Raw genomic sequence first — 72,089 nt, forward strand, 5'->3', positions numbered from 1 at the left:
CCAGCTTCTAGAGCTGATCAGGGAGGACATGAGGCTGCAGAGGGAGGCAGAGCAGCAGAGGGCACAGGAGAGAAGGGAGAACTTTGACAGCTTTTTACTTTGCTAGAAAAAATGGTTAATAAAGATATAAAAGAAATATCTAAATAAAATCAGTTCTGCATTAAACTCTTGAATTTTATTTTTGCTTACAAATGAGAATTGTTTAATATTACAGGGTATCCGCTGGGTCTTGTAAAATCTTAAAAGGTGATAAATCGGTTTTGGTCAAATTAAGACCCTTAAAAACTATTATCACATCTTTGCTCAGGCTCAGCTTGTCGAAAGTATTTTCTCTGAATTAGCTCTCCAACAGTCAAGGAAATGATTAACCCCCAGAGACCCACGGTTGTAACATTACAACATCAGATTTAAGTCTACAAGAATAAACCTTCCCCATTTTTTTCTTTTTAAAACCACATTTACATTGCTAATAGGTCCTATTGTTCAGTTCTGCAACACTATTGACTGTTAAAATGTGTAAATAGGCCCGTTTATCTGGCCTCCTAGAACAACATGTGAAAGGTTAAAAAAAGATTTTGCAGTTGTTTTCTAAATTTGGGTCTCTGGGGGTTAAAAAGCTAAATAAAACGTTGAGCTCCATCGTTTAAAGTTCCTTCTCCCTTCTGCCCAGCAGTTCCACGGTTGCTAGGCGACGGAACGTTCGTGGAGGGAGTTCATGAAGGCTAGGCCTGTCCAAATTCACAGCCTTTAACATCCGGTCTACCCGGCCGACGGAGGACGCAGCCCACGTCGGCCGGGTGGGCTGGGTCCTTCGAAGGATGCAGACCCTGAATTGAGACACAGCCATAATGTTTAAATCTTTAAATGTATCAGTTTGTAAATTGAGAAATTCATTCAGATGTTCAACGAAAAAATTTAAATTGAATTAAAAATATGTTGAATAAAAAAATTACTGAAAACACCTTTAACAACAAAACTCATTACACCATTACTGCCATATTTAGTTAATTATGCTGACGTCTGAAACAAAAAAAATTGCACCTTGCAAAACAAGAGCAACAAGGATAGTATAAAATATCTGGTGTTTTAAACGCGTAGATATTTATCCATCCATCTATTCTCTTCTGTTTATCCGGGGTCGGGTTGTGGGGGCAGCAGCCTAAGCAGGGAGACCCAGGCTTTCCTCTCTCCAATCACTTGGACATCCTAATGTGTTCCCTGGCCAGATGAGAGACATAGCCACTCGTGACCATAGTTGACGGTAGCAACATAGATCGACCAGTAAATTGAGAGATTTGCCTTCTGGCTCAGGTCTCCTTTCACCACGACATACCGGTACAACGCCCGCATCACTGCAGATGCAGCTCCAATCTGCCTATCGGTCTCCTGATCCAGCTATTCCTCACTTGTGAACAAAACCCTGAGATACTTAAACTCCTCCACTTGGGGCAGGACCTCATCTCTGACCCAGAGAAGGCACACAAAAATATACTTTTAATATATATATATATATATATATATATATATATATATATATATATATATATATATATATATATATATATATATATATATACATATATACATATATACATATATATATATATATATACATATTTTTTTTTTTTATCACAGCTTGTGAACATTTAAAAATGGTGAAATCCAATTCATTATGCATACTTAATACCTGCAAAAGGAAGGATGCGTGTATACAATAGTATATGAATGTAGTTGTATTTATTTTGTTGTTTTAAAGAATTACTGTTGATTTCAGTTCGTAATATTATAAACTTGGCACAGGATAGGCCTTAGCTTCCTCTTGCTCTCTTTTGAATGCCATTTGTTTTGACTCACAAGTCATTTTGTTGGGAAATTTATGTTCTAAACATTTTTTTCTGGTATTTTAAGCTTTTAAAATGAAATAAAGAAAATATAAAAATAATTCAGTCAGTTGTCATATCAGACAGGGTATGGTATTAAAAAATAAAACATGCAAGCCTCTCACACTTTAAAATGAGGACATAATTTACAACACAATTCTGTCAGTTAGCGAATAGTAAATAGTGCATGTGGATATGGAGATGTCTTCCGTTCCCCTCAGAGCTGAGCGGGCCCATCCACTCTGAATTCTCTCTGGGAACATTCCTCATTTTCTAGCTCATTGCTGAGGCTCATTTAGCAAAGCCTCCTCCTGACCATCATCAATATCTCTCCTAAAGAGGCTACGAGCTGGGAAGGACCAGGCCGCCCTGACCTGGCGCGCTTCGCTTCACCATGCCTCAGCTGGATGTTTCTAATGAAAAATGACAAGGAGGTAGTCATACATCTTTTAATGTCAACGTATCAGAACACCAATTACACCATTTTCCTAAAAACGTGGGTTCATTCGTCTTTAGCTGCTGCCTTGCATCATAAAACCAGCGAACATTGTTTCTGTAGGAGCTGAAACTTGAAGCCTGCTTTCACTCTTCATGTGACAAATGATAAAAAAAAACCAAGCATGGGAAAAAACGTTACTGTCCTCAGGACTCAAACGTCTCTGACACAAGACCACATCCGGAGGACAGGAAAGGAAGTGGCAGTCCCATCAAGATGTTTTGCTTATGTTTGCATTGTTTTTACAATGATTCAGCTCCAGCGTTTTACCTGCTACACTATATGGCAGCTGTGAGAAAGTCATCACAGTTGATGTCTCAGACAATAGTAATTACTCTTTGTCAATATAGTGAGTCAGAATCTTTATGAATTTGGATTTTTAATGTTTCTACAATACCAGCAGTTCTTCTCCACTCCACTAGTGTGTGTTGTAGTCCAAATCTTTGGGCCATGCTTCAAGCTCAGTATTGCTGCTTTCACATCAGAGCCGGCTCGATCCTGCCCAGGTATGTCATAATGTGTTCACATCTGTGTAGCCTGTTTTTTTTTTTTTTTTTCATGCTTAACCGGACGTTTTTCCCAAGGCAGTCTGCTTTGTTCTGAACTGACTCTCTACACCCACTGCCAACTGATTGGCCAGCTCAAAATCACACCTACCATTACGACGAGCCTCCGACCGGTGGGTAGAATCAGCCAGCAGTGGCTTCCCGCATGCACGATTCATTATCATTGTGGATACTGTGGAGTAAACATCTTCTCTGACTGAAGCCGTCTCTTTCTGTCTCTTTCACTGCAACACATTCTCACACCCTAAGCGTCGGAAACAAACGCTTGGTCAGCCACCCTCCACGTCAGACCTGAGACGCCAAAAGTGCCCTTTTTCGTTACTTATGTGCAAAAAGGGGGTTTTCCCTTTTGTAACTGCAGATCCCAATGCAGCGTAAAACCGACGTGATTAGATATCCGCTAATGCGGCACCGAACCAGCTCATTTAACCGCACCTAAACCTTAACGTTTCACTATTTATAACCTTCTCCTCTCCCTCATCCTAACCTTAACCCTCTTGCTACCTAAAACGTTACTCTCACTGCGATCAAAAGTTTGTTACCCGTGCATTCTGACTCTGACAGTCAGAGTCTGACTGTCAATTTTCGTATCAGCTGCCCAAGGGGAACGTTAGAACATACCATCTGGTGAAGGGGAGGTTACACATACCCTCTACTTTTAACCTCCACCTTGGTAGTTGAAACCTCCCCCGCGCGTTGGCTCGGTCCAAACTCGACCAATGACGAGGCGGCTCCCGCCGTTCACTTCATAGAGCCGGCTTTTAGAGCCACCAACACATCACTAACGTGTTCGCTAGCAAGATGGTTAAGGTTAGGATAGGGGTGAGGGGAAGGTTTAATAAGAGGATAAGGTTAAGGTGAGCTACAATGAGCTTGTTTGGTGCCCTGGCTGCGGACATCCCATTGCATCAGTGTAACGCTGCATTGGGATCTGCAGTCAAATAAGGGAAAAACCCCTTTTCGCACATAAGTAACGAAAAAGGGCACTTTTGGTGTCAGGGGTCTGACGTGGAGGGTGGCTGACCAAGCGTTTGTTTTTGACGCGCTGGGAGTGAGAATGTGTTGTTCACTGAGATGTGCTGTGAGGAACACACACACACACACACACACACACACACACACACACACACACACACACACACACACACACAGCGCTGTGGAGGCTTGAGCGGCCCCATGTCTGGATGCAATATCAGAGTCAGAGTCTCCAAAAGCATCACTTCTAAACATGTGTTTAACTTAAGCGAGACACCACGGACTTTTCCGCTTGTCTTTTGCCCCACCCAGATGCTTGGGGGTTTCCGTGTTCCACAGAAGTGTGTGTGTGTGTGAACAAAACTTTAGGTTACTGTCGTAACCCCGGTTCTCTGAGTAACATGAGTGAGATGTCTCACTATGGGATACGCCCCTCCGCGGATTCCTCAGAAGCACTTATCTCAATACGCCAATCCTGATTGGCCAGTGACCGTGACGTACGCGTCCCCATGCTACTATAAGTAGCAAGCGTCCCAACGCACGCACTATTCAAGATAAACACCTCTTCTCGCTTCGCCCAGCAAGAAGGGTCGTCTGGTGAGACATCTCACTCATGTTACTCAGAGAACCGGGGTTACGACAGTAACCTAAAGTTCTCTTTCTTAACATTCGTTTCGATGTCTCACTATGGGATATAGAGACTCCCGTATTGCCAGACAGCTTATCCAGCGATCACCAACCTACAGGGATACGTCTTGGCCCGCCAAAGACCCCACACTCAGAATCGTGTGAGTCATTGCAGGGACCGAAACATCAAGCTTATAGAAGCGTGCAAATGCAAGTGGAGAAGCCCAACTTGCTGCAGCACAAATCTCCTGGATTGACAGCCCCCGAAAAAGGGCCCAAGAAGCAGACAGGCCCCTAGTAGAATGGGCCCTGAGCCCAACAGGTGCCTGAATGCCCTGACAGGAGTAAGCCAGAGAAATAGCCTCCACAATCCAGTGGGAAAGCCTCTGCTTTGTGACGGGTTTCCCCTTACGAGGCCCACCCCATGACACAAAAAGCTGGTCCCCCCTGCGAAGGTTCTTTGTCCGATTCACATACTCCTTGAGCGCGCAAATCGGACACAGCTTGTGCCACCGCTCCTCCTCAGGAGAGGAGAAGGGCGGTGGGTAGAAAGCTGTGAGGATAATAGGAGAAAAGGAGCCCACCACCTTAGGCACAAAGGCAGGGTTGGGCTTCAAGGACACCTTCATGTCACCTGGTGCAAACTGGGTGCAGGATGGGTGCACAGAGAGAGCCTGTAAGTCACTAACTCGCTTTGCAGATACCAAAGCCAGGAGTAGCACCACCTTAAGAGACAGGATCTTAAGGTCCAGGCCGTCCATAGGCTCAAATGGAGGCCCGGAGAGGGCCGACAGCACCAAGGACAGATCCCATGAGGGCACCAGGGGTCGAGACACAGGGAGAAGCCTGCGCGCGCCCTTCATGAAGCTACACACCAGGGGGTGTTGACCTGCCAATTTCTTCCCAAAACCCAAGTGTCGGGCGGAAATGGCTGCTAGGTACACTTTAATGGTGGAGAAAGCCTTCTTCCCATCCAACAAGTCTTGCAGGAAAGACAGAATGACATTCACCGGGCATTGGAAGGGTGAGACCTCCCTGCCCTGACACCAGGCTTCAAACACCCTCCATTTACAGTCATATAGGGACCTAGTGGAGGGGGCCCTAGCATTCTGAATGGTTCGAATGACTGCCTGGGGCAGCTCTGCTGACACTAGTCCGCACCCCTCAGGGGCCAGGCCCACAGGGCCAGCCGTTCTGGATGAGGGTGGAAGATCGAGCCTCCCGCTTGGGACACCAGGTCCCTGCGAAGCGGCAGTTTCCAAGGTTGGCCCTCCAGGAGCTGGAAAATGTCCGCCACCCAATGCATGGCTGGCCAGAATGGGGCCACCAGAATGAGAGTGTGGCGCTGGGTTCGTACCCTCAGCAAGGTGGATGGTATCAGGGCCACTGGGGGAAAAGCGTAAAGCAGACCCCGTGGCCAGTCGTGCGCCAGCGCGTCCACGCCGAGTGGAGCGTCTCGGTCGCGCAGGGAGAAGAACAGAGGACACTGAGCATTCTCCTTGGAGGCAAAAAGATCCACTACGGCTGTGCCGAACCGGATCCAAATCTGTTCCACCACTGCTGGATGCAGGCTCCAATCCCCGTACAGGGGTGTCCCTCTGGACAACAGATCCGCCCCCCGATTCAGAACACCCGGGACGTGGGTGGCTCTGATTGAGAGGAGATGCCTGCTGCACCATAGGATCAGTCTGCGTGCCAGTGTGTGTAACCGCATGGAGCGCAGCCCCCCCTGGCGGTTTATATATGCCACAGTCGTGGTGTTGTCTGTTCTCACTAGGACATGATGGCCGGACAGAAAAGGCAGGAAGCGCCTCAGGGCCAGAAAGACCGCGAGGAGTTCCAGATAATTTATGTGTGTCCCCCAGAGCTCTCTGCTCCACACACCCCTGACAGAGCGACCCTCCAGGAGCCCCCCCCAACCTGACAGGCTCGCATCTGTCGTGACCACTTTCCTCACGAGAACCAACCCCAAAGGCACCCCTTGTGCCAAGAGGGAGGGGTGACGCCAACAGCGGAGCGCCGCGACGCACGCTGCAGAGACCGTCACCCTGCGCGCTCTGTGGCGCACTGGAGAGAGACCCAGAGAAGCCACCCAGCGTTGAAAATCTCTCATGTGTAGACGGCCGAGTGGTACCACTGAAATAGCCGACGCCATGAGACCCAACAGCCTGAGGCATAACGCAAACCGCACCGAACTGTGTAGGCGGAAGCGCGCCAGGCAGAGCGAGAGCGCGTCCACGCGCGGTGTCGAGAGACGGGCCGTGAACGCCCCTGAGTCCAGATTCAGACCTAGAAAGGTTATTTTCTGGGAGGGGAGTAAAGCGCTTTTCTGCCAGTTTATTCTGAAACCCAGACCACACAAGTGACGGATCACAACCAGCGTGTTTGACGCTGCCTCCTCTCTGGACCGTGCCAGCAGGAGCCAGTCGTCTAAATACGTGGCCAGTCGAATGCCCCTCCCTCTCAGAGGGGCGATCGCCGCCTCCGTACACCTGACAAACACCCTCGGGCTCAGCGAGAGGCCGAATGGGAGCACGGTGTATTCGTAACACACTCCCTGAAAGGCAAACCTCAGAAATTTCCTGTGTGGAGGGTACACGGGAATATGAAAGTATGCGTCCCTCAGGTCGATTGAGGTGAACCAGTCGTTCTGGTGAATCAGACGCAAAAGGGATGAGAGTGTGAGCATTTTGAATCTGTACTTTCTGAGGCATCGGTTCAGGGCCCTCAGATCCAGGATCGGGCGAATCCCGGTCCCTCCCCGTTTCGGGACCAGGAAGTACCTGGAGTAGAAACCGCTCTGAGACCGATCGGGAGGCACAATGCATATCGCTCCCTTCTCCAGCAGGGAGGAGATTTCTCCCTGAAGGATGTGAGCTGATGTCCCCTGGGCGTGGGAGAACACTACGCCGGAGAATCGAGGAGGAACTGAGGCGAATTGGAGCCTGTAACCCCTCGAAATTGTTCTTATCACCCAATGTGAAGCAGAAACCGCTGTCCATTCCTCCATGTGAGTTGAGAGCGGTGACACAGCCGTGACACACGGAGCACCAGCTCCCCCCAGAGGTTGTGGGGCAGCAGTGCTCGTGGCAACCACTGCGCATGCGCGGGGGCTTTGTGCTTTGACGGCCCAGGTGTACGGGGACGACCCGTGGCTGGCTAGAAAGTCCGCCAGGGGCCGACCCCGCCTGGGACCGCTCATGGGTAACATTTTTATTGATTTTTGCTGCGCCCTTGACATTTTGTCTGGATGCGGCAGCGAACGTTTTAATGCTCCTTGAGCGTGACATGTTTGTGAAAAACAACAATGTGAGTGCTTGTGACGTGTGTTCTGAGCCGGCACAGCCGGCTGCACGTCCTGGCCCCACCCTGGACCGCTCGGGGACTCTGCCGGAGGGGTTCCGTGAGGGGGGGAGAAAGCACCATGGCAACGTTGAACAGGAGGGGCTGGCGAACGGGGAACTGCCAGCTGCAGCGTCGGGAGGGAAAGAACTCCGTCAGGCTGCCCTCTTCTTCTTCCTCACCTGCTGACCGCCGGGTCGGGTGGATTGTCCCGGCGGCGGAGCAGCTTGGTTGCCGGATCGCTGAGGCCACACTGGTCGAGGCGCTGAGCCCGAGGGAGCTGGTTGGACAGCTTGAGGCTTCGGGCGCTTTGGGATCCGGAACTGAGGCTGGGCTCGGGGTATTGCCTGAGGAAGGTTCGGCCGAGCCGGCAGTGCCGGTGAAGGCTTACGGGGAAGGCAGAGATGAAGGGCTTCATCCTCTTTCTTTTTGGCCTCACACCGTTGCTGCATCGATGCCAGGGCAGAGCCGAAAATGCCTTCAGGCACGATTGGCATGTCCAAAATGTCCTCCTTCTCTCTATCAGAGAGGTTGGTGAGGTTCAGCCAACGTGCACGTTCCTGAAGCACCATCATGCCCATAGCTTTCGCCGTAGCCTGGACCGCGCAGCGCTGCACCCGCAGGCAGATGTCGGTCAGTACGGTGATTTCCTCCCACACCTCCGGGTCCGGCTTCGTATTCATGTCCTCACAGAGCTCGGCTTGGTACGCTGAGAGCATGGAGGAGACATTCAAAGCTCGGACCGAGATGGCGGCAGCCTTGTATGCCCTCTCGTTCAGCGCCGACTGGAAGCGGTCCGCCTTTGCAGGGAGAGCGGGAGGCCTGGAGGAAGTTGCCGAGAGTCGTGGGTGCAGGTGGGCTGCAACCAGCGGTTCCATCGGCGGCATGCGAAGCATGCCAGCCCTCTCCATCCCCTCGAAGTCCAGCGAGGAGGCTCCTTGGACCGGAGACCTTGAGCTGAAAGGGTGTTTGTCCCAGGAGGACCTCACTTCTTGGAGAAGCTCCGGGAAGGCGGGAAGGAGGGGCTTTGCCGCCCTTGTGGCCTGAGGCAGCTTCTTACCCTCGTAGCGGGACCTGACAGCCTCAGTGACCACGGTGGGCCAAGGGATGTTGAGCCTGGTCGCAGCGCGTCGGCAGACTGACTGCATGTCCAGGTGGGCGGCCGGAGAAACCGCTCCATCCCTGGGAGAGGACGGAAAGCTAGGCATGGAGGCCTGAGCGACGGGGAGAAAGACGTCGTCATCCTCGTCCTCCTCTGAAATGAGGAGTTCCGAGGTGTCCTCGTCGTCTCCGTAGTCCAACTCCAACACGTCCTCGACGGGGTGGCTCGGACCGGCCAGTTCGAGCTGTGAGCCCCAGCTGAGTTCGGCACACGGTTCCGGCTCCGGGAGGGCATGTTCGCTGGCGTCCCCAGGCGGTGGCCCAGGGGCCGGCAGGCAAGGGTCCTTCCCCGACAGGCTAGCTTGGCGCGCTAGCCGCCGGCGAAGGCTCTTCAGGGTGAAGCAGGCACAGTTCTCACATGACCCGGGGACTTCCAATGCCAGCTGGGCGTGTTCCAGCCCGAGGCAGCTCGAGCAGACCTTGTGCGGGTCTTTGCTTGAGATTTTGTTCCCACAGGTACAGAGGCGAGCTCCTGAGCCATCGACTCCTCTGGTGGGAGGAGCGGCTTCCATGTTGGCTAACTGGCGTGTTAGCAGAGAGCGAACAGGTGCACTGGAGTGTGAAGCTGCTCGTTATGCCCCGAACCTATGGTGAAGGTCAGGACAGAAGGACGGTAAGTTAACGTTCGGCGACGGAGAGAATATTAGAAGGCTCCGTCTGTGAACAGTTGAGCTAACTTACCTCAGAGATAAGCGACCACCGAAGCGAGAAGAGGTGATTGAATAGTGCGTGCGTTGGGACGCTTGCTACTTATAGTAGCATGGGGACGCGTACGTCACGGTCACTGGCCAATCAGGATTGGCGTATTGAGATAAGTGCTTCTGAGGAATCCGCGGAGGGGCGTATCCCATAGTGAGACATCGAAACGAATGTTAAGAAAGAGAACCTACCGGTGCAGGACCTGCACCAACACCACCCAGCCTGGACTGAACCAGGCCAAATGTGGAAGTGGCATAAAATCATACAACCTCAGATGTGGAACTTCGTGTCTAAAGAGAAATCTAAAAGCAGCTACAGTGTTAAGACTTCAGCAGGAGCTGAGCAAAGGGAGCCATGACAATACAAGTCCGTTTCAATTCCCTATGCTGCACTAGTTCACCTTTGAGTCTGATGGATGGATGGTGGATAAAATGGATAAAGCCAAAAACCAAGTCAACGCGCTAATCTGCAAAATGTGTGAGGAAGCAGAGGACATGTTGGTTTCCTTGCTCCTGACTTGTGAGGAGGCACCAAAATGTCTGTTCCCTGCAAACATAAGAAGGAGAAGCGGAGCAGACATGGTTAAATATGAAATGTCACAAAGTTATGAGGTCGAGTAAGGAGACTGGAAGCTGCTGGTGGTTCGACAGGAGGCCAGAAGGTGCCATCCTGCTGGGGTAACCCACCGACCACCATGGTGTCTAACCAGCAGCATCAGCACTGCTTAATAGGTCATCAGAGGAGAGGCTTTTTTTCTCCTTTGACTGTTTTGATCATCACACTCTTTACAAACAGGTCAGTAGCTTTCAGACAGCTGAAGGTTACCAGTGGGGTACTGTCAGAGGAACTGGTGATGGGCAAAAAGTTCTAGTAGAATTCTCCAACAGAAAGATCCCATGTTGTACTGATCTTTTTAACTTGCAGAACGCTGCAGTTCAAAGTAATCAGACTCATACTGAAGCTGAGAAAGCAGATGCTATTTTACTGCCTCTACATCCATATTGCTTCCTGTGAAAGGTGAACAGCCAAACTAAAAACCTTTTTATGCATGCACTTTTACTGAGAGAACCGACGGTCGTTATGCTTTAGGTTCAAATGACAACGTGCATCTCTGAAAACACACACACACACACACACACACACACACACACACACACACACACACACACACACACACACACACACACACACACATACACTGCAGGATCTTTTGTTGAAGTACCATCTCATCATTCTGCAGGAAAAAGGGGCCGATTGGTCCTTAAGCACAATCAACAGGCAGAACCCGTCCCCCATCCTGAAGGGGCTGGGAAGCCACTCTTTCATGAGTAAACGCCAACTCACTGGGAGAGTGTAAGGGGACTAAACACAACCTGCTCTTTTAGGAGTTCATGTGACTACATTTACTTGGTACCGCTCAACCTTCTCCACAAGCTCCAGCAAAGAGGTGACATTCCGTGTCTCACGTGCTGGTTACGATCAGATCTCCACCGTCTATGTTTTGGACCCTTGGGCCCTTCTTGTACCTTTGGGTGGTGATGGGTGTGCAGGTGAACAGGCTGATGTAACCAGTCGGAGCTAAGCCCCATAGGCAAAACCCCAGCAACCATACATTCTCACATGGGTCTGGGTGGGACGCCTCCGGGCCCGGTACACTTGTTGCACACTCATGAAAAGCTCTCATAAAAGCTCTTCACACACTCACTTTGTGGAAACCTCACAAGGGGGCAAAAGCACCTGGACAAACAGCTTCTAAAATTAGGCCACTTAACGGGGACCAAGGCAGGTTTGGCTTGCTTTAGCACCCTCTAGTGTCTGTTTGAAGAACCGAAAGTAAACCTATCCTTGCTGTGCATTCTACAGGAGTGATTCATCCCTAAAATAAACGGAGTTCATGATCTAAAACATGCAGGAAAGGTGCTGGAACCAGACTGCAGCATCGGGTGTGTCAGCTCATATAAACACAGAGGCCCACCAGTCTGAAGTTGCAAGGGAAATATTCTGGCCACAGGGGGCGATAGGGGCCTGGTGACCTTTCATTAACCCTTTAGAGGGTCGTTTTAGCACAAACTGGCTCAAGAAAATGATGTAAAAATATGATAAAATTCGCATAGTGCCTCTTTAAACTCCTCCACCATGATGAGGTGGCTGTTCAACGAGACATTTAAAACAGTAACAAAAAATCATAAAATCCGTTAATAATTACTTTTTTAAAGATTTATTAAAGAGCACAAGTCATAATTTATGATATGCTGCAAGCACATTAATAGTCGTGTGTGTGTGTGTGTGTGTGTGTGTGTGTGTGTGTGTGTGTGTGTGTGTGTGTGTGTGTGTGCATATATGTGTGTGTGTGTGGACGCGCGTGCATGCTAGTGCATGTGTGTGTGTGTGTGTACGCGCGTGGCTGCTAGTGTATGTATGTGTATGTGTGTATATGCGCCTGTGTGTGTATGTGTGTGTGTTCGTGTGTGTGTGTGTACGTGCGTGCATGTGTGTGTGTACGCGCGTGTGTGTCTGTACATGTGTGCTTTTGAGTATATGTATGTGTGCGTGTGTGTGTGTGTGTACGCGCGTGCGTGCTAGTATATGTATGTGTGTGTGTGTGTGTGTGTGTGTGTGTGTGTGTGTGTGTGTGTGTGTGTGTGCGTGTGTGTGTGTGTACGCGCGTGCGTGCTAGTATATGTATGTGTGTGTGTGTGTGTGTGTGTGTGTGTGTGTGTGTGTGTGTGTGTGTGTGTGTGGGTGTGTGTGTGTGCGCATGCGTGTGTGTGTGCGTGCGTGCTAGTATATGTATGTGTGTGTGTGCATGCGTGCGTGCGTGTACATGTGTGTTTGTGTGTGTGTGTGTGTGTGCATGCGTGTGTGTGTGTATGTGTGTGTGTGCGTGCGTGCGAGTATGTGTGTGTGTGTGTGTGTGTGTGTGTGTGCGTGCGTGCTAGTATGTGTGTGTGTACACATGCATGTGTGCGTGTGAGTGTGTGTTTTAAGCAGAGACCCTCCTCTCTAAACACACAGGTAAATCTCCACTTCCATCATGTATTTTCATTAACTTTTCATTTCACCATATTTGTGTTTCCTTCATTTGCATCTAATTATGAATCAAATGAAGCCTAAATGATTTCCCAGATATTCATACGAGAAATCTTGTTTGTCCCAAATGACTTTAAATCCTCTTTTAGATTCCAGAGTAGAAACACGTTTAAAACTTGATAACTAGATGCTTCTGGTAGTGATTGCATCCCGTTCTTTTATGTTTCAACACCTGTTAAACACTGCTGTAAGAAAATGGAACCGGTAACTATTTAACGTCTCTAACTCGCTCAGCGGTGACGCGCCGCGTGTGCTCAGAAGTTTGACAACATGTTTTGCTGCTTTTTGGAAAATAAAAACGAGTTAAAATTCCTGCTATTTTGATGAAAATATTAACATACCTGCATTCACAACCATGATTGGACTGTCCAACAAATAAACAGAAATTTTCATCCCAAAGGCAATTTTGCACACTGGCAATTTTCTGTTCTTTCAAGCAAACTGCACACATCTGTTTGTCTATTATTTTGGGGGGACGTAGAGGGGCCCTTACATTTTTTTTATCATACCAACAACAACTAGAATGTAGGGCTTCCATCATGACCTGACCACCTCTACCGCTTGCATGTACTTCAGCGAGTCCAACAAGTGGTAGCAATTTTCCATTTTCATTTGTTGACCACTTGACCGTGCGCTTTCCTCTGCTCCAGCAGATGAGCTCTCATTCATGGTCGACTTCTGCTCCAAACACATCTCTGAGCTCTGCTCGGAGGCTCTGGCTGCTGAAAACAACACAACAGAGACCCACATTTTAAGTAAAAATGAGTCTGCTCAGTTTATCAAGTAATATTAATGACATGTTTTCAGCCTTTAAAATGAATTACCGTGGACAGAGAATTGTGTTTTTGATGACTGTGGCTCATGTATTCATCTGTGTTTACAACCTCCTAAAATCCACACATTATTCCAACAATGTAGAAGATAATCAAAGTGTCCATTGTTTGTTGGTAAAGACCCATGTCCTGAGCGAGCTGCAGCATGTTGGCTTTGGTCCTACAACTACTTGCTGTTTTCCCTCTGGCCTTCTCTGCCACCTTCTTCTCTCTAACTTCCTCTTGTTTTTCTTGCGTTTATCCTGAATTTCCTCTTCAGGAGCTAAGACAATGGACCCCTGGCTGCAGCCAGCAATGGGGCCCCTCAAGCCAGCTGAGTCTTTTCACAACAAAGCCCAGGGGCTTCAGGGTAAATCCTACAACTTGGCACGCTGGTGTTCCAACTAAAGGATGCCAATGTCCGCCAGCATTGCTGCACTCTTAATTTGCAGCCTCCTCTCTGTGTTTTGCCGTGTTTGTCTCTGTGACGGCATGTTCCTGCCTGTCCTCCTTGTCTCTGAGATCCTGTATTTTTAGCATTATTTTGTTTCTTTTCTGGCACACACTTATGAATGTTTCCCTTTCGGCAGAAGTTCCATAGAGTTCTTAAAACCTGTTAAACAGCTATTACATCTTTATGGAAATGGGTGTGTGGTGTTATGAATAATGGCTAAACACTACCATAAACAGATTTAGGAAAATGAAAAGGGATTCCCACATCTTCATCTGATTTCACTTTCTGATGCCCGTGCCACAGGGCCACATCCTTACACCTGTCATGTGCTCTTCTTCAAAACTATAGCAGCCGAGCCAGATACTGAAGGGCCAGCAAAAATCAAGATAGACTCTTAGTGTTAAATCTTTGAGTGGATTTTAACTCCTTAAGTGTTCGTTTAACAGATTCCAAATATGTCCAGTGTTGGACTTAAATATTGCATCAGTGTTGTTTTAACTAGAGGTCAACAAGCTGTTGAAAATGAATCTTTTCTGCCCTGAAGAGTGAGTCCACAAATCAGACAAACACAAGAAGTGAGTGCAGGTAAGCAGTTGGAAACCCTGTTTAAACCCTTAAACAGCTGCTCTGAACTACATATAGTGATTAGATAGCAGCTGGAAGCTAACCAACCCATTAATGTAACAGCTTTTAATAAATATAATTTCATAGGTAAACTTATAAAAGTACACACACACACACACACACACACACACACACACACACACACACACACACACACACACACACACATTCTGGTTTTTGCCCCTTATGAGGCCCACCGGTTTTTCTATGCTTTATGGGATCCACCCTTTCCAGTGGTCCTACATCGCTTTTAAAAACAAGGTTAGATGTAAAAAAAAATCTAAATCATTAATATCACTTCAATTTAACACATTTCTAAAGTTTTGACCAAAAAGGTATTTGGCCACTTGTGGGGACCGTTTCTAGCATTGCATACTTGTGAGGTCCATTCACATACACACGTACATATCAAGTTTTTATATGTTAATGGGGCCCACGGTCACTATCTGCAGCTGCTGATACCAGTCTTTATTATTACTCCCAGTTTCCTCATGTTGGACTAAAATATTTTTTTGTAATAAGTGATTATGTATATGTGTGAACATTTCTATCTGCGATGACAGATTACAAGACATTCAGCTTCAAAGACAGTTTAATAACAAAATTGAAATGACCAATTTAATTACATTTTATGCCATATGCTTGTGATTTTTTTAATTATTAAATCATTAATCTAATCTCCACTGAATGTTTTAACAATATCAGTTTGAAGTTCTATGCAAACCCAACATTTTTTGTTACATTGGCATTGAAATTATGCGTTTCATTGGACTGCATTCAAAATGCCTTGTTATTACAGGTGTAAAAAATATACAAAAAAAAAACTGTGAAATGTTTTTATTTGTACACAACGGAACAGCCATAAAACCTAAGCAAACCCTTACAAAAACAACAAAAAGTAACAACAAACACAACAAAGGACAAAACATTTTGACATCCAATGTTTTGCTTTTACCTCCGTTCAATTAGGTGCTTTCATACTACTTTTCTTCTCAGGGCTGTAATGCGATTTTTAACATAATATTTACCAGCTTTCCAGTCTCTGTTTCTGAGAGCTTCAGGTGCAGCAGTAATACAGCGCTGACACTCTTCTTTACCAGGAACTTGACTCCTCACGATAAATCTCCTCAAATGTTTGTCCACTGCAGCACACTCTTCTGGGGTCCAGCTTCTCTTGACAGCTGTTTGTTTTTCTGTGTGGACAAAAACAAAACAATGTAGGTTTTCTATTATAAAGAAGTTTTAATCTTGATTAACACTGTAAGACCCACTGTTTTAGAATTACAACAATTTTGGTTATTGTCCAAAATTATTCCACAAATTCAGTCTCATAAATCCCCAAGGCCCTCTGATGGTGGTCAGCACAAAACTTACTGCATGTAAACAAATCAGGTAACAGAATTCCATTTGTACCATTTCCATGTACTTGAAGAGAGGTCCAGAGTCTGGGGGCTACAGCAGCAGATGATCTGTCACCTTTGGTCTTTTGCCTTGAGCTGGACTAACAGTAGGCTTTGGTCACTGGACCTCAGGGACCTGCTGGGGTGTAGGGTCTGAGAAGAGCACCAAAGTATGGTGGTGCTTGTCCATGTAAGGCCCTATAAACCAGAACCATGATCTTGAAATGAACCCTGAAGTTGACTGGCAGCCACTGAAACTGGAGGAGAAGCGGGGTGATGTGGGTGTGTTTGGAGGTCCTGGTTAGAAGCTGAGCTGACAGGCATTCTGAACCACCTGTAGACGGTTCAGGGAGGTTCTGCTCAGACACGTGAAAAGAGTTGCAGTAGTCCAAGCGTGAGAAGATGAAGGTGTGGAGAACTGTCTCAAGTTCAGAGCAGGACAAAATGGGACTCAGCTTTGCAATGTTCCTGAGATGAAAGAAGGAAGAGCGAACAAGAGAACGGACTTGAGAATCCAGGGTGAGAGCCGGGTCAAAGGTCACACTAAGACTCCTGACGGAGGGTTTGGTGTGAGAAGCAAGCTGACCAAGATCTCTGACTTTGGGAACCAGCTTGTCTGGGGCACAGATGAGGATCTCAGTCTTATCTTCATTCAGCTGAAGAAAGCTCCCAGCCATCCAGGTTTTGATAGAGTCTAAGCAGGTGTGTAACAGCTGCAGCTTAGACATCTCATGGGGCTTAAAGGAGATGTACAGCTGGGATGTCATCTGCATAAAGATGGTAGGAGATTCCTCTGAAAGAGCTCAGGATGTGCTGAAGAGGAATCAGATAGAGGAAGATGAGTAGAGGCCCCAGTGCAGAACCTTGTGGGACACCATGGGTGAGGGAGGTGGTGGAGGACCTTGGAGATGGCCACAGCGTTTTTAAAGTAAGCAGGGACCTGACCATAAACCAGAGAAGCATTAATTGTGGAGAGCACGCTGGGATCGATGGACTGAGAAGCACTTTTAAACAAAGATGAGGGTAAGATGTAGAGGGGGCATGCAGAGGTCTTCATAGAGTTGGCTAGTTTGGTTAACTCAGGCAAAGAAACAGGAGCAAAGCTATGTAGGATGATGGGCCTGGTTGGAGTCAGGAGAGGCAGAGATAAGGCTGAGGGAGAGATGCTAGATTTGACCTTATTGACTTTGTCCACAAAGAAAGACAGAAAGTTCTCACAGTCTACAACAGAGTGAATGGAGGCTGTAGGAGAGGCAGGGGAGAAGATGCTTCTGATGGTGTTAAACAGCACCTTGGGATTCTCTTTGCTCTGGGACACCAGGTTGGAGAAATAGTCAACCTTTGCATCTCTGACTGCAGAGTTAAAGGAAGTCAGAAGATTCTTTAGATGCAGCAGATGGACATGGAGACGGGTTTTCTTCCACAAGCGCTTGTAACAACAACAAGCTACTGACCATCAACCTCTGTGACGGGTCAAACTGACCCGACATGTGCCTCTGCTTTTACCTGGAGCCGAGATGGCTGCTGAGACACACTCTCCTTCTGCAAGGACGGCAGAGGCTGGGTTCTGATAACCAGTCGTCAAGGACGCAGTGTGGGGAAGGAGGACAGCTGAACTGTTCATCTTATGATTTTAATAAAGAATGAGATCTGTTGATGAATTAATTAATATGATCAACTGCTGAATCAATTTGTGATCAAACTTGTAAATGATGTTTAATGGAGATGATGTGATAACGAATAATACACCACATATTGTTAAACACACAGCAGGCAAGAGCAGAGCTTCTCAAGGGCAAAGACGTCACGATCTGGGAATGCCCCGGGAAGGGGGGGTCGTTCTACAAAACTACTGACAAGCGAGCTGAGAGTCAGTTCGTTGAGACTTCACAGGGCCCGTGAATTCCTCTTCGACAACATCAGAACTTTGGCACGCTGCCAGGTTCTGGACACTTGCAAGCAAGCTGAAAACACCAACTGAGTTCCACCATCAAACGTGGAACGGTTTGCTTAAACTTGAGCCAATCAGAGACTGATTTTGACCAGTGGACTTTAACCTCAAAGCCTCACGGATTGGGAGACCAGCTGGGAGCGACCGTGTTCCTCCATCGACCGGGGTCCGTCCAAGACACCCCCCAGGTGATTTAGGGCACTCATGATCACTTCTTGTTCCAAAGCGACACAGTAGACTAACCCAAAACATCATTTCTGTTTCAGACAGATGAACTAAGCCCTCAGCTAAGCTCTGCTCTCATGCACATTTTAGCTCATTAAACATCAGGGAATTGTTAACTGTGTGAGATTTTAAATTGTGATTTATAAATTAAATTCTTTTAAAATTGTTGAAGGTTGATCTTTATTCAAGCGAGTCTAAATACCTGAGAATAAAAAGTTCTTTAGGTCTTCTGAGAAAAATAAGCGTTGTCCGAATTAATATTCAATCAATATTAATCATTTCCAAAGGTTGTTAAAATAACATTCCTTATTTCACGTAAAGGGAGCATTCTCCACTTTAACACGCTCAATTTTTCTGCATTGGTGCTTTAGGCTGCAAAGGCTGTCATTAAATGATAATGATAAATGACCCGCGCTTGTATAGCACCTCTCAGAGTAAGGACTCCAATGCGCTTTACACTACAGTGTATCATTCATCCATTCACACACACATTCACACACTGATGGTGATGAGCTATGATGTAGCCACAGCTGCCCTGGGGCGCACTGACAGAGGCGAGGCTGCCGAGCACAGGCGCCACCGGTCCCTCTGACCTCCACCAGCAGGCAAGGTGGGTTAAGTGTCTTGCCCAAGGACACAACAGCAGCATTCTCTGTCAGGAGCCGGGATCGAACCTGCAACCTTCCGATTACTGGACAACCCGCTCAACCTGTTGAGCTACTGCTGCCCCCAGGAAGTAGGGTTCACTGCAGGAACTGATCTGGTTCTGACAGGACAGATGTTGTCCAGAATGGAAATGCAGTGCTTGTTAAACTGAGAAGTTAAGGAATCTGGGTCGTTATCAGAAGAACAGGGTGGATCAATAGCAGCAGAAAATTTGCTAGCTGTGCTCTCATTAAGAAAACGAGAACTAACCAGAAGGTGAGCAGGAGGTGGGGAAACTGACAAGTTAAAGATAACGCAATGGGGATCTGAAATATGAACATCCTCAGGACAAACACTACCAGCATGTAGACCCAAAGTAAAAACAAGGTCTAGAGTGTGTCCCTTGGTGTGTGTGGGGCCAGCAACATGCTGGGTAAAGCTGAAGGAGTCAGGAGGCTGGACAAGGTAATGAGAAAGTGGTCTGAGGCATCATCGTAGATGTAGGTCTGGGCAATAAATCGAAAATGTATCACTATCGAAATTTCTGCCTCTTATCGAGATAATTTTTCCCATGTCAATAAATTTGATTAAAAAAAAGGTGTGTAAGTTGGCAATGTTCATGTCCCTTTAAGAAGCTGTACCACCTTGAGTCACATAAAAATGTGATTCAACGTAATACATGTGACAGCCCCATCTAGTGAACAACTTTTGTTTCTGCACATACCTGTAGTTATCGTCCATTTATCGTTATTGAGGTTCAAATCCTCAATATATCGTGATATTGATTTTAGGCCATATTGCCCAGCCCTACGTGGATGTTAACATCACCAACAATAACCAGTCTGGACAGCTTCAAGGTGGAGGATAGAAAGACACTAAACTCCTTAAGAAAAGAACTGTTTGGACCAGGAGGACGATAAACCATGGCACAGTAAAACGGGTCCTTATGCCCCAGAGTGCAAGAGAGTGCAAGCCCTTACCTCTCTTTTTTGCAGAGACAGTCTGGTTTTGGACTTGTGGCGTGGAGGTACATTCTTGCAGGGATGACATGCTGACCTCATGTTCTGACCCCTCTTCTGGCATACTGACATCTGGATCAAGAAATAACTTTATTAAAGTATACAATACACAAAATATGTAATAGCCGTCAGTATAGTGGTTGTTATTTTATAAAATAAGTATATGGAATTTGTGTCTCTTAAAGGGAGAGACGGAATTTCATTCTGTCTCCTATTCTAAATCATTTTCAAGTGACTAGTGAAGTAAAAATATTAATTGTCATGTTAGCCCAGGGATGGCCAACTTCACTCTTTAGGGACCCACATCCTACAGGTCTGAGATGTTTCCCTGCTTCAACACGCCTGATTCAAGTTAAATAGATTAAACAGCTTGTTGCCAAGCTCTGCACAATGAATCAGGTGTGTTGCAGCAGGGAAACATCTAAGACTTGCAGGATTGTGGTCCTCAAGCAATACATTTCCTCATATAGTGTACAGACGAAAGACTGTCCTACGCAGCCCACTAGTGCTGAAGTAGCTGTACGCCTCAAAGATTGGATGTTGGACAACATAAAATGAACTGATTTCTTAGGTGTGTTCTTACTGTGTCGTGGTTCTAATTCCATGCTTTCGTTCTTTTTTAAACACAGAAACAGTTTTGTTTACCTGTTTTGTAGCTACAGTTTCACCGACGGCAGCCGTCGGCGAAACTGTAGCTACAAAACAGGTAAACAAAACTGTTTCTGTGTTTAAAAAAGAACGAAAGCATGGAATATGAACTGATTTCACCAGACAGCGACCGTTGTTACTGACATTACAAGTAGCGTTATAGTTAAGGTTAGTGTGCACTTACCTACTGTTTATAGGTTGCTCCAATCTCAGGGCACAGACTTCATGGAGAGATTGCATGGCTATTAAGACATTTTTTCTCCTCAATTCTGCACGAGTACACAGTTACAGCGAGTGGAGAACAAGTACATAGTTGAAGAGGAAAAATGTCAAGATGAAGCTGAGCGAGTTTAGTTCATGTCATCTAACCCGATGGCATACAGTATGCGTTTAAGCCAGTGATGAGGAGGAGGGGCGCAGCGGCTACGGACAAAGATGACAGTGAGGAGAGGGTTGGCAACCCTTTGTAGTGCAAATGCGGTCACTGCTCAGCCGTGGAGCAACAACCGTGGAGTCCGTTTGCTGCCATGAAGGAGACTTGGATAATGATAGGTATTTTTAAAATGCTCCTCTTTTTAAGTAATAAAATAATAAACTTGTGGATTAAAGGGTTTTTTCTTATCCTCAGTTGTTTTCAGTTAAAGGGCCTTTTTGTCCTCTTCACTTGGTCTTACAGGATGGTTACATTGGAGGTTGCAAGAGTGAGTGGTAACTCGTAGCTTTGGAAACTGAATTCCTGGCTGTCAGTCATAAATTAAGTAGCCAGCAGGTTTTGGCTTTCAACAAAAACTCTGTGACTTGAGAAATCCCCGCCTTAGACATGCGGTGGTTGGCCAAACCTCCTGACAGAGATTTACGGGTCTTTGTTTGGAAGACTGTGGGTGGAATAAAACCATTTGGAGTGCAGAGGACTGACCGAGAGCTGAGGTGTCGAGAGGCCTGGAACAGGCTTCTGGCGTGTTGGCTCTCCGCTGCTTGTTCTGACAGTGTAAAACCATCTTTTCCTTCTATTATTAATGTTTGTCACGTGTGTCTTAATGTACTGTACGTGCATATAAATATATGTGAGTCCTTTCTTGTAATAAAATCCTTCTTTGAATCTATTTTTGTCCGTCTCTCTCACCCATGTATGAGGTAAACGTGATTTAAATTGTTCTAAATAAAACTAATCTTTTAATCTCCCCCTTGTGCAATCACAATTATTCAGCAGATAAATGTGCTCAGGGAATTGTCCTGCGTCACTTTATCGTGGACCTACCAGATGTTCTATAATGAGAGAGGTGTTTTGTAGCTATGCTATCCCTGCGTGAAGTCCACGCAGAGAGATTGAAGCAACCTATAAGCAGCAGGTGGATGCACGCTAACCTAAAAGTTAAAGCTGCTTGTAATGTAAGGCAGTACTAACCCAATGTTCAGTTTTAAAACTGGGGTTGTGTTTGACTGTGTTGATTGTGCAGCCTCTGCATCAGACAGGTCTCCTGACAGAGTTGCAGGAGGAGGAGGTGGTTGGGACAAAGGAGGGAGATGGGGTTGTTGATGCTAATTTTTGTCATGCACTGTGTGAAAATGCACCAAAGGTAAGAACTGCATTGAAGCTCACCTGTTGCAGACACTCTTTGGTTTTGACTTTCTGATATGGAGGTACATTCTTGCCTGGATGACATGCTGACCTCATCGTCTGACCCCTTGTCACCTAGCACACAGACATCTGGACGTAAATAATTACTTGTAAGAATAAAATACACAAAACAGGTAAAACAGATAATTTAGCATCAATTTAAGAACATTGCATACACATACCTTCAATGTCCTCTGCTAAAGGTCCCTCCATGTGAATGGTCTAAAAAGATAGTTGAACAAATATTGGAAAGCTGAACTTGTGGGCAATCTGCAAAAGTATACAACTATAGAATTATTCTCTTATCCGGTCATCATTACTCTTAGGGCAGGAATTTAACTTTTTCATCCACCAGATTCAAAATTTTACTGGCCACTCAATGTTCTTAATGCCGCCTTTACAAGAAAGGATAACCACAGGTTGACTTGCAATAGTGGATATTTCATCAAGGGAAGGAAAAAGCATTTGGGCACAAAATCCTCGATAACTTTAAGTAAATGACGTGTTTTCACCAGCTCCAGACTAGTGAATTTCAACGCAGCAGCAGCGGTGATGTTCGCACATCCTTTCCTAATAATACCGCCTATCATGTTAACGTCATTAGCTTTATATATACACCCCCACACTAGCAGGCTCCAGCGACTAAAGTCTACGCTGTGGTGAGATTTTTTCCCACTCTGTTGAAGAACAAGAAGAAAATATCATTTCTATAGCGCCTCTCAAGATAAAAATCATGAGGCGCTTCACAAAAACAAAAACAAAAAATATAAAAAATTGTAAAAATATAAAAAAGCACTTAGAAAATGTTTTAAAATATATTTAAAATAAGCAAGAATAGGCAATTGCGACTTAAAAGAAAAAATGTTAAGAAAGAGAGAGTGTGACTAGGAAAGAGGGAAATCAGTGGATCCTGAGGAAGGTGGAATAGGTGGGGAGAGCCGAATAAAGAGAGAGTGGTGAAGAAGGTCATACAAAAGCCAGCTTGAACAAGTGAGTCTTCAACTGCTTTTTGAAGGAGACCACTGAGTCCACTGATCTCAGGCTCAGGGGGAGAGAGTTCCAGAGTCTGGGGGCCACAGCAGCAAATGATCTGTCAAAGCTACAGCAATACTGCACCGAACAAGAAGATGGCTCTGCCTTCACAGGAAGCATAAAGGAGAATAGTTTGGAAAGATTTTTCCAACCAATACAGGTACAACTACTTATTTATCATAGATACACCGACAGTTATGATGCAGGAAGCCATGTGCTATTAGTTGTTTGCCACCACGCGTCCAGTGAAGAGCACAGCGAAGAAGACGTGCTGCTGCCTAGACTCTCCCGGTGTGAAAAGGACCGCTTTGAAGTTTGCGAGTAAACCGTTTCGCTGTCGTTTTGTGCCACTGATGCTTCCAGTGTGAAACTGGGGACAAGTTTTCTGGCGGCAGCATAGGCGTATCACTGCCCCAAATGATCAGTTGCATAACACATTTGAATGCGCTGTACTGCCAACATTACCTGCCAGGTGTGTGGCTTGATGATTGTGACCCCCCAATAAGCCATTTCGGTACTGCGTTGTGCGCAATGCATTCTGGTGTTTTGGACCCTAAACTGACAGAAGCGAACATACATATAGATAGGGAAAGCGGCAAAATTTATGATTTGAACAGTGGAAAGTTGTTGAACTGAAAACATATTCGCCTTAGAGGGCTGCCTGTGAAAGAACTAAGTGCACTAGCGTATGCAGCTACAGTGCAGAAACTACTAATTGTTTTGACGAAATAAGTGGCGTAGTTAAGGCTGATTATACCAGCTTTTGACATTTCATGGAGTGACAATCCCAGACCCACAAACGCTATTAGAAAGACTGGGAAGGAAAAATGTTGGCATGTAGAAGCGACCTCAGCTACTTTTCATCCCAGAGCTCATGCATTCAAGATGTGCTGTATCATAATATCGCAGGTATTTTCTTGCTTGTGAAATGTCTGTGTTATGGGTAGCAGTTAGCACCTAGCCTATGAGCTTTTGCCATGCTTTTAAATTCTTACAATTTGTATTCATGTATGGGTTTTTTACTTCTTAAAACCTGTAAGAGCCCGGATAAGGCTGTGATGCCCTGGCCGCCCACTGAATGGGACAAGCATGTATGCCCCCATCCTAACGGGAATGCATCCGTGAAAACAGAAACATGTGACATTGTACGACCAAGAGAGACTCCAAGCATCAAGATGTCGGGGTTCCCCCAGTGCTCCAGATCTCATTTTACTGAGAGGAATGGGCAGCATATGTTGTTTGTGATGCAGCAGGTTTATCTTGAGATATCTGAACCAGCATTGGATGCGTGTCATATGTTGCAAACCAAGAGGAACTGCTATATGGCCTGCAGCCATCAAGCCAAGCAGCTTCATCACTGTAAGAGCTGTCACAGTGTGGCGAGGTTGCATGTGGCTGATTACGTGTGTTGAGACTGGGAGAGGTAGGCTCTCATGATGCTGGAGTTCAGCTTTATGCCCAAAATGGTGATCAGCTGTGATGGGATCACAGAACTTTTCTCCCAATTTATGGAGAAACCGAACATCCTAACGTGATTAGATGTTCTGTTAGTGTTCTCATCTGTGATTCCACGTCGGACTCTGAGGGAGCCAGAAGGAGCAGATAATCCAGATAAAAAGAACCATCAAGCCCACCGTGCGTAATGGCTGAAGCGATGTCTCTAGACAACTCTAGAAGGTGCAGGGAGAGAGGGAGTAACTGAACAGGAGTCTGTTGTACTGATATTGGACTCTGTTGAAGGACAAACACAGGAATTTCCTGTGTTTCGGGACCACTGGAATATGGAAATATGTGTCCCTCAGGTCGATAGAAGTTAACCAGTTGCCTGGACGAACGTAACTCTAAAACTGTCTCATGGTGATCATGCGGAAGCGCTTTTCCGCTATGAAGCGGTAAAGTTGAACAGGAACAGATCGTGGATGAGTCTGACACTTCTGGCCTTTTTTTGTAACAAGGAAATTGCGGGAATAGAACCCCAAATTCACCTCATCTTTTGGACCCCTCGAGATGGCTTCCTTTGACAGGAGCTCCTTCAATTCTGACTGGAGGGTGAAGAAGTGGTCTGATGAAGTCAGTCTCATTTCCACAATCCTTGAGAATGGAGGGGGATGGGACCGAAATTGAATGGTAAATGGCCTGTATATGATATTGTGTCTTCTAGAGTCCTGGAACCCCACAAGATGCTTCACAACACAATCAATCATTCTCACACACATTCACACCCTGGTGGTGATGAGCTACATTGTAGCCACAGCTGCCCAGGGGCACACTGACAGAAGCGAGTCTGCCATACATATGCGCTACCGGTCCCTCCAACGACCACCAGCAGGCATACCATACCATACCATGTTTATTTGTAAAGCACATTTAAAAACAGCATGACAGCTGTCCAAAGTGCTGTACTGTAGTAAAAAAGAAGGAAACGTAGGGTTACATTATATAAACCCCGGTTCTTTGATAACAGAGTGAGGTGTTTCACTATGGGAATCGCCCTGGCGTGACCAACTACGGAAGATCCAATGACATCACGTCTGTCCCTGACAGACTGGTTGCGCAGTGCCCAGGCTCCGCTCACCCAGTATATACATGGCCAACCAACCCCTCTTACTCATTCGGATGATTTCTTACCGTTAATGCAAGAAGGGAATTGTTGGTGAAACACCTCACTGTTATCAAAGAACCGGGGTTTACATAACGTAACCCTATGTTCTTTTTCTAAATTCGTTCGGTGTTTCACTATGGGAGATATGGCCCACTCCTGGATTGCATATCCATCCCGAAGCGAGCTGCAGCAAAAACTCTGCTTAACCACTAAGCAGATGTTGTGCATCCTGCCTCCAGCACTGAATACGCCAGTGAAGGTTGAGACACATCCAGCCTGTAAAACCGCACAAAAGTCAGCGGCGTGGCCCAGCTAGCTACTGCACAAATATCCTGGACTGACACCCCACGAAACAGGGCCCAAGATGTAGCCATGCTCCTTGTAGAATGAGCCCTCACCCCCCAGAGGGGGTTCAGCACCCTTACACCTATATGAAAGGCTGATCGCTTCTACAATCCAGTGTGCCAGTCTCTCGCAAGACACAGGTTTGCCTTTATGGGCCATGGCCCAAGAAACAAACAACTGGTCTGATTTTCTGAGACCAGCAGTCCTGTCCATATAAGCCCCTAAAGCTCGAACAGGGCAGAGACAATGAAGTAAGTAAGTAAGTAAGTAAGTAAAGTTTATTTGTAGAGCGCCTTTCACAGATATAAATCACAAAGCGCTGTACAACATGAGTAAAATCAGGGCAAATACCTCTAACCAATAAAAACATCATAAAAACAATAGCAGTGACAATAGTAACCAAAATCAGGAGTAAAAACAAAGTCAAGGTGTGAACAAGAACAAAGCCATCTTTTAGAATATTTAGCGGGGAAAAGCCTGGATGAAAAGGTGAGTTTTAAGATGTTTTTTGAAGACCTCTACAGATTTCAAGAGACAGAGATTTGAAGGCAGACTGTTCCAAAGTCTGGGGGCAATAGACTGAAAGGCCCTGTCCCCTTTGGTTTTTAGTCTGGTTCGAGGAACAGCCAGGAGGTTTTCAGATGTGGATCGGAGGTTCCGTGAAGTGGTGTGTGGGGATAAAAGCTCAGATAGGTAGCTTGGAGCCTGGTTGTTAAGAGCTCTATAGGTCAGCACTAAAACTTTAAACTGTATTCTATATTATACCGGGAGCCAGTGGAGGGACTGTAAAACTGGGGTGATCTGAGCTTGTCTGCTGGATTTGGTTAGGAGTCTGGCTGCTGCATTTTGGATGGCTTGAAGGCGTGAGAGGGAGGTTTTGCTGAGACCAGTAAAAAGAGCGTTACAGTAGTCTAAGCGTGATGACACAAAGGCATGGATGATTTTTTTCCAGATCTGCAGTAGAAACCAGTTTACGGACTTTTGAAATGTTTCTCAGTTGGAAGAAACAAGAGCGGGAGATGGTTTTGACGTGTGAGTCTAAACTTAAAACCGGATCAAAAATAACTCCCAGGTTTCTAATGTTGGCCTTGGCTGATGGGCAAAAGGAGGCAATTTCCTGCTCGATTTTTGGTTGAAGTTCGGGGGGTGCAGAGATCAGGGTCTCTGTCTTGTTGGCATTTAGAACAAGAAAGTTGCTGGACAGCCAGTTACTGATCTGGGTCAGGCAGAGTACAAGGGTGGCCAGCCTGTCCAACTGGTGTGGCATGAAGGACATATAGAGCTGTATATCGTCAGCGTAGATGTGGTAGGAGATGTCTGGGAAAGACTGAATGATGCCAGCTAGGGGAAGAATATAGAATGCGTATAGTAGAGGCCCTAGAACTGAACCTTGTGGAACCCCGCATGTTAGAGAGGCAGTATCTGAAGAGAAGGTTTCCGACTTCACTGTGAATGTTCTGTTTGTGAGATAGGAAGAGAGCCAGTCTAGAGCAGAACCTGAAATCCCAGCCAGGGCATTTAACCTGTTTAGTAGTACGTTGTGGTCTACAGTGTCAAAAGCTGCACTGAGGTCAAGCAGGACCATGACAGAACATTTCCCAGCATCAGCAGCCATCAGGAGGTCATTATGCACCCTTACTAGAGCAGTCTCGGTTGAGTTCTGCTTCAGTAAGCCAGATTGGAAGGGGTCAGAGATCTTTGACTTGGAAAACCAGGATCTGAGTTGGGTTTCCACAAGCTTCTCAAGTACTTTACTGATGAAAGGTAGCTTAGAAATGGGCCTAAAGTTACTGGTGGAGCTGGCGTCAAGGTTGGGTTTCTTTAAGAGAGGAGTCACTACTGCATTTTTAAAGTAAGATGGAACACAGCTTTGGCTCAGTGAGCTGTTGATCATAGACTATGTTTACATGCAGCCAATATCCGGGTTATGATCAGGTTAAGGTCGGTATTCGGGTTTCTGAGTTGATCAGAATAACCCGTTTAGAACCATAAATAGAAAGAGTTACCTCTAACTTGCATAACCCCATTTAAATGCGGACGTTGGGGTAGCGTCAGGACGTATGGACTACGTCCAGACGCAATATGCGTCATTTCCGGTTCTTCTTGTTCTGGTATCCGTGAAAACAACATGTTTCCCAGTTCGGAAGAGATAGTGACCGCATTTGTTTGCACTTTAGTTTCCTCGTCACTCAAAGTGTGGTGCTGTGCCGAAACTCGCCATGTTGCTCCCAACTTGTTGTTTACTTCCGGTGTTCTGGCGCATACAAGACGTCTCGCTACTCAAAAGACCAAGATTCCTTGCGAACAGAGCATGCGCAGAACACACGCATTGATGGGCATATCCCGATATGCGTTTACATGACCAAACATTCGGGTTAGAGAAGGGTTACCCCAGGTGTAGTAACCGGGTTTTTAAAAACCCGGTTATGAGCATATCCGGGTTTTTGGCGGTGTTTACATGGCCGTGCGGAACCGGGTTATTGTGAATATTTGGGTTTTAAAAGGGTTACTGGCTGCATGTAAACGCACTCATAGTCAACAGAGATGGACTGATAGAGGCAAGGGACCCGACTAAGACAGAGAGAGGTAAGATGTCTGATGAGCATGATGAGAGCTTCATCTGACTGATTATTGAGGCTAAGTCATTTAGTGTAATTGGGGAGAAGGAGGTGAAAGACTCGGAGCACTGGGGGGCCTCCCCTCCTGAGGGTGGGGGGGTGGGGAGCTGGTGGAATGCTGGATCTCAGATTCAGCACCTTGTTGGCAAAAAAGTGGAGAAAGGTGTTACAGTCATCAGCTGAAGAAAGTTGAGCCTGCTGCAGAGGAGAAGACACGATGCTGGAGATGGTATCAAACAAAACATTAGGATTATTCTTATTTTGACATATGAGGTTGCTGAAGAAAGAAGACCTGGAATTTTCTACACCTTTGTTGTATGACTCGAGAAGTTCTTTAAAATATTCGCGATGAACAACCACACCTGTCCTCTTTCACCGTTGTTCCGCTTTTCTACAGGAGCGTCTAAGATCAAGAATCTGGTTGTTCAGCCAGGGAGAACTGGAGGCACTGGAACTGCGGCTGGTTTTGTAAGGGGCGACCTGATCCAGAATTTTGAGGCAGTGATCATTAAATGAGTTTGTAAGGAGCTCTACGTCATCAGAGGAAGGAGGTACAAAGTCAAAGAGGGAGGAGAAATTTAAAATGGTAGAACTGTTGATAATACGTCGTTGCTTGGCAGAGTCTGGTAAAAGAGATTCAGAATTTAGGTTAATATTTAAAGAAACTGACTTATGGTCACTGAACACAACATCATGTATCTGCAGTTTATCAACAAGAAGTCCGTAGGAAAAGACCAGATCCAGGGTGTGGCCTGCTCTGTGAGTGGGACCAGACACGTGTTGAGAGAAATTAAAAGAGTTCATCATGTTTAGGAACTCCCTAGTGGAGCAGTTAGATAGATCCTCAGCATGGATGTTGAAATCTCCAGCAATGATTATCCTGTCTAGTTTAATAGTTGAAGATAGGAGATCCTGAAAGTCAGACAGGAAGGATGAAGTAGATCCAGGTGGGCGATAGACCAGAATTCCATAAACTGGTAGAGCTCGACCAATTTTAATCATGATCATCTCGAATGAGCTGTAGGAGTTTGAGGATATTATTTGGCACGAAAAGTGTTTCTTAAAGATAACAGCTGTTCCTCCACCGCGGCCTGTGGTCCGTGGAGCAGAGAAGAAAGAGCAGTCTTGGGGACAGAGCTCACGGAGATGAGTGACGTCATTTTCACGCTGCCACGACTCAGAAATCCACAAAAAGTTTTATTTTTCAGTGCAGAACAGATCGTTTAGGAAGTGAGACTTGTTAGCGATGGAGCGCGCGTTAATTAACGTCGTTTTCGCAGAGAAATCTGGCGATGTGTGTACCGCAGGCTCCATAATGGCGGTCGGCTGGCGGGCTAAGCTACGTAGCGACTCCAGGCTACACCCGCGGAGGTTCTTTACCTTTAGGTAGCGTCCTGCATCACGGGCACCATTGAGCAGCGAGATCAGCCCAACTCCGCTGAGTTTCTGTGGGATCCGCCACAACGCAGCCACGGAGCAGCGATCGGGAAGAGCTTCACCTCTCGGGATCTTTCGGAGCTGAACGAAGAAGCCAGCTCTCTTCCCCCGTTTCCTCTTCCATGGTCTCCGGGGCAGGCCCACAGGTAACAAAGGGCCGACACCTGGGTTAACGCCAGGTTCCAGAGGGGGTGGAAAAGCGGGTCCGGTATCGGAGTTCTGGAGGTTGATCATCGCGGACCTAATCGACAATAGTAAGTCTCGACCATATGTTAGCAGGGAATCCGCACCAGATAGAGAAAAAACAATAAAAAACAACAACTAACCAAAACAGATCAGGAGCCTAGCAGACGCACAGACACTCATGGGCGCCAATTAAGCTTCTGCTCTTCTGCTGAGGAAAAAGGAGGTGGGTGAAAAGCCAGCAGCTCCACAGGGGAGCAACTATAAGACAACTCCATTACTTTAGGCACAAAAGCTGGATTGGGCCGCAGACACACTTTAGTGTAGCCAGGGGCCCACCGTAAACACGAGGGACTGACTGACCATGCCTGAATGTCACTCACTCTCTTTGCTGTAGTTAAAGCTAAGAGCAGCGCAGTTTTTAAAGAGAGAAATTTCAATCCAGCCCCATCTATAGGTTCAAAAGGATGATGACAGAGGGCCTCCAGAACTAGAGAGAAGTCACACAGTGGTACCAGTGGCCTAAAGACTGGTAGCTTACGGCGAGCACCCATCATGAAGCGACTCACTAATGGGTGTTGCCCCACCGGTTTGTCACCAAACCCCACATGGTATGCATAAATTGCAGCCAGATACACCTTAATAGTGGAGAAAGCTTTACCTTTGTCCATCAGACTCTACAAAAAACAGAGTACATCCACCACCGAACACTGAAATGGGATGACACGTTTCTCTTCACACCACACCTCAAAAACCCTCCATTTACAGCTGTAAAGAGAGCAAGTTGAGGGGGCCCTAGCGTTTTGAATGGTGTCAATGACACTTGGGGGCAGGCCTGCCACGCTCAGGTTCCACCTCTCACGGGCCAGGCCCACAGAGACAAGCGGTCTGGGTGAGGGTGATAAATCTCTCCCCTGGCTTGGGACAGGAGATTACTGCGGACAGGCAGGGGCCAGGGTTCGTCCCAAAGCATCTGGATTATTTAAGCCACCCATGGCTTGGATGGCCACAACTGAGCCACCAAGATCAAAGACAGGCCCTGTTCCCTCACTCTTATTAGAATGGAGGAAATCAGACTGAGAGGAGTAAACGCGTACAGCAGCACTCTTGGCCACTGGTGAGCCAATGCGTCAACTCACAGAGGCGCGTCCGCGTCTGTCAGGGAGAAGAAGAGTGGGCAGTGGGCGCTTTCCCACGAGGTGAAGAGATCTACGGTAACCTGACCGAATCTCAGCCATATTTGGTGCACCACCTTGGGGTGGAGTTTCCATTCTCCGTACAGAGGATTTCCTCTGGACAGAAGGTCTGCCCCTCTGTTCAAGCTGCCCGCCACATGTGTTGCGCGGACTGAGAGGAGTCTGGAGCTGCACCACACAATTATTTCCTTGGCCAGTGAGTGCAGCTGTAGGGTGAGTGTCCCGCCCTGACGGTTGATATAAGCTACCACTGTGGTGTTGTCTGTCTTCACTAAGACATGACGGTCCCTTAAGTAGGGCAGGAAGTGCTTTAAGGCCAGAAACACTGCTAGGAGTTCCAGCACATTTATGTGAACCTGTTTCAAACTGCGTGACCAAACGCTGTTCACTGCTCTCCCCATCAAGGTGGCCCCCCAACCTGTAAGAGACGCGTCCGTCGTCATGGTAACTCTGGACACCACCTCCCCCAGCGGAACCCCAGTTGTGAGAACTGTTCAGTCTCTCCAAGGCTGGAGAGCTGACATGCACGCCGGAGTTATCTTCACTCTGCGGTGGAGATGACGGCGGGAGCATAGTCTTAACAACCTCACCCACCACTGAACATCTCTCATCATAAGAAGCCCCAGTCGCACCACAGAAATCATTGACGCCATGAGGCCGAGAAGGCGCTGGCAAAGTCTGTACGACGCACGGTATCCTAACTGAAAACGTGCGACACACTGTGTGAAGGACGCAATCCTCTTCTGACAGCGAAACGCGATAAGAGAGAGAGTTTATCTGAAGACCCAGATATTCTGTGCATTGTCTGGGGAATAAACTGCTCTTTGTCCAGTTTATTTTCAATCCCAGGTCGGTCAGATGGCTCAACACCACCAGCGCGTCGCTGGCTGCTTGCTCCCGGGAGGGAGCGCAAATCAGATTATCGTCTATGTGAGAGAAAATTCTGATCTCGCGAGTCCTCAGTGAGGACAGCGCTGCCTCCACACACTTGGTGAAAACCCTCGATGCTAATGACAGCCCGAACGGGATGGTTTGAAACTCGTAGGCTGTGCCCCGATAGGCAAACCTGAGAAACTTCATGTGTAGAGGATAAATAGAGATGTGAAAATAGGCATCTGCGAGGTCAATCGTGACAAACCAATCTCCTGGGCAGATGGAACGGCAGAGTGTTTTGTGAGTCAACATTCTGAAAGTGTACTTGCGTAAGTGTTTGTTTAACACATGCAGGTCGAGTATGGGACGGAGAGATTTCCCATCCTTCTGTGGAACAAGGAAGTAGAGCGAATAAAAACCCTGGTGGGCCTCGTCGCTCGGCACCATCCTGATCGCTTTTTTTGTTCAACAGTGAAGCAATTTCGTTTTCCAGGATATGCGCCGAATCCTCTCTTGCCACTGACGTTATTATCCCGTTGAAACAGGGAGGTTTTGAGGCAAACTGAAGCCTGGAACCCCAACAAACTGTCATCAGAACCCACGAGGGAACTGCGCATGCGCGCCACCTCTTGGCCCGCACCGAAAGCAAGCCGCTGTTGGGTGACGTCATCTCCGTCACCTGAGCAGCCTCGACTCGTCCCGTGGGAAGAGTGAGAGGGCCCTCTGCTGGGCGCAGAGGGACCTGATGGGGTTTGTTTATTATTTTTTGTGGGGAGCTGTCTGCCCTTGACTGAACGCCTGGCTGCAGAAAAGCCGTCTTTATTTTTAAATGACCCCCCTGAACATTTCTGCACACATCTGGGAACAAAGTGCTTGGTGACACTAACTGCATGCTCATGAAAAGTGTTTGGTGACACTGCGTTTTCTGCTCCACACACTCGCCACTCCTGCTGGACCGGGAACCACAGGAGTGTCTGAACCCTGAACACAGAGGTCTGTTTGTACCTCTGAAAACCTCCTCTTTTTCTGGAGAGGAGAAGCAAGAGCAGCTAGGATGACTTCTTCCTCTTGCCCTCGCTGGGGTGAGACGGGCGGTTCCTCGCGGCTGCTGCTGCAAAAGAGTGCTTCCCCCATGGGCGAGGGTTCTCCGCCTTGTTTGGCTGACCACCTGCCGATCGCTGTGGTCTAGCCCCACCCTGTTGACCCTTTGCCGCTGGGGCAGCTGCTGCAAACCCAGGCTTGGGTGCCTGAGGTGGCTGAGGGTTATGTTTACGAGGCAAGCAGAGATTGAGGGCCTCACCTTCCTGCTTCCTGCGGGTGCTTGTCTCAGTCATCTTCTCCAGGGCGGGCCAAAGAGACCTTTGACAGGGTCAAATGCTGCATCCATGACATCAGCTTTCTGGCTGTCACCTAGGCCTGACAAGTTTAGCCACAAGGCTCTCTCACCCGAAACCCATCACACGTCCACAGCCCTGGACTGCTCCTCTAGAAGAGTGCAGGATGAGATCATTCACCACACAGATTTCATCCCATAAAGCCGGGTTAGGCGCCCAAGAGTCCAGCTGACGACCCATTTCCTCCAGGATTTCTCCTTGATAAGCTGACATTAGAGTAACTGCATTGAGGGAACACACAGATTGGCCAGCATATGTGTGCATCCTCTGAAAAATGGATGCCGTGAGACGATCCGTTTTAGATGGGAGAGAGATGCTGGATGACGCTGACACGGATCTGCGGTTGGGGTGAAGGTGGTATGCCACTGAAGGCTCCACAGTTGGGGGTTCGGCCAGCCCCAATTCCCCCATCCCATGCACCTCCAGTTTGGAGTATCCCTTGGTGGGGAGTTTGCTTTTAAATGAGCTAGACCAGTAACACTTGGGTGGAGCGGAGGACAGTGGAAGCCTCATACAGGTCTCGTCCCACACCTTCTGTCCCTTGGGCTGCCGGCCACTGAATGTTGAGCTTTGCAGCTGCTCGCCTGCAAACCTCGTACACGTCGGTGTCCCCCTGTGATGCCACCCCAGTGCCGCTAGGTGGCCTAGAGTGTTGAGCCGGGAAGGTGGAATCCTCTTCCTCCTCGTCCATGTCCAAATAGAGGAGGTAATCACCCGCATCGAGCAGCCCACTGTCAACCAGTCCCTCGAACAGAAGTGGTAGCGGGGGCTCCTCCTCCATCATATCTGCCCAACTTGTGGAGGCTCGCGGCTGATGGTCGTCACCTGCATCACAGGTGTGGCCAAGCCGAGGCCTGGGTTCCGGCTGTTAGCCACTGCCACTCTAAGCCTCCTTTTTCTCTGGCATGGAGGAGCAGTGAGGGCATGTCTGCGGGTTAGCCAGCGATGCCTGGGCGTGAGCAGCACCCATGCACACTATGACAATAGGATGAGGGTCCCTGCCTGAAATAGAAGCCCCACATGACGCCGGGCACAGGCGGGATGCAGCCTCTTTAGCCTTTGGTTCCGACCCTTCCGTCTGGGTAGGGGTGGAAGCCATAGCTGAAAAACCGACTGGTCGTGACAGATTAGCCTGAAAAAGCGTTAGCAAGCTAGTTAGCAGGTGTAAGTCTGCAACTATAGCTATATTTTATATGTAGGACAACTCGTCGTGACACGTTAGCTGCAACAAAATAGCTCATTAGCGAGTAAATGCTAAATAAGAACAGGACAAGCTCGCAACAACGCGTTAGCTTGAGCCACACTCGCTAATACTACTCCGTCAATGACAACCGAGTAGCCGCGGGAGCAGTTCGCCGTGACGCGGTAATGGTTCCTAGCAAAGTGTGCCAAGTGACTTAGAAACACTTACTCAGCTCTAATCCAGACTGCATTGGGACTGCATTCGGCGACGGATCCTGATGGTACGCCTGGGAACAGTTAAGCAGCTGACCAAAGATAGCCTGAAAATCGCTGAGGGAGCAAAGTGTAGTTTCTCACGGGAAGAAAGCAAGAAAGCGAGAATGAGTAGGAGGGGTTGGTTGGCCGTGTATATACTGGGTGGGCGGAGCCTGGGCACGGCGCTACCAGTCTGTCAGGGACAGACGTGATGTCAATGGAGCTTCCGTAGTTGGTCACGCCAGGGCGATTCCCCGTAGTGAAACACCGAACAAAGATAGAAAAAGAACCCCGAAATAACAAACAAGATTGAAAAAAATTATAAAGGATAAAAGGGATAATAAATTAAAAGAATTAAAAGATTAAAAAAAAATAACGAGTAAAAACAAGGTCATGACTAAAAATATTTTAAAAAAACATACTAAAAGGTAAGCACATGTCAACAGGGAAGACACCACAGACTAAAACACTAACAGCCTGATCATTGATCAAAGTTAATGATAAAAATAGGCCTTCGGCACTGACTTGAACCGACACAGTGACGGGGCCTGTCGAACACTGAGGTGAAGAGCATTCCAAAGTTTGAGGGCAGCAAACACGTAGGCCCGCTCCCCACTGGATTTATATTTCATCTTTGGGTGCAAAAGAGCAGGTGATCTGCCGATCTTAGGCTTCTGGATGGTACATATGGCTTGAGCAGTTCTGACAGGGAAGCGGGAGCTGGACCATTTAGGGCATTGTAAACAATAGTTAAGACCTTAAACTGGATGCGGTATTCACAGTGGATGAATCAAAATATTGGTTTAAAAATGTAACAGCTCAGACGGTATACAATTATGAATGTTAAAATCACAGCTGAGGTCATGTCTGGTGTTACCATAGTGCACTAAAAACATCTACAAGAAGAACTGGACGGAAGGGCCCCACTTGGGTCAGACTAGACATACGAGTGTGTAAAGGAGAGACTCCAGATAGAAATGTGTTTGGAAGATGGAAGGACCCCATAAGAACATGACTGGAAACATGACGGTGTGTGTGGCATTATCTGGCCTTCCCCACCCAATAGGTTCACCTGACTACCATACAGCCACATGAGCATTGGTCCAGTTTAGTAGTAGAACAACACCACATACATGTCAGCACAGAAGGAGGTGTTTGAATGTACTCTTACCTGTGTGTAGGTCTCATCTGGGATTGGTCCATCATTAAGCATCTGAGGAACAGGGCTGGCCTCATTCTCTTCTGCTGCAGCAGGAGTCTGAAGGCCTTTCATCTGAAATATAGATAACAGACAAAAGACTCAGAACTATATGAAGAGACTTTCGAAGGCAAAAAAAGATCATCTAACTGTGAAACAGCAGCACAGAACGACAACTGAGAACATGGCGTGGCCTTCTGGACTACTGGTAATGAGCAGCTCTCATGACGATTCCAGGAGTTCACAGTGGATGAATCAAAAAATTAGTTTAAAACATGTAAAAGCTCAGACGGTATACAATTATGAATGTTAAAATCACAGCTGAGGTCATGTCTGGTGTTACCATAGTGCACTAAAAACATCTACAAGAAGAACTGGACGGAAGGGCCCCACTTGGGTCAGACTAGACACATACAAGTGTGTAAAGGAGAGACTCCAGATAGAAATGTGTTTGGAAGATGGAAGGACCCCATAAGAACATGACTGGAAACATGACGGTGTGTGTGGCATTACCTGGCCTTCCCCACCCAATAGGTTCACCTGACTACCATACAGCCACATGAGCATTGGTCCAGTTTAGTAGTAGAACAACACCACATACATGTCAGCACAGAAGAAGGTGTTTGAATGTACTCTTACCTGTGTGTAGGTCTCATCTGGGATTGGTCCATCATTAAGCATCTGAGGAACAGGGCTGGCCTCATTCTCTTCTGCTGCAGCAGGAGTCTGAAGGCCTTTCATCTGAAATATAGATAACAGACAAAAGACTCAGAACTATATGAAGAGACTTTCGAAGGCAAAAAAGATCATCTAACTGTGAAACAGCAGCACAGAACGACAACTGAGAACATGGCGTGGCCTTCTGGACTACTGGTAATGAGCAGCTCTCATGACAATTCCAGGAGTTCACAGTGGATGAATCAAAAAATTAGTTTAAAACATGTAAAAGCTCAGACGGTATACAATTATGAATGTTAAAATCACAGCAGAGGTCATGTCTGGTGTTACCATAGTGCACTAAAAACATCTACAAGAAGAACTGGACGGAAGGGCCCCACTTGGGTCAGACTAGACACATACGAGTGTGTAAAGGAGAGACTCCAGATAGAAATGTGTTTGGAAGATGGAAGGACCCCATAAGAACATGACTGGAAACATGACGGTGTGTGTGGCATTACCTGGCCTTCCCCACCCAATAGGTTCACCTGACTACCATACAGCCACATGAGCATTGGTCCATTTTAGTAGTAGAACAACACCACATACATGTCAGCACAGAAGAAGGTGTTTGAATGTACTCTTACCTGTGTGTAGGTCTCATCTGGGATTGGTCCATCATTAAGCATCTGAGGAACAGGGCTGGCCTCATTCTCTTCTGCTGCAGCAGGAGTCTGAAGGCCTTTCATCTGAAATATAGATAACAGATAAAAGACTCAGAACTATATGAAGAGACTTCCAAAGGCAAAAAAGATCATCTAACTGTGAAACAGCAGCACAGAACAACAACTGAGAACATGGCATGGCCTTCTGGACTACTGGTAATGAGCAGCTCTCATGACGATTCCAGGAGTTCACAGTGGATGAATCAAAAAATTAGTTTAAAACATGTAACAGCTCAGACGGTATACAATTATGAATGTTAAAATCACAGCAGAGGTCATGTCTGGTGTTACCATAGTGCACTAAAAACATCTACAAGAAGAACTGGACGGAAGGGCCCCACTTGGGTCAGACTAGACACATACGAGTGTGTAAAGGAGAGACTCCAGATAGAAATGTGTTTGGAAGATGGAAGGACCCCATAAGAACATGACTGGAAACATGACGGTGTGTGTGGCATTACCTGGCCTTCCCCACCCAATAGGTTCACCTGACTACCATACAGCCACATGAGCATTGGTCCAGTTTAGTAGTAGAACAACACCACATACATGTCAGCACAGAAGAAGGTGTTTGAATGTACTCTTACCTGTGTGTAGGTCTCATCTGGGATTGGTCCATCATTAAGCATCTGAGGAACAGGGCTGGCCTCATTCTCTTCTGCTGCAGCAGGAGTCTGAAGGCCTTTCATCTGAAATATAGATAACAGATAAAAGACTCAGAACTATATGAAGAGACTTCCAAAGGCAAAAAAGATCATCTAACTGTGAAACAGCAGCACAGAACAACAACTGAGAACATGGCATGGCCTTCTGGACTACTGGTAATGAGCAGCTCTCATGACGATTCCAGGAGTTCACAGTGGATGAATCAAAAAATTAGTTTAAAACATGTAAAAGCTCAGACGGTATACAATTATGAATGTTAAAATCACAGCAGAGGTCATGTCTGGTGTTACCATAGTGCACTAAAAACATCTACAAGAAGACCTGGACGGAAGGGCCCCACTTGGGTCAGACTAGACACATACGAGTGTGTAAAGGAGAGACTCCAGATAGAAATGTGTTTGGAAGATGGAAGGACCCCATAAGAACATGACTGGAAACATGACGGTGTGTGTGGCATTACCTGGCCTTCCCCACCCAATAGGTTCTCTTTTGCTGCTGCAGGAGCCTTGTTTTTTCCCACCTGGATTGTAGATGAATAAAACATATCACAGATCAAAGATGAAATGCATTTCCATAGACAACCAAGAGTAATATTGGAAGCATGGTTAATATTGGAGAAATAGCAACCAACTCACCTTACTGCGCCAAGGCCATTTTGAATCACCATAGTTGTAATAAATTTCAGCTCCTATTTCTATTTTCTTCAGAGAAAAAAGGCACAAATGTGGTTTGTTGTCAACTATGATTTTTTTCATAACGCAATTAGGATTTTTGTGGTTGTCATTGACCAATCTTCCGAGAGAGCCATCTTCTTCAGATGCATCCAGGCTGAAAAGTATTAAAAAAAATTGTAATAGTTTTACATTTTTTAACAGTTTTATTGAAATAATTGTTTTCAAAAGATTTTAATATTTGTGCTTTAATTAGTTTATCAAGTATTAAACCCTTGTTCCAGGGATAACTCGGAATTTCTCTAATCAATAAAAATCATCCATTTTTCCATGTTTACCATAAGCAATGGTTCTGCCACTTAAAGCCAAAGAGAAATTTGCTTTCAGTCTCTGAGTATCGTCTTGACTCGCATTCTTCCTTTGTGAGGAGTTTACCCCTGTACTCCAAGACGAAGTCCCCTGGTTCATTGGGGGGTGTGGCAAACACTCCTCTTCCTATAAAATATATAATAATTAAACATTTCATTCTGGGACTCAAAAGAGATACTACAGTATTTTAAAGTGAGGCTGAGGTTCTTGCGTCTAGTCGGTATATAACCTGCAGACAATGCTCAACATTCTCCTTGCAGGTAAACAGATTTTTGATCAGGCTTTCTGTGGCCAAAACATGTTTTTGATGCCAACCCATCCATATGAATGTATCACTGAGGTCCTGTCTATGCTCTGTTACTTTCCCTTAATCTGAGAGTGCTGTGTACCATTTGGTCCACGTAACACACCAGTGAAGTGTAACAACACAGATGCACCCTAACCCATGCAACTCAGACTTGACATAAACCGACAAACAGATGTAGATGGATCCCAGACTGGAAAATTACAGTGGGGCCACAGCAAGGCATGGAACTATATATTAAATAGCAATACAAAAAAGTATTCCTATTTGCAATATATGAGACAGAAAAGCAATATAACAAATGTATATACAACAAATAGATTGACTAGTTCAATAATGTATGGTGCAAATGAGCTTTAAGTTGCAGTAAACTAAAAATGCATTTAAATCTATTTTCACAAGTGCAATGACATTATGATTTACAAGTTTGTAATAATTGAGATTTGACACCCAGAGATTGTGAGGAAAAAATGTATGCAGAGGAAGAAATAGAGAAGAAAGTGCTATTTCAAGGTTCCTGCATCTTTTTTAAAAATCTAAATAAATGCTTTTTAAATACCTTAGGAGCTCAGTAAATGACACATAAGTCCTAACAGGCCAAGAGAAACAAGAAAAGAACTGAAATTCATTCATGTGAATTCTGACATCTACTTTTAATGTTTAATAATGCAATCCCTACTAACTTCACCCTTTCCTTGTCATTTTTGGATCAATACAGATGAAATTTGCCTTAAAGAGCAAACTGCAGCTTAGAGACAAACCAGAGGGAGAAATCATCAGCCAAAGCAGAGAGATTTATCTGTGGTGTCAGGAGGTTCTGTGGAGGAGCAGGTGTCTCTGTGAGTGAACGATGCTAGCTAGCTTGCTACAACTCGTGCGCTAACAAAATGCTACTGTCATGTAGAGCAGTGGTTCCCAAACTTATTTAGCCGCGCACCCCCTTCTATGTCCCGACCATGTTGACACACCCCCCAGCCCCACATCAGGGCATGGCTATATATATATATATATATATATATATATGTATATATATATATATATATACACATATCAGACGTCACGCTAAACCAGGGGTCGGCAACCTGTTCCCATCAAAGAGCCATTATTACCCGTTTCCCACAGTAAAGAAAACACTGCAGCAGCTGCGGCGTTGTGGGCGGGGCCTACCCTCAGACAGCAGAGCGCTGCTAACAACAGGTGACAGCAGCCGGTACCGGTCGCTCGTGTACGTCAAAGTTATCTTTCATAAGAAGGTAATCAATAAAACAATTTATATAAAGTGGATCCAGAAGTTGTAGCCCGTCTCTGCCTACAATATTTTGATATTTTTCACCCTGTTGGTGGTTTTACTGAGCAGGTGCCACTTTTGTCATACGTTTCTTTTTAAAACATGTTTAGACTGTTCAGAATACAAATCCAGGCTCTGTCACGTTTGATTGTTGTAATTAAACTTTGTAGGTGGGGAAGTTCAGAAAAGGATCCGATCATTTTGTTTCTCCCTCATTTACAGTGACCGAGACAACGGCGCAGTGCGCCTGGCTCTGGTGTTAATCAAGTTAAATTTGTAACAATTTTCACAAGAAAACAGAACAGTTAAAAGCAGGGCTTGTGATGTGTTAACCGGACAGTTCCCGTATTTGACCGTTTATTTTTGATGGAGAAAGAATAGAAAGAATTACCCCGACGCATGCAGACGAACTGACACTTTATTCTAAGCAAATCGCAGATGTAGCTAAATCACTCAAGAAAAGATTTCCTTCTGAACATCTGAGCTGGACACCGCTCAGTCAGCGCATACATAAGGTGCACAGCGAGCTGAAGGTGTGGAGAGGGGCTTGGAGCACGTCGCAGAAACAGAGCGCATGTGGGAAGATTCCTTCCACTGAAGCGAGAGTTTTCAAAACCCGGTCTCTCAGAGAGACTTGTCACTTAGAAAATGTTCCCTGATGATGAAACTTTGGCTGAATTGTGCTTGTTCCTGTCTCCAATGTGGCGTCTGAGGAGAGTCCCAGAATCTCACATCGTCTTCAGCTCAGAAAGCGCCTATGTTTACGCACATGCGTGACGCGTCAACCCGGTCTCACAGTAAGACCGGGTTGGACCTGTTCAGGTTTACGCAGACAATCTTTACATTTAGAATTAGCTTACAGATGTAAAATTAATTCAGTAAAATACAAAGCATTTTATTTAAATATCCATTCATTATTTTACAAGCACAGAGAGCCGCATGGAAGAGCCGCATGCGGCTCCAGAGCCGCGGATTGCCGACCCCTGAGCTAGGGCATGTGCGGAGGACACACACACACACACACACACACAAGCAAAATATACTTGTTTTCAATTACGTTCATTGGGCCCACTTACTTTTTCTTAGGCCCACCCACAAATGAGTTTCTGGCTACGCTAATGGTGACTTTTGACAGACTTCTCTGAGCTCCGCAGCCATTACACTTTTCACCTCGCGCACCCCCTAGCGGCACCACACTTTGGGAATCCCTGGTGTAGACAATTAAAATATTATTGGTCAGTTAATATAATATTGATTCTTGGCAATGAGCATTTGTCAGCTGTTTAATACTTGCTAATATCCATTCACGTAATGTAGCTTAGCGCTTTAGAGAGAGGGAGAGACGCATGTCATCTTATCCAGAGCACAACCCAGAAACCAGCTTCCCTAGCCCGCTAGCATCTTTTAAAAGCTTTGCATCCTCTTCTTGAGGTTAGGAGCACAAGTTCCTAGCCAGTTCTGACCTAGAAACCAGCATCCCCGCCTCGCTAGGAATTTTTGAAAGCTCTATCCTCTTCTAGAGCTCCAATGCTGATCTGGGTAGGAGCCATCAAATATTTTTCAAAACTCCACCAAGTGGCTCTGGAGGATAAGAGGCATGTTGAACTCCCGTCACATCACTGGGATTGTAATCCTCTGGTCTGGTGTGGAGCAGAAACGACCGTGTTTTCAGCTGCACAAAATGCACCAGAAAAGGAAGAAGGTGCTGTTCATCTACAGACTACTGGAGTCTGTAGATCCTCCACACAATAGTTTACCATTTTTTTTTCGAAAAATCAATGGTTCCACTTATATTACATTATCTATGTGAACTCTCCAAGATTATTTAGAGCTGAGAGGCGCAGAGCTCTGATCGTTGATGCACTCCAGACAGATGCATCCTGAGCACAGCCACAGCTACATTCTCAAAGTGTCGCCATCTCAAAAACAAATTTAACACATAATCGTTCATGTCGGCTCATATCCCTTCATGTTTTCTGTCTTTTATTTGTGCCTGATGCATTTTGCTGCTGTGGAGCAGAGCGCATCACCTGTTTCATTCTGCTGTGACTTCACCTCACTGATGCGGTCTGTGCGTAGCACACACTCCTCTATATTTGCGGTCGGTAGATCTTTTAGAACTGCAGTTCAAAGGTAACTCATAAGGTGAATATATATGAAGCCAGATAGCAGTTTTTCTTTAGGATTGAGATGAGATGAAGGAAGATGATAAACAGACAGGACAGAAAAATAGTCAAATAAAAATAAGTTCCTTTTTGTACCTGCTGGTAGCAACAAACAGACACCATTTAAGGTAATCAGAAGTCAGCAACAGAAAATTAAATCATTCTTTCAATGTTTAGAGCAGCATGAACTCTGAGAGGCTGCAGGCGCATCAGTGAGTTTGCAGTAAAGATGAAAAAACTACCGTTGTTAAAAGAAATGTGTTTAACTTTGAAAATGTGGGCGCAATTTTAATTACTTGTCAACTTGTCAACTGCTTTGCTTTTGAAAAACACAAGTTGTGTCAAGAAATTTTCGCAAATTACCTTTGTAACCGTCAATGTATCTCGACATAAACCCAACCTTGTCAGTACAGGACAGGATGTGTGTCTTTGCATCATCTATAGGCTTTTTCCTCCTCTTTCTTGTGGACATAATGGCTCTGTGAAAATAATCGTAATTAGTACTTAGTCAAGGCAAATCTCACAGAAAGGTTTTTGAAAAATAGCAAGAGAAAAATAAAATCTAGAACATTCATACAAACACACATACAGCAGCTGTGCATTGAGCTTTGCTATTGCATGATGCACATTGTTTAACATCAAACACAGGATAATGAAATATACAAATTCTGAAATGTGTACACTGAGAGCTGACCGAGCCTGTTGAAGCCAAGAAGTTAGTTTGTTATATAATAACCAAGCTGTGCTGCAAAGCCACTCAGTCACTAATCTAAACTAGGGCTGTCAAACTTCTGGTACAACAACATCACTGACACATGCAGCATTTTCAACCTGGACCTTATTTTTTTTTAGCCTGGCCAGCCAGACTCACTCTGTTCAATTCTGCACAGAGCGAGTCTGGCTGGCCAGGCTAACTTTTTTAACAAATATTACGTTAATTTACTCACCCAGACAAGTGTGGACCTACTTGGCGTAGTTCAGGAGGAGTTTTAATCAGGTTGCTATCACTGTATATCCATATAATGGGAGCCTATCAGGGCAGGATATTATAAGATTATCTGCCCCAAAACTCCTTCATTTAACAATGTTTTGTTGAGAATAGTTAAAAAAAATTCCTCTGTGAGTTCAGCACGTCTCAAAGGTGCTAACATATTAGCTTCTGGAGTTTTACAGGCTTTTAATGCAACCGATTCCAACTGAGATTTCAATAACGTTGCAGCCCTCCGCCATTACGGCTGTAGTCCGCGTAGGTTGCTGAAAGAGTCTGTAGAAGCTGAATTTAGTCCAATTGGTCATTCGATTATTGCAATTTGGAAACACGCAAACCCGAACTACACTGATGTCAACAGCAGCAAGTTCTGTCAAACCGACCGTTGCAGAGCACAGAGTTAAAGTGCTGGCCGGACTACAACCAAGATGGCGACTGGCCGTGACGCTGTTTTAATCGCACAATATTGTTGTATTTTTGCCTTGAAATCACCCCAAACCGAACAAATAAACACTTACGAGATTTTCTGAACTCCGATGGGAGTAGTGTTAACGTTTAATAAGAACACTTGGTTAAATGAAGGAGTTTGAGGGCAGATAATGCAGCAACAACTCCTGCAGTTTTGCTCCCATTGGCATTATATGGATATAAGCTGATGGCGACTCGATAAAAAAACTCCTTCTGAGCGGCTCCAAATAACTCCAAACTTGTCTGGGTGAGTAAACAACGAACTATTTATAATATTATGTTGCTAAAGTTAGCCACATGGCAGCCAGCTTAAATACATCCCAACAGAACGCCAAAATATAAACTCTTCTGAACCATGCCTAGCTTACCTGCTGCATGCAGAGGTCGGTAAATGTAAAAATATTCAAAATAATCCAATCACTCCGTCGTCTTTTTGTCTTCAATCCGTGTTGTTTTCTTCTTGTTGTGTACTTCCGGTAGTTTTCCTCAGTGCAGCAATGTCATTGGCCAAAGGTTTCAGACTCCCGCGGTGTGTATAAGATTTTGCGGGAAGTGTATATCCTGACTTCCGGTTACGGTCGGCTGCAGGATACACACCTTTACACACTTGCCCACTTTTTGCTACCTTAGGGGACAATTTTTTGACATGAAAAAAAAAGCAATGGTAGCATCAGGGGAGGCTGCTGAGCTCATTTTAATTGAAATCGGAGTGGGGTCCACCATTTTGGGCCCCACTTGGATTTTGGACCTCCTTAGGTGGGTGTGCTCCCACCCATGGGAACCCACACCGAGAGAAATGTTAGGACACACACACACACACACACACACACACACACACACACTTGTATTTATACACTTGAGTGGACCTCCATTGACTTTCATTCATTTTAGTGACTCCACTATGACTACATAACCAATGGGGTTCTACTCCTTACCCTGACCTAAACTAACCTAAACTACAAGTTAATTCACACCAAACCTCTGAAACCAAGTTTTAGGGTACTTAGCATTGTGTGGACCAGAAAAATGTCCCCGCAATGTAGAAATGTCCACGTTTCAGTTTAAAAGTCAAAATTTGTCCACCTAAATATATAAAGACAAGTACACACACACACAAACACACACGCACACGCACGCACGCACGCACGCACGCACACACACACACACACACACACACACCTAGGGACAAATTAAGAGTCTTCATTTAACCTAGCTTGTGTGTTTTTGGGTCTGTAGAGTAGAGAGTACCTATACCATTCTTCTTTTGGACTTTCTGTTCTCTTCATCCACAAAGACTGATCCAGGTTCAGAACAAAGCAAATGGAATTGCACAGTTTCTTAAAGATGATTTGGCCATTCCCCACTCTGCTTTCTAAATTCAAACTAAAAAGAACAGAGTTTTTAAACTTTAAGCTTCAAGCTGCTTTACAAATCACCCCATGTTCTCCGCCTCCTGGCGGATCTAGGCTCTTTGTTGTCCTGGGCCACATTAGAGATGCCGCTTTGCTGAAGGTATAGATTGTTGTAAATCTATGTGAGGTTCAGATTCAGACTCTGGGATCAGGGTCATGGGATGAGATTCAGGACTGGACTGTAGCATTAGAATCGGGGAGATCGAATTCCGCTCTAGATCATAGATTGATCTGTTCTGTCCTCAGAGTGTCCAGTTCTTCAGGTCTTCGTGGCTTACAGAAGATAGACCTGAACCCTAACCCTGTTACATTCCAAACCAAATATTTTAGTAAAAGGATACCGTAAATCCTCTAATACAGGCCCAGGCCTATATTTACTCACGCACATCCTGGTTCAGGCCTTAACTGGAAGGAGGCCAGAATGTGAGACAGGCCTCAATTTCAGTTTGAGCGACATAACATAAACTACCAGTAGCATGAATAAAACCTAGATTTTGTGTCTATTTGAACCTATACAACACTAGGTTTTTTTTTTTTGAAAATGTACAGTTCACTCTGCTCCTTCTGCAAGAAACAGGCTGCAGGAAAACTGGAAATTAACTGAGTTTATCTCCTTGAATACATTTAAAACTAGAATAAGAACCCTTGAGATGGATTCCCTGTGTTGCAAATGCCTTCTGTAATTTTGTACGTCTGTGTAACTGTAACTTTTGCTGCCTCTTGGCCAGGATTTCCTTGAAAATGAGGTTTTTAATCTTAATGGGACCTTCCTGGTTAAATAAATAAATAAATACATAAATAGTTAATATTGTGCGTACATATGCATATAGAACATTTACAACAAACACCATTGTTTCAGACTAAATCCCAGTATGGTAGCAAACTAGCAAACATGCTGGTAGTGCATTGTAAACACTTGGTGATAATCAGGTTATTGAGCCAAAGGCAACAGACACCTTACCACTCCTAAGTTTAACCACTTGTGTCTTGTTTGGTTTGAAGTAAAAAAAAAAAAAAGAAACAAAAATCATCCAACTGTACTGTCATCCTCTACATTTCCACGTTACAACACTGAGCTAACTGCTAAACACATTAGCACTCTCTAAGTTATTTGCAGTGTGGACATGTGAAAACTGTATCAAACTGTTTACCTGCTGTTTCTGTAGCCGCGTTTCTAAGCTGTTCAATAAACCCTTACCTGTGATGAAGTGATCACTGCAAACGTTAGCATTTTCTGGTCCGTTTCTGCTCATCTTGCTGCCGGAGACTATGATCCAATATTCCGCCTTCGTACAGTAACTCTTTTGTGGCGCACTACTTTGGGGCACAAAACAAAAGATTGTTTTTGTTCCGTTCGCACAGAATTTGGGCATTTTTACTCCCAGTCAACTAAGTAAATAAAGGCTGGGGCACACCGGAGGCGATCTGAGAAGTCAAGTTTTCACACAGGATGCACCGCGCCACTCAGTGCTTCATGGAAAGTCACAACATCACGCAGGACTTGAGAAGCAGGAAGTGACTATGTGATCAGACCTGCCGTCGTGTTTTGTGAGACTCTAATTCATTAACAGTGGGTAAGTACACTATTTATTAAAATGTTTTAAGATCAATAGTACCTTTAAGTTATCAAAACTGCAGAAGGGTTTGTGCCGGCCCCTGCTGACGGTGAGACTGGCTAATGTAGGAGACCCAGCTGGTAATGGAATACAGGCCAATATTAGAGGATTTACGGTATTTTTCACCTCAAGGCATAATTATAGGGATTGTTTTATGCAGTCTAGCAGTTTTACAGCTTAGGTCTTCTACAGATTAGAGAGAAAACACAGAGTTCATGTGTAAAATTCACACACACACACACACACACACACACACACACACACACACACACACACACACACTGACCTTTGAATTATCAGTGAAGCAGGGGGCTTGTGAAGGTGAGGAGGAGCATGTGCAGGAGCTGCTGGACAGCTACATAAAGGAGCGGTGGCATGAAGAGTGATGGGTCAGTCCGTTGTATCTGCAGTGTGGCCTTCTTTGCTCTATCTGACCCCACTGTTCCTCACCCCGTCGACCCCGACACACTCACTCACGTCTTTGTTTCCAGCCTTTATAGAATCATTTGCATATGGCATTGACTGTGCTGTGTTTTGATTTTGTTTTATTGAGGTCATTTTATCTCTGCTGCATTTCAGGTGTGACAATAAATCCAGTTGATCTTTTTTTCTCTTTCATCATGCTATGGTGTACCAGCACACAAAGCAGCCCCCTTTTCACTGGCTGTGTGCTGTCAAATGAATGAATGAATGAATGAATGAATGAATGAATGAATTGAACCCAATGAAAGCTAAATGTCAATTCCATTGGATGCTATTTATTTTTAAATGTGTTCATTTTATTTGTAAGCATTGTCAGTAGCTGTCATCGCTGAGAATCATACCGGATCTAACGATCAGCTCTCACTTGTTATCCCTCGGTTTAGAAAGGAAGTGGGGAGATATGCCTTTTGTGTTAAAGCTCCGTGTGACTGGAACAAGTTACCGTCTGACTTTTTTTTTCTCTTACTGTTTATTTTGCAACTCTCCTCATGAATACTTAATGCTGATTTGTGATCATTTTTCTTTCTTTGTCTAATTTTTACTTAATTCAATAAGGAGACAATTCACCCTATCTCTAAAAGAGAGCCCAGTCACCCTGTGGAGAAAACTAATTTTGGCCACTTGTGCCCACGATCTTGTGCTCTTGGTCACTACCCAAAGCTCGTGACCACAGTTGAGGGTAGGAACATGGACAGGTAAATCGAGAGCTCTGGCTTTCTGATCAGCTCTCTCTTCAACACGACAGACCGGGACAATGCTTTCGTTACTGCAGACGCAACACCAATCCGCCTATCAGTCTTGTGCTCCATCTTTCCCTCACTCGTGAACAAGAACTTAAACTCCTCCACTTGGGGCAGGACCTCCTCCCTAACCTGGAGAAGGCCTTCTACCCTTTTCCGACTCAAGATCATGGTCTTGATTTAGAGGAGCTGATTCTCAATCCCAGCTGCTTCACACTCGGCTGCAAACAGCTCCAGTGAGAGCAGAAGATCATGTCCTGATGTAGCCAACAGGACCACATCATTTGCAAAGAGCAGAAACCTGATCCTCAGGCCACCAAATGTTTCAGCTTGAGAAAAGGTCAGCTTGAGTAATTTATTCTTGATTTTCATTTCAGTTTAAAAAACAAATGTGTTCAGTGAAACGAAGTGAGGCATTAACACAGATCATAAGAAGGTTTAGATTCCTAACTAATATACCAGTAGAAAAAATGGCTTCCAATTTTGATTTTGCTTTGGCTCCAAATACGAAAAGGCCCTGCTAGAATCCTTGAATCACTGTTGTTGCACGGACCTCAAGACAAAGGTTGGAGTGTAACGCTTGAATAAACTTTTACAAAGCCATCACTACACATACAGGAAATAAAACTACTTAGAGGTTGAAAAAAATAATAAAACTCTAACTCAGCTTTCAGTTATCACAACCTAAAATAAACAAGAGCACACTCAGACAGAAGACGGTTCTGAGTATAGTGTTCTTACAGAAGAAAGCTGAGGGAACAAGACAAATACTGTATAACCAAACGCCGTCACTAATGGATCAAAGAGTAATAAAAGCAATAAACTTTTAAAAGTATTAGTTCTAAAGTACTTTTAAAACATGCCTACTTTTCTAGATTTTTCTGCAGCAACGTCGCTAACAAGATCATTAAAGTCAAGCTTTCTCATTAGATCACCCTCTTCAGACATGGTTCAGATGCTTCTGGACCATTGTAAATGGTGAATGGTGTATTTGATTATGTGACTTCTAGATTCCTGGAACCCCCCAAGGTGCTTTACAACGCAATCAGCCATTCACTCATTCACACACACATTTACACCCAGAGGCAAGTCTGCCGTACACTGGCACCTCCGGTCCCCCTGACCACCACCAGCGGGCAAAGCGGGTTAAGTGTCTTGCTCAAGGACACAACAACAGCAACAGACTGAGCAGGACTCGAACCTGCAACCTTCCGATTACAGGGGAGCACTTGACTCCTGTTTCACTGTCGCCGTTGTGGATGTGAGTTTGTTTCCTAACTATCTTCAGCAAAGAGAAGGGTTTTATCACCTTCATTTGCATCATATGCTGCATACCTGCATACCAGGTTTTATCACACTTATAGCTAACTTCTGAGGTGGCGCGCTCTCCAAAAAACGCTTTTATATTTGTTATTTTTAGTTTGTTTTATTAGCCTTTCAATGCTGCCTGTTGCAAACATGTAAAACTGATGGAGAAACCCTCTTTGCTTGAGACTCAAACCTATAAAACTGACTTATTAGACCTTGAATATGTAAGGAGTTCACCAAATCCACATCTTTGCACAAGTCTAGTTTCACACGGAGAATGCAGTGCCACATTTTGCAAGATCACTGAACTTTTAACTTTTCTGTAAGCACAGCCCATTTTGTGTTACCAAGAGACTTTCAAGTTCCAATGCACTTGTTAGCACTAGGCTCCAGCCTAGATGTCTGCTTTAATGTTGAATTGAAGAGGATGTTACAGGACAACCTGCAAAACTTCAGCTATCTCATAACAGCAGTTATCAGTCGGACAATGTCCTCTAGAGCAGTTCAAACACATTGATCTCCTGGAGCCACAGCTGAGGGGAAACCTCACTGACAAGCACTTGCTGGTTAAGCTTTGGCTCTTGGGGCTCAACCCAAAGAAGAAACAGGAAATCACCCCCAAGGAGGCCCACCACCTGAGGGGGGAGAATCAAGTTCAGTTCCAGTGCATGTTGGTCGACAGGCAAGGGCTGGAGTGTAGACAGGCTGATTTCAAGCACCAGAAACTTATAAAAACACAGATTGCTACTCTGTGGTGGGAGAATAACCAGTGCTTTTGTCTGAGGTTAAACAATACGAGCTAGAGAAAGTTCTGACTATCTCAATGCTCAACTAATCCTCTGGAACCCAACTCTTGGAGGTGGTCTGGACTGGCTAGATGAGTAGTGTAGATAATGAGATTCTCACATCTTCATAAGTGTCTCAGTGGTGGAGGTGTCTTCTGTAAGAGAAAGGGTCAAATTGTTTAATCTGCAAGCTGGTGAGAAAGTTCTGCCTGTTGTTTGTACCTTCTTGGAGACTCTGGACGGGGCTCTGGAGAAGTTGCCATCTCCTATGGGTCATTTCAATGCCCATGTGGACAACAATGGGTACAAAATAACCAGCTGTAGGGGTAAAAGAAGCAAACTCACTGAACTGAACCCAAATGGTGACTCCTGTACTAGACATGAATTGTCCATAACACCAAACACCATGTTTTAGCATAGGCCAAATGGTGATCTTTTTTTATCATATCTTAAACAAATATGCTTCAGTTTAAGGACATGGATGAGTGTCAGATCCAGCTTAAAGGAACGGTATCCAGAAGATTATGTGGTTTACATTTTTTACTCTCCTTTTCATTTTTGGCTATCTTGGAGCTGCACAGTAATTACTGGCAGTTGTGTGCCCTGTTGCAGCCCAGAATGTCATTTAAACCTGGCTACAGAAGGAGACTTGGCTCAAACTTCTAGCATGCATGTGGTCCTGGTGTAAAACTGAGGTAGGATTTCATTCACACTATAGTCAAAGCACTCTAGAGTTCATTTTTCACTACCGGGAACATCGACATCTCTGTACGATTTATTTGTCCTTCACAGTCAGAGCAGAGCAGTCCAAAGGGAGGAAGACGGCCCTGTCAAAGAGAATGGAATGGCCTTCAGTGCTGTAAGATGACAGCTGTTTACAGTTTTATTGCTGGTGGACTCTGAATTAAAAGTTTGTCTTCCCTCTGGAGCCCCCTTGTGGCCAGGAGGGTGAGCATTTGCCTGCCCTGCCTGCTGGCATGCAGCATCTTTGGCAGTGGGGATGGACTTGAAGATGCCATAACATCTGCTTCAACAAACCCGCAGTTATTTGATCAAACAGGCAACACTGCTACTTAATTTCTCTAGTCCATTCTTAAAAATCCAGTTTGAGTTGATTTATTATGCAAGATTCCAGAAGACACAAGTGGACTCCTTCACAATCACCTGGATTAAAGACAACCAGACAAGCAGACCTCATTCTGTGAGATTGAAGGTTGTGTGTCAGGTGTGGCAGGTTGATTGATGCTTCATTAGATCATGATGGGCAGCACTGATCATCCCCTTAACAAGACAGTAATTCAACAACAGTGGCGTCTTCGTTTCTGCTGCAACACAGACCGCCACAAAAGATCCTTCCTGACCCCAGCGGGAACCTGGATAAATGTTTTTATTTGAATAAAATAAAATAATAAAGTCTGGGCCTCCCTGCTTAGGCTATGCCCCTGTGACCCGGCCCTGGATAAGCAACTAAAAATGGATGAATAGATAATAAAACAGATAACATTTTAAAAGTATTTTGAACTGAAATAAATTAGAAGAAAAATTGTCCACTTCCATTTCAGATCGTTACTGGGCTTAAATGAAAGCCCACAAGGTGGTTTATAAAATCTGAATCCTTCCCAGCTCTGTGTGCTGTTGTTTGTATCTGATTAAATGATGTAAATTGATTTTAAATGACTGATCTTTTTTTACTGCCTTTATCATTTTGGCACCAAATTCACCAGAAATGGTTCTCATCACCTGTTTCTTACACTGAAGCTTCTGTGTTACATCTGCAGTTTGCACCTGCTGCAACCCTCTGGACACCCTCGCCCACCCTCCTTCACCCCCACTCCGGTGCTGAACTGTGACCTGATCGGCAACAGCTGCTGTTGGGGATTAGGTCTAAAATTTAAACAAACACACGACTCTGGTGAGCTCTTCTGGGTATGACGGCTGGCTTTCTAACATGGCCCACTGGGGTGAGGCCCTCTGGGGTATCTCAGGTGGCCCTAAAGCTCCTCAAAAGAACTCCATTAGAACAGATATTCTAACTTTAAGAGTTCCACATAAAGCTATGTTTACCTTGCCCTGATGTAGAGATAAACCTTTGTGTTGGTTTTGTGTCTGAGGGTCTCAGCCCTCCACAAGATGATGACAACACATATCTCCATACCAGAGGTAAAGTGTGCTACAGCAGCACTTCCAGTTTTCTTCTTTGGATTGATGTTTTGCATTTGAGATCAAACTATTGACTTTAACAGATGAACTCAGGAAAACAGATACAGATGATCCCTCATACAATCCTGCTGCTCATGTCTACCCAAAATCTGAGGAAGAGTGGGGCTCTCAGGGATCAAAGCAAGTGGCAAGGGGAATCTCACCTTCTGTATAACAAAGCCTTTGTCTCCAATCTACAGTCAAAATATTATATCAATAATTGCTGGCAGACAAATGAAAGAGGATGGGGGGGAGGGGGAGGGGGGGTTCCTTCGCTCTCTAAATTAGTCTGTGCATTTTAGAAGAAGGTAACTTCCTCCCCCTAGCTACCCTGCCCCCCGCTGGATCAGTGAAATGGTCCTGGGTGTGATGGTGCTGACCTGAGTTTGAATTTAGAGTGTTCATTAATAGGATATTATGCCATATGCTCACAGGACTGTCATAGTGTAACGTCTGGCACCGTGTTAGGGTTCTGGAATTAGTTGTGCTATAATAAAAGACTGGATAGACTCATGCTAACCGTTGTGTAGGAAAGAGATTTACTCTTTAGATTGAATGCTAGGGAATCATCATCTGCTGACCTGCTGGCTCACCAAGAGCATGCTGGAAAAAGACCTTCATCAGGCTCCTGTTGAAGCAGCATGAGGAGGAGGGGCTGAGGTAAATATCCACACAGTCATGCATACCTGGTGATGCTTTAAAACTTTGGGCTTATATTAATTATTCACTAGGCTTATTCTAGGAGATTGCTTCTCTCTCAACATGTAAATTGGACCACTCTGTAAATACGAATTTTAAAAAGTAAAGAAAAATATTTAAGATAAATATCATAATATTATGGAAAGCATTGTTGGAGTTTTAATTTTTCATGTAAATCTTAAGTACTAACTACTTCAAACATTACATACACACCAGTACCAATTGTTCATTAAAACCATAATTTATTTTATCAGTTACAAAATAAAACTCATTCAAATAATAACAACAACAATTAATAATAATAATAATAATAATAATAATAATAATAATAATAATAATAATAATAATAATAATAATAAACATTCCATTTTTGGTATTAAGTTCATTTTTCTATGTGCAATTACTATAAATGCTATTTTATCATTCTTGTTTTGCCAATTTAATACAGACCTGGTCTCAGTACAGCTCAGTGTATACATGCAAAACCATTTCACTACAGAAGTCATGATACAGTTCAAGTCAGATCAGGTTCAGATTCATGCTAACACTAACAAAGTATGATTCATAAGATTCTAGCATGACTGAAATATACAAAACTTGTTCTCTTTGAAATGGATCGGCCACTCACAGTAGAATATGAATTATGAATGTGAAAAACGTTGAAATAGACACAACAAAAGATATGGGGAAACCGTCAAGGTCAGAAACAGCCACACTGTAAACTTTGCATTCATAGATTCACCCACATTGGCTTCCAAATGCAGTGTGTCAATAAATAGCTCTTTTCCATCGCCAGGTCTGGAATGGCCCGATCTGGTTATTTTTGGACCAGTGTGTTCCGGTATGGGAATGGAATTTTCAGACGAGCTTTTCGATCGCAGTTTGGGCCATCACGTTGGCAGATTGGGCCATCCTATCAGCAGGCGGGGTTAAACGAAAAGTCATGCGCGATTTTAATAGTTGTGACACTATTCAGTTTTTCTGTGCTGCCATAAATGGTCTACAGAGCTAAAGACAAAACAAAATGCTTACCACAACCTCCACATGTGACTCCAGAGTGCAGTCGCCTTGCCGCCTCGGCTATAAATAGCATTCAGCACATCGTAGCAACGCCGTATCCCCCCCCAACACTCTGGCTGTTTCTGTCCTTAAAGAGGAACTACACCATCAGAAAATGTAACTGCACTCCTAGTCAAGATTTGAAAATTGCTATGAAAGTGGGCGTTGCCAGGAGGCACAGGGTAGTATGGCCAAGTGTGGGGAATTTCCATCCTGGCAGGGCGGGGGGAGTGGGAGGAGACAGTACCGATGACGTGAAATTGTTCCAGCCCCAGTCAATCACAAGTTTAAAATGCAGTAGCTGCTGTTCTGCCACAGGGGGCAGCACTAAGACGTTTTTAGACTTAAGCCTGGTTTATGCTTCTCCGTCAGCTTCGCAAGGGACAGACACGCACGGATTGACGGAAGCGTTTTGCTCTCATACTTCTCCGTCTCCTGGAGAGTGTTGCAAAGCAATTGCCCGGCAGGACAACAGAGGGTGTAGCGCTGTTCTGTGGTATCCTGTCATGTATCGGTCCAAGATCGTTTGTTTATATTGTGTTTTTTGTGTATATAAGAGACTTTTAACACGGACATATTTGTCTCTCATTCTCCCACCGCTTCATGCGCTCCCCACCTCTAAACCCACGTTTCCTGTCATTTCCGTCCACAAATACAACGTTTGCTGCACATCTTTTCACTCCTCCAGTCACGGGAGGATGAAACAATCATATTTTTAGAGTTTTTTCGGGAGGTATTCTTCAAGCTGCACCGTGTTTGCCGCTAGTTAAACTCGGCTCTCTTTGCAATGACGGCGCTGTAAACAACAGCGACGTCCTGACCAATCACAAGCTTGCGTAATCCGTCTCGTTCGACGGATGTTTAAAATAGTGGGCTCGACTCCGTACATACTTGCGTGCCTGCCGGAGCCCTACGCAAGGACGAATAATGGCGCTGCGTGTGCTCCACACTGACGCAGACGGAGAAGCATAAATCAGGCTTTATAATCTAAATTTAATCAAGTTTACACAAACATGTCAAAAATGCACAGAAACAGAAAGATTGCATTTGTAAAGACCCAATTTTACAGTGCTTTGATCCTTCGGCTGTCATCCGCTGAGAAAAAAACCTACCGATCCGTCTAGCTCCTCCTGTGGACTCTCATGATGACGGTGAGAACTCATGATGACTGTGAGAAACGTATGAAACTCTGAAGGTGACCAACATTTGCTGCTACTTGCAGCAATTTTTCCACATTCATGTACAGCTAACAAAAATACAAACAAACAGAACTCTGTTTCCTTGTTGCAAGTAGTGACGCATTTCTGTCAACCAATCAGTGGACTGTGTTGTTGCTCCACCCTAACTGCATCACTCCAGAAATTTATGGACCTACAACAGAAGGGAGCCAAAAAAAGTCCCGTGGCTGGTGTGGTCTGGGTCTGTGGTCTGCACCCGTTTTACAATCGGAACAGAAAAATTTGCAACCCGATCCTTCCCCTTCCATACCAGTTTGGTTGATGGAAAAGGCCTAATAGTAGCTAATGCAAGAAATATACTTGCTGTTTGTAGAAATGTATGTGTGGCTGCATTTTGTAACTTGCGTTGATTAGAAGCTTCGTTTGTGCATCCACCGAAATTAACACAACGCGTTTTAACACTGTCATTTTATGAGTAACTAGTAGGTGGATTTAATAAAATGAGTAGGACACACTTACCATGGTCACTTCGTCTCTGGTTTAAGACTTTCATGGGATATTACTGATGTCTTTTTTTCTGCCACAATCTCAAACTTAACCAGTTACTGATCTCTTATATTGACGCCATGTTTGTTTTGGTTGTACACAACAAACCTGACTGGTCTGAGTACTTTACTGTGCCCCTAGTAGAAAACTCTAGTACTAAATGCAGTGTGGTGCCGTGCAGCAGCAAGTATGCAAATAAAGACATAGACTGCTGCCTGCGCCAACGCGACGTTAAAAGGCAAGTACTGTATATTCCTAAAACAGAGCAGAGTGCGTCCCAGCTAGTAGAAGCTAACCGTTCAGTGATTATGTTTTAATTATTCGATGTTATTTCTGTCCTATTGAGTTCCTTTTTACTATTGTTATGTTTCTCTACTGTTGGAAACGTGTCTGACTTTATGTGTTTATGTACTGAGACCTTTGCTCCTGCAATAATCCACAGATGAGAACTATTGCTGTCATTTATGTTGAGCTCATTAGGGTATAAATAGCACACGTCAAGCTCACCTAAAATCATCCTAAATTCTAATATGTATACTGGTCCAATCCCAGAAACCTTGGGAATGGAGGTACAGTATGGTTTTAGTGTGTTTCAGGTAAGCCTACTTGCTGTTCTTTTGTCTGAGACTTTGTTGGAGCCTTTTCTTTTAGGACATTTTAAGCCTACTTTGCGGAGACACCGGGCTCCCAGGAAAGTTTTCTCTCACACCACCACGTCCCACTGGCACTAATTTTCTTTCACAATGATCTTCATGGGTGGCACTGAAGGATGAGCGTATGAGCAGTTCTCACCTTGGCGCTGTCCCAGGACTTCCAGCCCTCATGTGCTGTCGTAATTACACTGTCCATGTTAAATGCCTATTGTGTAAATGTGCAGCTGCCAACAAAAGCAGAAAATTGAGGGATTTTTCCATCCACAGACAGTAAATCATTGGATACAATTTTAGTTATGCTAATGTCTATCCCACTGATGGTAAAATAACAGGAATTCCCAAGCATGTAGCTACAAACACATGCTAATAATTCGATTTGAAATATAACTAAAAAGCATTTCTGCCACTTATGTTTGGTAAATCACATTTATTATCTTAAGCTCTAAACTGACAAAAGGACAACAACTGTGACATCTAATTGTGACTTTTACTTGGCAAACCATGAATTTGAATTATCAAAATGCTTAAAGAAATTGAACTACAGGCAGTTTAGCTCTCATTATTACAATTGTGAATAAATTGCTCAACATTTTTCAAAAAGGCTAATCTATTCAATCAGATCCAAGGCTTATCTATGAAAATATATGTCCTGATTTCAAAATTGAGAAAAAAGCATGATCAAAAATAATTCCTGTTTGTTCAAACATTGAAACATAAATGGAAGTGTTTAAAACAACCCTCTACAATCAACAAGCTGAAGTTTAAAGGGCTACAAGTAAGAATTCCACAGTGAAATAATTACAAGACAATCTAATATTTCAAGCATATTTGAAGGAAGGTTACATTGAAACAGATTTCCTTCTCAGCCGGATGGAGGGTTGTCAGGTTTTCTCCTTTCAAAAAGGTCACAAAGGGATGTAGTCATTGTTTAAAATCTGTCTCGTCTCCATACTTCCTGATTCCAGAGGCATATATGAGTCCAGAGTTGCAAGTCAAAAACATGGTGCCACCATTTCTAATACAACACCAGTCAATAAAAAGCCCATTTAGTAAATCTAAGATGCCACGGCATCTTTATGGTGACTCTAATATTGGGCAAAAAAGACTAAAAAAGGAAAAGGATGCCCTGGCTTACAAGATGCTACTTCCGTTCTTTATAGCAGTCCACAACGCTGCTGCTCTTTGCCGGCCAGTGTTGAATTTCAAATAGCAGTGCAGCAGTGTTTTTAACGCAGACTTGGCAGCTCTCAGGCTCAAATATGACTGGCTTTGGAAGCAGGAAGTATGGAGGCAGGTCATATTGTAACCAAGACCTGACTACTGAAAATTGCTTTTCACTTGTCTGATCAAAACCTCCCTGATCCGTCTACAGGTGGTTCAGAAAACCTGTGCTCGGTTTCTGACCAAGTCTTCTAAACACACCCACATCACCCCACTTCTCCAGCTTCACTGGCCGCCAGTCAACTTCAGGGCTCATTTCAAGATCCTGGTTCTGGTCTATAGGGCCTTACATGGACAAGCACCATCTTACATTGGTGATCTTCTTAGTCCCTACACCCCCAGCAGGTCCCTGAAGTCCAGTGACCAAAGCCTACTGGTTGTGCAGCACCAGGCTAAAGACCAACGGTGACAGATCATTTGCTGCTGTTGCCCCCAGACTCTGGAACTCTCTCCCCTGAGCCTGAGATCAGTGGACTCAGTGGTCTCCTTTAAAGGTGTGGTTCATTCGTGTAATCAGTGCATTTGCATTGGCCTTTATTAGGAATGAATGCCTTGTAAGTTGTTCTCGGAGGGGAACAATTTACCACTGGCTTGCAACGTCAATGTTTTATCTCCATAAACAACTCAAGCCTAGAGGAGCTTCTGCCCGTGTGGTGTCGCTAATGCTATCACTTAGCTTATTATAATTGTCTGCTGTTTCCTGGAAGCTAAACCAACAACAGCCTTCCCTGTCATGAGTTCAGATGGGTGAGTCCATGAGTGTTAAGTGACAGTATGACATAGATCTGTCAGGCTTTTCAAATCCTAGAGTTTCATAATCTATTTTCTATCAGAAGCTAATGCAGGAGATAGATGTAGGAGACTATTTTCATATTCAGCGGCTCAGCCTGCATGAAAAATCCAGTGACCAAATATAATCAGAAATAATAATAAGTATTGATTTGTTTTTAACTCTTAGCTGACAAGCTTGGGCTAACACTGTAGCTATCCTCATAATGGTGATGCTATGAGGATGGCTACAGTGTTAGCCCAAGCTTGTCAGCTAAAAATGTTCAAACCAAATCAATACTCTGTGTTTAGAAAAGAACAATGGAATGTGATGGATTGCACAGAACAAACTCACAAAAGTTGTGTTAATCTTCTTTTATTTAATTTTTTTGTTCTTATGTAGCGCCTCATGATTTTTATTTTGAGAGGCGCTAAATAAAACATTGTTTCTTCTTCTTTTTCTAGAGAAGGGATTGAACTTTCTCCTTTAGGAACAACTAAACCGGATAATACATTAATGTAACTATACATTTTTGATAAACCATCATATGTGGAAATTACTAAATAAATAATATTTAAATAAATTTATTTACTTTGACTGAAAAAATAAGAGTTAAACTGAATTCAGCATTGAACATGTTAAGCCTTAGATTTTTCTGTTAATCCTTTTCTAAATGTGTAAATATTAAAAATGACATTTTATGCTGATGTTGTTTCGTACATTGTCACAACACTTTGGTAAACAATAACTCACAAATGTGTATGTTAAGTATAAAATAAAACCATTAATTTTAAAATGAAAATAATCATAGTATTCAATTACCAAGAGTAATACAAAGGCATTACTTCAGCTGCAGCTTAGATTGTTTGGTTTGTTTTTACAAGACTTTGTAAAACATTTTTTGGTTATTTTTTAAAGCACAAAAAGGTTTCTTTTTACCTTGCTTGCTGACAGTTTCTTTCGCGTCTGCAAACTTCCTCAGAGCTGACGCTGATGGTGGCGTCACTTCCTACTCCGTTTATCCGCAGGCAGCAGAGGGCGACAACGTCCTCTGCTGCCCGCTCTCCCCTCTCCGATGATGCAGTTACATGCACGATCCAATGTGTAGACCCCATCGTCTCTGTTCATGGTCCCACATCCACGTCTCCTTATCTCGATAGCTTCTTGTATCCATCTTTTGTATTTCTGTTGTTCGGTTTTAAGATCCTTGTGTTGTCCCAGTCCATTATATGGTTTTCTCTTGTGCAGTGATCTGTTACGGCTGACTTCTTTATTGTGCTTTCTGCTTCTTCTTTTGTTGCTCTTGTGTGTTTTTGACTTGTTTCTCTCTCGCACTCCTTTCTATGTTCTATTGTTCGTGTGTTGAGTTGGCATCCGGTTTCTCCTATGTATGTTTTATTGCAGAGTTTGCATGGGATTTCGTAAACGACTCCACATTTATGTCCAGCTGGTATATTGTCTTTTGGGTGCTCTAGTCTGTTTCTAACCCCTCCTTTCCACCGGAGCTGTCAGCAGCATGTTACTGTAGCAGCACGTCTTGCTTGCGTATGCTGCTGCTTGGCCCTTCCCACGAGACGCGAAGCAGCAGGGGAACAGCTGTCACCGACAGAGCACGAAGTCACGCGACATTCGCAAAATCACGCGTGACTTCGTCAGTAAACACAACAAGAAATCACAGTAATAATTAGCATAAACTCACCATCTTGCCCCAAAACCGCAGATACGTCACTCCATGCGTTATCCTTCTTGACGTTGTCTTTATAAAAACTGTGACTGGGATCAAACAGTACTGGGTACTTCTCCACTTCAGTAATCAACCTTTCGTGGTCCATTATGGAAAAACAAAGGAGACCGCTAGCTAGGTGATAACTTTTTTCTTTAAAGTAAAGCAACCGGAAGGCAGTATGTTTCTTTATTCAGAAAATCTCGGGAAGCTTCGCTCCATTTCCTCATCCGATTTCCTGTCTTTCCTTCCCCAAAAATGTCGAACTTGACACGTTTCAGAGGCGTAGCGTGTAGAAAATAGAACCCGCGCGTAAGGGCCGCAACATGCTGCTCCTGAGATGCGGCCGACTCGCGCTGCTGACGGCTCCGGTGGAAAAGGTTCTGTTGACCACAGCGGTTCCGATCAGCAGCTATGACGTGCTGCTGCAGTAACGTGCTGCTGACGGCTCCGTCACGGCTCCGGTGGAAAGGAGGGGTTACTGTTGTGTATGGTTTTATTGGTGTGTTTATGTTGTGTTTTTTCATTGTTGCTGTTACTTTTTCTGTTATGCCTTTGATGTATGGTAGGGTTATCACTGGTTTTGTTTCTTGTCTTTCTGGGTTTCTGGTTCTTTGCTTTGGTTGTTCTTTTCTTTCTGTTGTTGTTTGTTGTTTTCCTTTCTTTATCGCCCATATCAGGTATCCGCAGGACTTTAAAGCATGTTGTATGTGTTTGTCCTCTTGTTTACGGTCTCTTTCTTCAGTTATCATGTTTGCTCGGTGATATAATGCTCTGATTACTGACATTTTGTGTATGGTAGGGTGTGCTGATGTCCATAATAAGTACTGGTCTGTGTGTGCTGGTTTCCTATATGCGTTTATGTTTAGGGTCCTGTCGGTCTGCCTGCCTGTTTTCATGTCCATAAATGCTATACTGCCTCCTGTTTCTGACTCATATGTGAACTTTATGTTACCTGTGTCGTCAATGTTATTCAAGTGTTGTGTTAGTGTTTCTGTTTGTCCTTTTTATATGATTTCCTGTATGTTGTCTACGTAGCATTTCCATAATTTTATTTTGCAGTTTGGGGGAGCAAGAGGACAAACACATACAACACGCTTTACAGACCTGCAAATACAACAAAACAACAAACAACAACAGAAAGATAAGAACAACCAAAGCAAATAACCAGAAACCCAGAAAGACAAGAACCAAAACCAGTGATAAGCCTACCATACATCAAAGGCATAACAGAAAAAGTAAGAGCAACAATGAAAAAACATAACATAAACACACCAATAAAACCATACTCAACAGTTAGAAACAGAATAGTGCACCCAAAAGACAATATACCAGCTGGACATAAATGTGGAGTCGTTTACGAAATCCCATGCAAACTCTGCAATAAAACATACATAGGAGAAACCGGACGCCAACTCAACACACGAACAATAGAACATAGAAAGGAGTGTGAGAGAGAAACAAGTCGAAAACACACAAGAGCAACAAAACAAGAAGCAGAAAGCACAATAAAGAAATCAGCCGTGACAGATCACTGCATAAGAGAAAACCATATAATGGACTGGGACAACACAAGGATCATAAACACCGAACAACAGAAATACAAAAGATGGATAAAAGAAGCTATAGAGATAAGGAGACGTGGATGTGGGACCATGAACAGAGACGATGAGGTCTACACGTTGGATCGCGCATGGGACTGCATCATCGGAGAGGAGAGAGCAGGCAGCAGAGGACGTTGTCGCCCTCTGCTGCCTGCGGATAATCGGAGTAGGAAGTGACGCCACCATCAGCGTCAGCTCTGAGGATGTTTGCAGTCGTGAACGAAACTGTCAGCAAGCAAGGTAAAAAGAAACCTTTTCTATGTTTTAAGAAAGAACCAAAACATGTTATTAGAAATCAGACACAGCAAGAACATACCAGAGACTTTGTAAAACAGTTGCCATGATTCTGATCTGAGTTCAGCTCAGATCTGTCTGACCTGTTGGATTTGTAGCTCTCCGTTTTGGAGCAGATAATGTTGGAGCAAATTATTCTATTCTCCTTCTCATGACATTGCACATAAATATTCAATAAATTAGAGCCTCCTGTTTCATGGATTGATCGGTCGTCTCTGACAGGCAGCACCAAGTCTGTAGTATTAATGTTAACAAATTAGAGATTTCTGAGTAAATGATATCACATTTATGGCCTCACACATTGGCTTCTTGGTTTGAGGGCACGTTTACAAGCTCAGTAATACATCTTTCAGATCACTCTTTCTCTCCCCCATTTGCTTCTTTTTTTCTCTACCTCTGTTCTATTCTCTGTCTACAGAGGATAAAGGATGTTTTGTGCTTTTAGGGTTTTTAGGGGAAGCAGCTAACTTAGAAATCTTGACAGAGTCAAGAGCAGATGGAAGTACTTAAGTATTTTAGTTAAAAAAGGATCTGTTTGGGCAACACATTCTCACACCCAAGGCATCAAAATATGACACGTTGACCAAGCCTCAATATATGACGATTCTGGACGCCCCAGCGCATCAGGAGATGACGATCAGGGACACGCTGGGTCACGTGGCGTCCCAGAGCGTCGGTATCCGATGCCGGTGGTGAGACAGACATTAGAACTACTTGCGAAGAACTTAACCTTCCCTCACCCCAATCCTAACCTTAAGGTCACAGTTTATGGACCTTAAGGTTAGGACTGGGGTGAGGGGAATGTTTAATTGTCAAATAATGTATGTGTGACCGCGCGCGTCAAACAGTGACACCAGCGGAGCCACGTGACCCAACGCTTCCCTGATCGTCATTTCCTGACGCGCTGGGGCGTCCAGAAAGGTCATATATTGACGCTTGGTCACACGCTTCATATTTTGATGCCTTGGGTGTGAGAATGTGTTGGTTTGGGACTTTTGATGGAGTATGGCAGACTGCCCTATTCACTGACATCTGTAGAGGTGAGTATGCCACGTTGTTTGTTGTCCAATAGCATGCATAGACAGTTTGAAAGACAACTGTAGATCCTACCCCAAGACTGAGCTCTGTCTATGGGTCATGAACAGACTTTATATTCACATATATAGGGTAGTTTGCAAAATATGGAGGGTTTATTAACCCTCTAGGGCTCAAATTAAGTTTTGATAAAAGGACGAACAACTAAGTCCTTCAGGGGTACTTCTGAGTTAAAAAATGCTCATGACATACGTATGTGGAGTAACCAGGTAGGTAGGTTTCAACGTTGCAAATCTGCAACACCTGCATCCAGGGTTAAAAAAACATCAGCGTCTGGTTTTCTTATTGGGCTTATGTTTGTGCTCAGTAGTCTTACAAAGGTTGGGCCTTGGTTGTCAAAAAATTGGTTGCTTCCATGCTCGGGTGGAGGCACGTAGTCACACGAAGCCCTCTGCCTAATCACAAATTGGAACAAGCATGATCTCTTTCATTGATATGGCGTTGGAGGAGGTGCAGTCAATTCTGACAGCAGGATGGACATGGAGAGATGGACCTGACCATACAGCCTGGGTTCCTGGATCTGTCGTTTCATTACTGTGAAGGAGCAGGAGAAAGGGCGTTGTGTTCTTTTGCATTTTGTGTTTAGCACTTGAAGTGTTTCTGTTATTTTCAGGAGAGGATTTCATGTGGCATTTATGAAGGTTTCAGATTTAACTCTGTTAACCAGTATTCATGAGACAAGATGGTCATGCTGTGCACATAAGAGTAGAGGCTAACAGGGTGACAGTGGGTCAGAGGTAAGGAGATAAAGGTTTTATCTGTTATCAGTGGATTGCAAGCTCCTGACTTAGAAAAGTGCTATACAAATGAGCAGTGTAATATTTTACATAGAACTCTAGCTGGGCTCTGGGTTTTTCATCCTACACCAACAGCAGCATGCAGAAAAAGTATCCAGGGACTGTTAACTTTATTTCAGGGAACTTTTCTTTACAAGGAGCTCAACATCTTTGCCTGCTCCATTTGATGCTCCATCAACAGTCTCATGGTAGAAAAGTGTGAAGTGAGGCAGGTGATAAGAAGGGCTGCAGGACCTGAAAGCACTGCTTGATCAGAGAGCAAACTCCACCTTCCAACAGTGAAGCTAACGTGGAAGTGACAAAAACATCATCTAACAGGAGTTGTCCCCAGAAAGGAGCAAATTCTCATTGGGTGTTTCTCAATGTGAGGGCGCCTGGCCTTGCGAGGCAATGTGTTGTGAGGCCAGGTGCTTGATTACGAGAACACTGTCCTTTCTCGGTCAAAGAAAACGGTTAAACGGAACCGACTTGCATCGTGTGACCGTGGCTTCTGCGGTGATCACGTAACGTCACGTGACACGGGAGAGAACGTTATATTTTATTTGTATTAGTTTCAATATAAATCTAGAACAAGCCTTTTACTTTTAACATTGTGTTTAGATTTGATAAATTAACCCTCTCAGGCTCAAAATAAGTTTTGATAAAAGGACGAACAACTAAGTACCTCAGGGGTACGTCTGAATGAAAAAATGCTCATGAAATACATATGTGGAGTAACCAGGTAGGTAGGTTTTAACGTTGTAATCCTGCAATGCCTGCGTCCAGAGGGTCAAATATATAAGTGAGTTACTACCTGCTAGCCACAGAATCTGCAACTAATAATCAACTAACCAAACAAAGAAAACTTCTTTGGAAATAAAAAAAATACATTTCAGATATCAGCTCGATAACTACGACATGCTGACTTACATTTAAACTGGAAATATGTTTCGAAGTAGCTGCTGGCTTCTGATCTGCCATCCTTTTGACAATACCGCGGTGTATTCTGGGAAAATTTTGACCAAGGCCTGGCTACACGACACCTCCCGTGTATCCTTGCTCAGCTAGCTAAACGGCTAACAAACGGAGATCAGACGCCTCGGTAGAACATGAACATTGGAACACGTCTTGTTGGTTTCTGATGACGTATCTCCTAGGCAACCAGGGTGTGGCCAAGACATCAAGGCGAGGTTCCTTCGTATTGAGAAGCACCCATTGACTCCCATGTTAAAAATGCTAACTTCATAGCTGAACTATGCATGTTTACAACCTGGTTCACAAAATCATTTTGACATCAAGTTTACGGTCATGACTACTCTGAGAGGTGGATTGTTTAGATAACTCATCTGTTTAGATGTAATTGAAACTTGAAATCATGAATACTCAGGGGCGAGCTCGAAAGGTAGCAGATGAGCTGCCAGCGCTAATGTTAGCTGCTTACCCCCCTGCTTGCTTCAGGGAGGGCCTCAGCCCGTCCTCACAAAGGTTGCAAAGTCACTCAACCATAGTTTTCTGGCTGAAAACATAAGCTTGGGTTAGCTTGAGTTAGGCCAGTTACCTTGTAGCTAAATCATCTCAGAGTTTAATAGGTGTCTGTCATCCACCCCCACCCTCACAGCCCTGCAGGAGCTTCATTTCTGCATATTCCTGGAGTGACGAGATGCATGACGCGGCCAAGATGGTCTGTGGTGTTCACCGCCCTCTGGGCTCCAGTTCAGCTCTTCAGAAACCTACGGGTGATGGCACAGAGGGTTTGTCTATTATGTGAACGGTCATAGGACCGGAAGTGTGCTGAAAGATTATCCAGATCAACTGTCCAAAATGTGGCTAGATTTTCAAAGTGACCCTGCCTGTCTCAAGCCTCTGTCCCATCCTATCTTAAGTCCTCCTTCATTGGTTCCAGTGTCAAAAAATCCACCACAAACACCCTGAACTACCACTGAATTCCACCAAGTAACATGTCTTCATATTCAGATATTTTTATAGCTTGGTTTTCTGTGTATCTTTTCATGAATTTCTTTATGGGTGATATGTGTTATTCTGACCCATTTATTTAGTTACATGTTTATGTTTATGGATGTAGCAGTCGCTTTTGTCCAAAGCGACTTACAGATGATAATCAAGCCATCAGGTTGCCCTTGAGGCTAACAACAAGTACTATTCATTCAATCCTAGGTGGTAGTGAGGCAGCATAACCAATCATAAAGGGAAGCAAACACTGAGTGTGCAGTAGAGTGGGGGACGGGTGCAGGAAGGGTGCTAGTTTAGAAAATGCTCTCTGAAGAGCTGGGTCTTCAGAAGTTTGTTGAACATTGACAAGGAAGTCCCTGTTCTGGTAGTACTTTGTAGGTCATTCCATGTCTGTGGAACGACACATGAAAAGAGTCTGGATCATCCTGAGCGTGGTGTAGGCACTGCTGGCCGACGATCCTTCGATGACCGGCATGGCCGGGCCGTGATGTAAGCCTTTGCAAGAGGATTCAGGTAGATGGGAGTCGTACCATCCAGGACTCCGTATGCTATTATGCTAGAATACTAGTAAATATATGGTACTACACCATCTTTTACTATTGGAATGTAAAACACGTACAACACAATCTAAATGTTTACCAACTGGATAAACCAGTTGGTAAACATTTAGATCGTGGTCATAATACTGATCCGACCGAGATGAATGAAAAAGGCTTTGATCTTGACCTTAAATCAGACGAGCACATCCCTAAAAATAACGGCCTTGTCTTTGCTTCATTTCAGTTGTTGGACCCCTACCGTTCCAGACACTATTGGTTCCTTCTAGCATGCCCTTATCAGGCTGTCATGCAGTAATGTCACTTAAAATTACATTTATTTGGTAAAATATTGGGATGCTTGGAACAGTGTTTTTATTAGTCAGTCCTTCACCAGCAGAATGTTAGATGTTATGTAATGTTGCTGAGTAAGACGTATAACCCACCTCTACCCTTTACTTCACTTATGCGTGTCCTCACATTCTACCCTTGCAGTTTTCTAGACCTGGAAAGAGTCTGCTCAGCAATAAGCCTTAGCTCATCTGCTGCTAGTCAGTGTAATGAATGAGGCAGCGTTCCAGATCAATACTATCTGTGAGAAATCTACACATGCTCTTGGCTCTGGTGTGTGTGTGTGTGTGTGTGTGTGTGTGTGTGTGTGTGTGTGTGTGTGTGTGTGTGTGTGTGTGTTTGTGCGTGTGTGTGTGTGTGTGCGTGTGTGTGTGTGTGTGTGTGTGTGTGTAGTTCCATTTATAAAACATGTCATCTACAGTTTTGTCAGCGCTACATGTAACCCTTCATGCTAGGTCCTCATAAATATATATATATATATCCCCCCCCCCCCCCCCCCCAAATCCTGTTTTATTGTTATTGTTTCAGGATAGATTTTCTCATGGTGATGTGATTCACTCACTCACTCACTCACTCACTCACTCACTCACTCACTCACTATCTATCTTAAATGGCCTTTCTTGTGTAGGGTCGCTATGAGCCGGTGTCATACTCCAGCAGTCATATGGTAAGAGGCGGGGACACCTTGGACATGCCTCTAGACCATCACAGGGACACAAAGAGACAAACAACCAGTCACATACTCCCTCACAGAGTCGCCAATCTACCTGGGAGGAGGACCTCCATGGGAGGAAGTCAGATTACCCGGAGAAAATCCACATATTCACGGGAGAAGATGCTAACTCAGCACAGAAAGCCCCCTCCGGGCAACACTGCCATCAAATGCAACATTAAACATATAGTCTCAGTCAGGGCAGTGTGCAAAATAGATGAAAAATTTTCAGAAAACGTTCATAAACAACTGAAGATTATTATTTTAAAGCAGTTTTCAGCCATTGTTAGATGTTAGTTTGCTGTGTCTCATATCCCTGTGACCTGATGAAGATGAAGATTTTCATGATTCTTACATAAAACCTCATATTTAAGTTTGTATGATATCAATTACGGATTTAGACATTTCTAACATTGTTCATTTTAACTCTCTGGAAGCAGGCGATGCAGATTTGCAATGTTAAAACCTACCTACAGGGTTACTCCACATACGTATTTCATGAGCATTTTTTACTCAGAAGGACTTAGTTGTTCGTCCTTTTGTCAAAACTTATTTTGAGCCTGAGAGGGTTAAAAGGGAAGATCTGGTACCCAGGTGTCCTGCTCCTGAGTGATGATAGGATGGAGGAGAGACGGACCAACAGATCAAATACAGCAACTCAATGACTCCATAATCCAGACTTCAGGCTCATTTCACATAGGCTGCCACTGGTTCCAGATCAGACAGAACTGCAATTTAAAATTTTGTCAGCAGATTTCATGTAAAAATCTTTAAAGATTAAACTCAGATATATGTTTTAATGACTGTGTTTAGAATGAAGGGAGATTGAACAAACCAAAGAGAACAGATCCTGTAGCAGCCAAACACATACATCTTACTTTTCTAGTTTCGCCAACATTCAAGAGAGTCCTAGTTTCTCCAACATTCAAGAGAGTCCTTGCACACATCTACATTTTCCAGTGCAAACGTTACCTTGCTCAACATTCCAGGAAAATAAATGTATGTTGCTTCAGCAACAATAAGGGAATGAAGGATTTTACTCTGTTTTTTTAAGTCAAATATACATGTTTATTAACCCTTTGATGCAAAATGGTGTAGAAAAATAGAGTGATGTAACTATCTAGAGTTGTATTTTAATATACTGTAAGTAGATAACTTGTTATAATCAGAAGATGGGTTGTTTTTATCATCAGGGAGTTTAATTAAATACATACACTCTGTATTGACTTTGAGACAAGAAAAGAGAGAGAGTTGGGATCGTTTAAGAATCTTTAATTTCTTAATTATAAATTCTTAACAATCTACCAGGACTAACTCTGTGATGGATGAAAATGGATTTGGATGTTGTGTTGGTGCGTGTGTATGTGTGTGTGTGTGGTTGGTTCAGACTCCTTAGGCTGACGTCATTGAATCTGGTAGTCTTTGTTATGACTAGATATCACGAGGCTTATAAAGTGATGACATGAGCTGCTATTTTGCCGTGTACGTACCCAGTGGGAGCCTCCCAGGTAGATCAGGAAATGCCAGGTCTGAAGACCTCGGATGTGCGCTGGAGCTGGTCGAAACAGCGATCGCAGCGTTTAAAAGCCCGTCTGAAGGGTCGACCCAGGTAACCATCGGCAGCGTCAGCAGGTGCTCTTATTTTGAAAGGATGTCTTCTGGTTGTTAAACGACAAAAATCTCCAACTTCACAGTTCTTAGTTTAAAGAAGAAAACACATCTGGCCAGGCTGTGCTTCTCTTTGGGATGACGGTGACTAGAACTGAAGTCAAAATGGAACTGAGCTTAAAATGGCGTTGCCTTGTTTTATATCTCTGAATTGTTGATAAGTTTTAGTAAAGCGGATTGGACACTTTAAGTCAACAAGCCAGATTCTCTTGCGGCAGCCGAAAGCTCTGATTGGTTGGAACAATGTGTCATGCGTTTCTATGGAGATGAGGGTCAGTCTGTCTGTGCAGTAGTCCTGTTTTCATTAAACACATAAATCATGACATCTTTATTCCACAGATCATTCACTTGATTATTATTGGTCAACATCTGTTTCGAATAGCTTTAATCACAAATTAAGTACTTTGATTATTGAAAAGCGTTCTTCTTCTCCTTCTGGCTCTTCTCCTGGAATATAAACAGTCTGAGGAACACCCGACCTTGGCGTTTTCTACACGGGTGTTACTGTGTACAGGGGCAGCTGTGTGGAGCTGAAAATAATGAACTTCATTACGTTACAATGGTCACTACAGTGGACAGGTACTCAAAATTGTTATTTATTTATTTATTTTTGCTATTAAGCACAGCTGTTGAAGACTTTATTGCATTTGAGCCCCTCCATTTGGGCTTCAGTAAGTCAAGCCAACATATTTCATGTTCAGAATGCACGCCGTCCACTGAGGTGGACATGTAATGAATCATTTGTAAAATAAATGTTACCAAAAATATGTAAATGTGAAATTTGTTTCATTCACACCTAAAGATGAATGAAAAAAATTGTAAAAAAAATCATGGTTGAAGATTTCATCATTCATGCATGACAAGGTTATTGAGTACTGTTGGCCAGTGGGAGACTGCTTGAGCCCACAGTCTGCTATGGGCCCACTGGGAGGAGGAAAAGAACCACTGGTGTTTGTTCTGATGATACATTTGAAATGGAATACACTCCATTCTCTCCAGTCTACTAATGCAACCCAAATGTCGGTCTTTTCTTAAGGTTCCAACATGTTTTTGCAAGTAAATGAGTTTGTTAAGAGCTGGCAGAGCTGTCAGTCACACTGAAGGAGGGGCTGTAACGCCACTCAGACCACTGACTGACAAGAGGCACACACAGAAAACAAGATGAGGTGGAGGATGAACAGAGCAATGGATTGCGGTAAAAGGTAGAAAGGAGGAGAGCAGAAATAATAGGAAAGGTTAAGAAATGGAAGGTCACAGAATGTAAAGGACGAGAACAGGAGAGAGATAGCAAACGGTGTGAAAAAGGCAGGAGGGCAGGAGTGGAAAGTGGGCCTCCTTTTTGTGGCATGTCCCCTGGGTGTGGCTGTATCAAGTCAATCTGGGGGGTAATTCGTGTCAGGGTTTGAATCCTATCTCCTTGAGAGGCGAGCAGAAGGTTGATAAAAATTGAAGTGAAATTGAAGTTGGATGCACAAGAGGATAGGGGGGGACAACAATGGGGTGAGAGAGAGGAGGGTGAGCGGTTTCTCCCCCACTGATGCTCTCCTTATCCACTTCCAACACCGCTGACCTTGATTAAAATCTTACAGTAATTTTGTCACTGCAGTAAAAACATCTGTTTTATTTTTGGTTTCTCTGTCAGCAACCAGAATAACATTAAAGGTTTCTTCTGTTTATACATAAAAACCCTAAAACATCAGATTTACTTTCTTTCTTTCTTTCTTTCTTTCTTTCTTTCTTTCTTTCTTTCTTTCTTTCTTTCTTTCTTTCTTCCAGGTGACAAAGTAAAGTCTTTTTTACTTTTTAAAGACATAGAAAGATGAACTATTTGACTAGACTGCCA

At 44.4% G+C, this 72,089-nt stretch overlaps 1 protein-coding gene across 4 annotated transcripts; it reads right to left on the bottom strand.

The window, feature by feature from the left end:
- Window positions 1-15,548: 15,548 nt before the first annotated feature.
- LOC129167063 (uncharacterized) lies at window positions 15,549-45,351 on the bottom strand. 4 transcript variants are annotated; one of them, XM_070543168.1, is made up of 13 exons: window positions 45,217-45,351; window positions 43,756-43,871; window positions 39,605-39,761; window positions 39,231-39,423; window positions 39,056-39,115; window positions 38,517-38,618; window positions 37,852-37,953; window positions 37,187-37,288; window positions 36,521-36,622; window positions 22,415-22,454; window positions 22,215-22,307; window positions 19,928-20,038; window positions 15,549-15,919 (listed from the first exon to the last, which is right to left on the bottom strand). In XM_070543168.1, the coding sequence occupies exons 2-13, from the start codon at window positions 43,862-43,864 to the stop codon at window positions 15,702-15,704; spliced, it is 1,389 nt and encodes a 462-aa protein (XP_070399269.1). In that variant the 5' UTR covers window positions 43,865-43,871; window positions 45,217-45,351; the 3' UTR covers window positions 15,549-15,701. The 4 variants fall into 4 exon arrangements, with proteins under 4 accessions (XP_070399269.1, XP_070399266.1, XP_070399268.1 ...); XM_070543165.1 differs by having other exon boundaries at window positions 22,215-22,322; XM_070543167.1 differs by lacking the exon at window positions 45,217-45,351 and adding an exon at window positions 44,340-44,458 and having other exon boundaries at window positions 22,215-22,322.
- Between the last annotated feature and the right edge of the window lie 26,738 nt (window positions 45,352-72,089).

The sequence above is a fragment of the Nothobranchius furzeri genome, chromosome 13, assembly GCF_043380555.1.
Source record: "Nothobranchius furzeri strain GRZ-AD chromosome 13, NfurGRZ-RIMD1, whole genome shotgun sequence".
Taxonomy (NCBI): Eukaryota; Metazoa; Chordata; class Actinopteri; order Cyprinodontiformes; family Nothobranchiidae; genus Nothobranchius; species Nothobranchius furzeri.

Bases quoted from the DNA above. Each gene is read 5' to 3' on its own strand.
- LOC129167063 (XM_070543165.1), bottom strand. From the start codon at position 43,864: ATGTCCACAAGAAAGAGGAGGAAAAAGCCTATAGATGATGCAAAGACA. The intron at 39,762-43,755 runs GTAATTTGCGAA...TATATTTTATAG, and splicing joins ATACATTGACGGTTACAAAG to GAAGAGGAGTGTTTGCCACA. The intron at 37,289-37,851 runs GTAAGAGTACAT...TCTATATTTCAG, and splicing joins CAGATGAGACCTACACACAG to ATGAAAGGCCTTCAGACTCC.